This window comes from Bufo bufo, chromosome 1 (assembly GCF_905171765.1).
Source record: "Bufo bufo chromosome 1, aBufBuf1.1, whole genome shotgun sequence".
NCBI classification, from domain to species: domain Eukaryota; kingdom Metazoa; phylum Chordata; class Amphibia; order Anura; family Bufonidae; genus Bufo; species Bufo bufo.
In genome coordinates, this window is record NC_053389.1 from 786,189,531 (window position 1) to 786,259,539 (window position 70,009).

The 70,009-nt window shown below is 45.4% G+C and overlaps 1 protein-coding gene and 1 long non-coding RNA gene across 2 annotated transcripts; both read left to right on the plus strand.

Annotated features, from left to right (window-relative positions):
* Positions 1-5,774: 5,774 nt before the first annotated feature.
* Positions 5,775-43,665, plus strand: ICAM3 (intercellular adhesion molecule 3). The gene is made up of 8 exons (XM_040414925.1): positions 5,775-6,146; positions 18,528-18,791; positions 20,282-20,593; positions 22,476-22,763; positions 24,838-25,107; positions 27,092-27,325; positions 28,560-28,826; positions 43,056-43,665. Exons 1-8 carry the CDS (start codon positions 6,092-6,094, stop codon positions 43,259-43,261), a joined length of 1,896 nt encoding a protein of 631 aa, XP_040270859.1. The 5' UTR covers positions 5,775-6,091; the 3' UTR covers positions 43,262-43,665.
* Positions 43,666-44,387: 722 nt separating this feature from the next.
* LOC120986387 lies at positions 44,388-46,259 on the plus strand. The gene is made up of 2 exons (XR_005775678.1): positions 44,388-44,502; positions 44,537-46,259. It is a non-coding gene; the product is annotated as an uncharacterized LOC120986387 (long non-coding RNA).
* The last annotated feature ends 23,750 nt before the right edge of the window (positions 46,260-70,009 follow it).

Here is a 70,009-nt window from a genome sequence, read left to right on the forward strand (position 1 = left end):
CTGTGCACAGTATGCCAAAAGAGGGTACCACAGATGGCATCATCCAATCTCAGTCAGTTCTAATCATGCTGCCCTTCTCTGGCTCTTCTTGGATAGGAGGCAGTGGGGCCAGACAAGCAATGGACCAACCTGTTCTGGTTGGTGAGATGTAATGCCAGGAACCAAAAGCAACAGGGAACATGATTTTTGCTTTGCGTCCCATCTGCCAACTTTCCTACAATGTCCGTAAGAGCACCAGAAAAAAAATAGACTTCCCAGACTTCTGGAAAAGCAGGCACATCTCCCAGGTGCACCACGACCTGACTTTATACTCATCATCCTTTTTTTCAGTGCTGACATCAGGACATTGTCTGCATTGATGCTCAGGAATGAAGAGGATCACAAGCTACAGGAACAAGGAGAGCTGAATATCTGCAGAACCTGGGGTGTGCATTATATCTGGTCTGAAGTCTTTATTGCTTTAGAGATCTGTATTTATTTATTTAGGTGGTCTAGTCTGGGGTCTTATTTGTTTATGGGACCTGGTTTCATTTCTATATTTATTTAGCAGGTCTGGTCTGGCGTCTGTATTTTCATAGGCGGGGTCTAGTCTGGGGTCTGTACTTTTTTAGAGGGTCTGATTATGAGTCAATCTCTATTAACGGGGTTGTGCCATGAAAAATATTCTATATTTTCCAACCAGCACTTGGATCTGTATACTTTCGTAATTAAAAAAATAAGGGTTAGTCGGCACATCCCAGTGCGCAGGTGCACGTTGCCATTGCTGGAAGCAGAAAAGCAAAAACAAACACAATGCAACAGTACTCTGCAAACACAAATGATAAGGTAAATTCAATAGTGCCATACTCACTTTAGAAAATGTACTAGTGCTAATGCTACATTATAAATGTGAGATTCTTTGCATGTGCCTGTCCACCAACGCCAAGGTTATCCCTTTAGGACAGGAACCTACACTAAATACTACCTCCTCTGGTGCCATATTGGCCTCCATTAAATTCAGGTAATGCAGGGTCCACATGCATGCTGAGCCTACACTGTATTATAAAGCTGTAGCCTGCTCTCTCTGCATTTTTTGGAGGCCATTTGGCACCAGGAGAGGTAAAATACAGAGTGGGATCAGCCTGAATGTGGAGGCTGCATTCCCTGAATTTAATGGAGGCCAGTATGGCACCAGCGGAGAAAGCATTTAGTGTAGGTTCCTATCCTAAAGACGTAAAAAACAATCAGACTGGCTCACAGTATTTTTGCATTTATTAAAATGACTTTATTGACCCAATACAATGTTACACATATCCTAGTTAATTGTCAACATAACAGCATATATAAATAGGTACTTTAAATGCGGAGCTCTCGCATATACCTAAATGACAGGAGTACTCCAAATATGACCTCTGGTTTTGCTATGTGGTGTCCGTCTGCTACGTATTGAGATAGAATATCTCTAATGTTCAGATAGTTTATCTGTTGATTTGCCTTGATCTAAACATAGATTGTTCAGCCACTATTCCGTTAGCGGTCGCTGATAGATAGTCTCAGCAACTATGTTGCTTAATATTGCGGTTAGTTTCCTACCTCCTGCCACGAGGTAGTCACTCTGCTCGTTCTTCGCGGCGTCTCACGTCATCCGACCAGAGAGTGGTTTGCTGGTCGGTGATGGTATCCACCTGCGCCGATCGAAGTAGCGGAAGTTGATGTAGCAGAGCCGCGCCGGTGTATTCGGCAAAGACGTCAATATTAGCGCACCAATAAGTCAGTCCACTATAATAGTGTTATACCGCTTGCACCGCTTGAGGTTATGGCTGATATCGTGCTCACCCTTTTCAAACTGCATCCAGATGAGATGGTCAAGGCAAAAATCTTTTTGAAAAAAGATGAAAGCAGAAGCAAAAATAACGCACCACTAGCTGGGTCAGGTTCACACTAGTTCGCACTAGACGCGTTTCGGAACCGTAGTTCCTTCCTCAGTAGGCAAATGTGTAATGCTGGATATGGACAAACTAGACACGTCTTTATATCCCCTATTGGGTCAATTAGAAAATATGGTCTGGATTCCTGGTTTTGCAGCTGCCGGTCATTTGCAGACTGCACTCTCCTGAATCCCTCTTTAGACCAAAGATGCTTATATAAATATATAATAGTTTAATAAATCATGAATATAAACAATATATAATACGAAGATATATATAAAAATACATATAAAATACAAAATCTATAAAAATGACAAAATCTATAAAAATGATGTTATACATATTATAAATGGATCTCAGGTTCATGGATCTGTATGTACTGATGGCGTGGCTCTGTGAACATCAGCGGAATGGGGAGAGGGGGGGGAGGGCCGCAGGGAAAGCCAGCGTGTCGCTGAATAGCCCAACACTGGCTATCCATGTGGACCTGCCCACCTCTCCTATAAGAAGCCGAAGATTTCAATCTCCGAGTTCAATCCTAGGGGCATTAGAGATCCAAATTCAAAAATCTTCTTGGATTCTTGTCTGGACATTTTTGCTAAAAAATCACCCCCTCTCCAGTCTTGTTTGACTGATTGGATGGCACAAAAACTCATCTTGCTGGGATCTCCTGTGTGGTGTAATTTAAAATGTTTTGACAGGGGATGTGTTTCTGTTTTTAATATTGTTGATATGTTCTGCGATCCTAGTTTTAAATACTCTTTTTGTAAGCCCTATATATTGTTTTGGGCATGGGCATTGGATGACATAGATGACTGCTTTACTATTACATGACAGAATTTCTTTAATTTCCCACTTGAAATTATTGGACGTTGATGTTATAATTTTTGTATTTCTATCAAAATGTGTCTGTCTGCAATTTTGACAGCAGCCACATCTGAAAAAAACTTTCAGGTTGGACCATGGAGTTATCATTGGTTCCATGATCTTCTTTCGTATTGTCGGAGCTACCTGGAGTCCTAAATTAGGAGCGCGGGTATAGACTATTGGGGGATTCTGCTACATCAACTTCCGCTACTTCGATCGGCGCAGGTAGATACCATCACCGACCAGCAAACCACTCTCTGGTCGGATCACGTGAGATCAATTAACTAGGATATGTGTAACATTGTATTGGGTCAATAAAGTAATTTTAATAAATGCAAAAATACTGTGAGCCAGTCTGATTGTTTTTTACGGATTTACTTGGTTTTCAGTTGGTAACTGAAAGACTGGGCTCCAGTAGGTTGCTGGTGCAGCTTCTCTATATTGTTATATCCTATCCTAAAGAGTTCGCCTTGCTGTTGGTGGACAGGCACAAATAATTTTGTACAAAATGTATTTGCCAAGAATCTCACATTTATAACGTAGCATTAATAAATTTTCTATAGTGAGTATGGCACGATTGTATTTACTTCATTATTTGTGTTTGCAGAGTGCTGTGGCATTATTTCTGTAACGGTCACGTACACACACACACAGGGGGGAGGGAAGTGACCACTGCGCTCCACCCTCACCCCTGGCCCTGCCTACTTGCCTCGCGAGTCCTAATGACAGGGGACAACTGGACGGCAATCCCTAACTTGGAATAAGTGCAGGGATGACAGACAGACAAACAACAGAACTTGAACGGACCGAGTCAATACCAGGAAATCTACAAAGTACAAATGGAGCAAGCAGAGAATAGTCAGGAGAAGCCGGGGTCATAAATACCAGGAGAGACGTGAAGTACCAAAGGAGTCAGCAGAGGATCGTCAGGAGTTCAGCAGGGGGTCAGTACGCCAGGAAAAACAAAATCGCAGGTGGAACCTAAATAACAGGCAACCTGTGGCCAGCAGGCTGCCTGTATTTATAGTGGGGAGTGAGGGTCATGTGACGTGGCCAGCATCACATGACCGACAGACCAACCAGTCGAGCACCGAGTGATCAGCTCGGCGCTCAAGGCAGACTTAGGAGCAGGGAGCCACCCAGCTAGTAAAGCCGCCCTGGGAACGAGGTCAAACACAGATCCTCACTCCTGAAGCTAAGCAGCAGGTCTGCGGCTAATGGGGGACCGAGTGCACCTTCGGAACCCTGTTACAATTTCTTTTTGCTTTTATACTTTTGTAATTGCATGTTATTAAAGGGATTCTGTCACCTCCCCTAACGCAAAATCGGATTTTAAAGCAGTCATGCAGCACAGCTTACCTTGAATCGGCTGTGCTCTTCTATCTTGTAATCCGTCCAGTAGTTTATGAGAAAAACGACTTTTATGATTATGTAAATTAGCCCTGAAGGTGCCCAGAGGGGCGTTTTATTCCCCTTAGTGTGCCCAGTAACGCCCCTCTTATAGTGATGCCCAGTGATGAGGATGAAGCTCCTGCCCTCAGTCTCCTGCAGATCGCACTGGCGCAGCCCTCAGTGGGTACTGCGTCTGCGCAAGAGTTCGTTCGGCCGTGAGGGAGGGGGAGGAGAGGGATGAGACGCTGTGGGCGGTTAGGCAGTCGGAAGGAAGGCGTTCTGGGCACTGTAAGAGGGGCGTTACTGGGCACACTAAGGGGAATAAAACGCCCCTCTGGGCACCTTCAGGGCTAATTTACATAATCATAAAAGTCGTTTTTCTCATAAACTACTGGACGTATTACAAGATAGAAGAGCACAGCCGATTCAAGGTAAGCTGTGCTGCATGACTGCTTTAAAATCCGATTTTGGGTTAGGGGAGGTGACAGAATCCCTTTAAAATGTAGTATAGCCCCTGACTGAGCTATTCAATAAAATGTATCTGTATGGCGCCACCTGCTGTTTGTTGTTCCTTGTCCACTTCACTGAGATGTTTGCAGAGCAATTTTGAGCAATGAATGGGGAGATCTCTGGATCCATGTGAGGTACGGGGCTGGTTCTGGCTTTGTCATGTACTATATGTCCGATTTTCATTATATACATCAATCATGGGATAACTCCTTTAATTTAGGTGGTGTAGGATGGATTTATTTGGGGGGGGGGGGGGGGGGTTCTGGGATCTGTATAAGTTTAGGGGGTTTGGTGTGGAGTATATTTATTTGGGAGGTCTGGTCCAGTTCTACATTAGTAGGGGCTCTGGATTGTGGTTTAGGGTCTGGCCGGGGTCTGTATTACTTTCTGGTGTATTTACTGGCTTAGATCTTGGGTATATATTAGTTTAGGGGTCTTGTTTGCTTTTTGTTGCTTTGGAGGGGTCTATATTTTTTAGAGGTCATTATTAGTTTTGAAGCTCTGGTCTGGGGTCTAGTCTCGAGTCTGTATTTGGTTAGGAGGACTGGTCTGTATTTATTTGGGTGGTCTGGGTCTCTGCATTCCTTTTCTAGAGTCTGAGGTCTGTATTTATCGAGGTGGTCTGGGGTGTGTATTACTTTTGGAGGTCTAAAATCTGAATGTATTTAGAGAGTCCGGTCTAGAATCCTCTTAGTTTAGGTGATCTGGTAGGGAGTCTGTATTCTACTTGGCTGTGATGAAAATGGTATGTGCTGTAGGTTAGGCAGGGCATGAGCTAAAATGTAAAAGAATGAGTCTCGTCACACCAGGCAGTAGAAACCACTGACCTAAAGTATTTACGGACTCTCTTACGTCATAATGAATAGTGTAGAATATATGAATAATCTGTGCTTTACTTGTTTTATTTTGGAAATTCCAACTTCTGACCTGGAAATTCCCCCAACCCCCATCACTTCCACCTCTCCCCACCTACAAGAAAGTGGTGAAACTGAATGTAATCAAGACTTTCAAAGGAGAGGAAGGGTCTGTGAGGGAACAGACATCAGGATTTAGGAAGAGACAGGTTTCAGGATACAGGGAGAGAGACTGCAGCAGGATTTAGAGAGTGCAGGAAGTCAGTTCATGTAACGAGGTACCACTGTGACTTCCTTTATTCATATATCCTCCCCCAAACCGCCCCCTGTTCCTGAGCACACTACTGGGGGCTGGCACTGAGATTAGGCAGCAGAGTTAGACACTAAGTGAAAGAAAGAACTGGCTTTAGTCTGGAGTAGATAAGGAGGACAGAAGACCACAAGAAGGACATTTCAGGCACATAACATTCTCCTCTCTTTTGGGCACCCTACACTGATCTCCTCATCATCTCCGCACCCGCCATTTGGACTTAACCCTTTGCTGCTACATCACATCCGACCATGAAGACTTGCCAGATTCTGCTTGCACTGTGTACCGTTATGCTGGTTACCCAAGGTAGGAAGAACCGTATTGACATGCCGTATTATAATCCGGTAGAGATGTTGCAGTGCTGGGTTTATCATTGTAGATGTAGCAGGCTATTGTCTTGCTATCTTAGGAAGGAGCAGTTTTTTTGTCGAAAGCTTCCCACCAATTTTTTTTATATCTATTGACCACTAAGACGGTTGTACCCATAATGAATACCAAGATCCCGATGACATATGTCCTACTTTTTATTGCCAGTTGAGGGATACTGATCCAGCATGAAAGAGGTTAAGCATGGCTGCAGGCGCGTACATTAATGTTTTACTAATTTCAGCTATTCTGGTTGAAGAACCAAATCATTCTAGGGATTGAATAACTAGTCCTGAGACCTGAAATCTGGAGGACCATTCAGATCAATGGATACCGAGGCATTGGAGGCGTGCCATGCCAGTTAAGAAGTCCATAACTGGGAAAACCCCACCATCAGCTTCTCTCCAGGGGACCTGCAATATAACAAAATGTCTTCAATATCTGATTGGTGGGGGTCTTACTAACCGCACCCCAATCAGCTGTTTGATGCGGATGCAGCACTCTTCTTCAGACTCTGACACTATGCCCATCAGTCACATGCCATTTCTGCAGTTCAGTCCCCCCTTTTTAAGGCTAGTTTCACACTAGCAGCAAGGGACTCCGGCAGGCTGTTCCGGCCGGTGAACAGCCTGTCGGATCCGTGCTGCCGCTAGTGCACAGATCCGTACTTTTGTCGTACTTTTATTCCGGCCGCCTCTCGGCATGCACTGGCGTGCTGCCGCCGGTACTCCGCCCCGCCCCTATTATAGTCAATGGGGCCGGAGCAGTAGTCCAGGGGCACGCGTGCACTAGCGGCAGCACGGATCCGACAGGCTGTTCACCTGCCGGAACAGCCTGTCGGAGTCCCTTGCCGCTAGTGTGAAACTGGCCTAAGTGAATGAGATTGAGCTGTAATACCAAACACAGCCACTAAACAGTGTATGCGCTGTCACAGTGTTTAAAACAGCCAATCAGTATAGGTGCCCAGAGCTGGACCTCCACGATCAGATAGTGATCAGTGGGGTCATCAGTTTTTAAACCCCAGAAAACCCTTTTGATAAATACCCAATACCCAAGGTATCCTATCATTTTAATAAACTCTATCTATCTATCTATCTATCTATCTATCTATCTATCTATCTATCTATCTATCTATATTTATTAAGATAGACTGGGGTCATTATTAGTTTTAGAGGCTTAGAGTTCTGTTTTTTTACTTAGGGCATCTGGTCTGGAGTCTGTATTATTTTTTATAGGGTCTGGTCTTGAGTCTGTATTGTTTATATAGGGCATCTGGTCTGCAGCCTGTATTATTTACTTACAGGGTCTGTGCAGCGGCCCACTGCCCGCGTCTGGATTATCCCTTGCCCCCGTAGGAGATTTCTACGAAATATGTACCTCTTATATAGCAAGTAAACGTGATGCCAGTTGCAGTTAAGCAACGGGAACATGGAGTCCCCTTTGTAGATGGTATTGGTGGAACCCAGAGTAGGATTGCCATAGTGGTGTAGAGTGGCCTACAATCTCTGTAGATGTTGTATACACGTGTCACGGTGCTCCTACTTGGATATCCTTGGATCCCAGACGTGGTGTAGTCCAAAGCAAGTGCAAAAGGAATGAATAACTTGGATGATGAAGGAATAATTGAGTCCAGACTTGTTTTAACGTTGAACACAACTTTAACATAAACTGTAATCCAAACAGTTTCCAAACTTTATCTTGGTCATCAGCAGGTATTGGCTTAACTTTGGCAGGCAGTTCTGCAATAATCTCTGCTATATCTGAACTCTCTCAGCTCTGCTATGCTAGCTGGGTTAAACAGGAACTTTCCCTCTTCTGCTGGAACTTTAGCTTAGCTTTTAGTCTATCTCTTACTTTATCTTTAGTTCTAGGAACTTTTTGTCCTGTCTTTGAGTACCTCAAGCTCTAGCTTCAGCTTGGATGAAGGCAATGCAAACCCAGGAGGGGACAAGCAACCATCTAGGCTTCAGAGCAGGGCCTCTGGGCACAGCAGAGCAGGCAGAGCTCAGGTGGCCAACACACAACCTCTCCCTGAGGAGGGTAGACTAACTAAACTCCTCCCTCTCTAAATAGGGCTGGAATGGAATTAGAAGTTCCTCTCTAGAGAAACTAACTCTCTGCCAATGCTGCTGCCACCTGCTGGTGAACCAGACATATTACATGTTAACATTGGTTTATAAGGAAATTCATATAAACATTGCAGGAAAGGACAGTAAATATATATGAGATGACACTTGATGCACCAACAAAGATAGTGGGGGTATTGAAGCTCATCAAGAGAATGCCAAGAGTGTGCAAAGCAGTAATCAAAGCAAAAGGTGGCTACTTTGAAGAACCTAGAATATGACATATTTTCAGTTGTTTCACACTTGTTTGTTATGTATATAATTCCACATGTGTTAATTCATAGTTTTGATGCCTTCATAGTCATGAAAATAAAGAAAACTCTTTGAATGAGAAGGTGTGTCCAAACTTTTGGTCTGTACTGTATATATATATATACGTATATATATATGTATGTTCCGCAATCACTCAAAAACGCAACCATCATTTTCAACTAAACTTGGTATACACATCCCTTGCTACCTGGAAAGAAATCTTGTGGGGGTCTCAGCTCTCTAGGACGTACCGTTCCTGAGATATTCCCCAAAAATGACCTGCATTAGCCAATACAAGCCTGCAAGTCTTTCTCTTCATATCCCAACTGCCATACACACGGTCACATGTCCCTTATCAGCCAATAGAAGCTCGCAGGTCCTTAGTCTTCACATACACACAGTTTTACTCCAGGTTTCCATAACAACTCAGTAATTTTTCTTCACTGCTGTAGGTCAGCTTTAGGCTAGGGCTGCATGACACATACGGACAACTACACTGCTACATGCATCCATCTTGGATGGATTTTTTGCGACTGTCATGTCGCAGTCGCAGCATGTTGCAGTGCGACACCATAGCCTATCATTATAAAAATTGTTGCGCGACACATGTCGTCATGTAGCCCAAGCCTTAAAGGGGCAGGGCGCTGTGAAAGTCACTGTTAAGGGGGCAGGGCACTGTGGAGGACACTGTTAAGTTGCCAGGGGCCACAATTAAAGGGGCAGCTGCTGTGGAGGTCACTGCTAATGGGGCAGGAGCCACTATTAAAGGGGTAGGCCGCTGTGGAGGTCACTGTTAAAGGGGCGGGCTCTGTGGAGTTTACTGTTAAGGGGGCAGGGGCCACTATTGAAGGGGCAGCTGCTGTGGAGGTCACTGTTAAAGGGGCGGGCACTATGGAGATCACCATTAAAGGGGCGGGCACTGTACAGGTCACTGTTAAAGGGCATTCACTGTGGAGGTCACTGTTAAGGGGGCAGGCTGCTGTGGAGGTCACTGTTAACGGGACAGGCACTGTGGAGGTCACTGTTAAGGGAACAGGCTGCTGTGGAGGTCACTGTTAACGGGGCAGGCACTGTGGAGGTCACTGTTAAAAGGGCAGGCACTGTGGAGGTCACTGTTAAAGGGACGGGCACTGTGGAGGTCACTGTTAAAGGGGCGTTCACGGTGGAGGTCTTTGTTAAGGGGGCGGGCACTGTGGAGGTCTTTGTTAAAGGGGTGTTCACTGTGGAAGTCCTTGGTAAAGGGGCAGGCACTGTGGAGGTCACTGTTAAAGGGGCAGGCACTGTGGAGGTCACTTTTAATAAAGGGGCATTCACTGTGGAGGACACTATAAAGTTGGCAGGGGCCACTATTAAAGGGGCAGCTGCTGTGGAGGTCACTGTTAATGGGGCAGGGGCCACTATTAAATGGGCAGGCCGCTGTGGAGGTCACTGTTAAAGGGGCGTGCACTGTGGAGTTCACTGTTATGGGGACAGGGGCCACTATTGAAGGGGCAGCTGCTGTGGAGGTAACTGTTAAAGGGGCGGGCACCTGAGGAGGTCACTGTAAAGGGAGCGGGGTGCTGTGAAACTCATTGTGGTCCTGCTGTGAAGGTCAAAGTTAAGGGGATGGGCGGCTGTGGAGGTCCCATTTTAAGAAGGCTTGGCACTGTGGAGGGGGTCAGTGGAGTTCGCTGTTATGGGGGATACTGTCAATATCTTTTAACGACACACACAAACATTATATGAAATAGATGAAATATACCCGTGCGAAGCCGGGTCTTTCTGCTAGTATATATATATAAACATTTAGAACGTAAGCACTGTAATTGAACTATGCCTGAGGAACAACAGGGGGACAAACAATTTGGTAGCCATTACAACCACCGCGTGGTTTTCTATAGCTTTGATATGAAATGTGCCTAGTTCTGGGATGTGGAGAATAGGGGGATGAATCACATATTTCCTCACATGAATGGTCTTGTGTTGACTAAAAGCAGAACAGTGTCCTCTGACTGAAGTTCCTGGTAGTCCCCGTGTTTCACATCAGTGGCTTAATACGCATAGATCTCCAAATCATGTTAGAACAAGAGGGTTCACATAAAGTATGACCAGTCCACTATTTCTCTAGGGACAATTATATATGGCAGCAATTATTGCAAAATACATCTTCTACACGGGGAAAGATTATCTTTTTTTTTGCTATATATTTGTTGTTTGTCTGGACGTAGGCTGGTCATACGCATTCTACCTGTGTCGGCCAAATCTTCTCATTTTTCCAGAACCGACCAACCATCTAATGTGTATCGGGGCCTCCTAACTCTCCCTCGATAGGGAGATAAAGATTGCACAGTTGGATCTCAAGATATCTGATCTTCTTGCTCTCACTGTCAGAGATACGTGGCTTTCTGGCCTCTCCCAGTTCAAGACTCATGGATGCTAAGCCGAGCATGCATGTTTATGGGGGTTTGGGAGAGATAGCTGTTGAACAAACAAGTTGACTGCTTGTATGATGTGTATGGCCAGCGTTGGTGATAGTCAGACACCCTGGAGAGAAGGCACACCATACAGATGGCAGCACTTAATTAGTCCTCCCATAGATATTTGTGGTGCTCTGATTTAAATTCTATGGGAGTCATCTGCTTGGATGTCTCTATAGAGACTCATATAGACTCTGGTGGAGAGGGAAATGCACATGCACATGTATGGCCCTTCTCCTAAATATAGCTGAGATAGGGCTCAGATAGGGTTTGGGTACCAAAAGTGGGATCAAGGCCTCCACCGACCATAATCAAGCCCTGGCTAGATGGATGTTAGTAAAATGATAGATACCTCTGCGCAGCTGTATAGTATTGTGCCCAATAGGTAATATGAACCCATGGCTTTGCACCCTGTAGCCATACTGCTACTTGGGCTATATCCATACGGCCCAGTTAGGTTTAGCATTAGGTCCCGAGCTACTTGAGAAACCTTGGTGCAGTGCTCGTGCTCAGACATGTCCTCCACCGTAGGATATGTTGGCTAATCCTCAATTTTACACCAGTACGAGGGTTAGTAAGACCGCAGAGTGCACCCCTCTGTTTTTGCTATATCCAGCAACGCAGCCATACCAGTGTTTGTCACCTTGATATAGGGGCTCATATACGAGAGGAGACTTGCAGATATGTGTCATAAAGAGTACACCTTTTGATAGCAATCACCTCATATAGACCATCTCAGGCGTTAGTGAGGAGATACTGCTCTCTGCCAGCACCGCGTTTCTGCGCAGTCAGGTCACAGGAAACCTCACACAATACCGTGAACGTCACATATATTAACCCCCTGAGGACCACATGAACTATGTAGCTTCAGACAGTTTCTGCCTTCACCATCTGTCTATACTCAGTGCGACCTATATACGTCCTGGTCATCACTGGGACTGCAAACGTGCCAGGGACTGGATTTACCTATAGGCACAATAGGCCTCTGCCTGTACGAGATTCTCGGAGAAGAGCAAACATTTTAAATCTATACACGAGTTAAGTCAAGGGTGAGGCTAGAAGGGGCAGAAGTAGCAGCCCTTCCGCTACATAAGAAGACAATGGTAGTTATAGCTAAAGTCTAAAAGACATTCTGCATCTACATACTGCTGGTATGATATGTATCAGGCCCGTCGCTAACAGACAGGCAAAACAAGCAATTGTTTGGGGCCCCGAGCTGGTTGGGGCCCCGAGCTGGCCAGGGGCCAAGCAGAGCCGGTGCTTGTTTTGCTTCCTTTAAGGCTGAGTAACTCAGAAGATCCGATGGTATATTCTAACCCCCAGGCGTTCCCATGGTGATGGGGACGCTTGCCTGGGGGTTAGAATATACAGGGCCACGCCGCTCACAGCAGTATATTTATAAACTAATCAGTAACTACTTTAACTTTAATCATTGCTCATTGCTGAGCTCTTTACTTGGATTATAATTTATTTGGATATGGGATATCTTACTTTGTCTTAGCTCCGGTAATAGCAGGCAGTGCGGGGGGCGGCGCTCACTCACTGACGTCACGCGCCTGCTCCTCCCACTAGGCGGCGCAGGCGCGTGACGTCAGTGAGTGAGCGCCGCCCCCCGCACTGCCTGCTATTACCGGAGCTAAGACAAAGTAAGATATCCCATATCCAAATAAATTATAATCCAAGTAAAGAGCTCAGCAATGAGCAATGATTAAAGTTAAAGTAGTTACTGATTAGTTTATAAATATACTGCTGTGAGCATCGGGGAGGGGGATCTGTGGATGGCACTGTTTAGGGGGGATCTGTGGATGGCACTGTTTAGAGGGGATCTGTGGATGGCACTGTTTAGGGGGGATCTGTGGATGGCACTGTTTAGGGGGGATCTGTGGATGGTACTGTTTAGGGGGGATCTGTGGATGGCACTGTTTAGGGGGGGATCTGTGGATGGCACTGTTTAGGGGGGAGATCTGTGGATGGCACTGTTTATGGGGGGAGATCTGTGGATGGCACTGTTCAAATTTCATGCACATTAAATGCAACAGCAGTATTTGCACTGTAAACCTCCTTTTTTATTTATATAAAGTGTGGGTGAACTATGGCTATACTGTGGTTCCTGTAGGCTTTGCGTGCGTAAGGTGGGGAGGGCGTGGAGGGGGGGGGCCTCCATGTCTATTTTGCTTGGGGCCCCCAAATTCCTTCAAACGGCCCTGATATGTATGCTTATAATAATGACTCCCAAAGGTCTGTATTTTATATGGACAAGTAGTAATAAAAAAGTGAATATACAGCTAATAATATAAGAGTCAAATAACGAACTTTACCGCCTTCAAGACGTTTTTGCATTTTCATTTTTACTATTCCGTTCACATAGCCATACGAGGCTAGGTTGTATTGCTTTAATGGCTTCATTTGATTTACCATGACTTGTTTTCTTCGCTTCACCTCCCTAAAAAATTTAATAAAAAATTATCACAAAGTCATATGCACTCCGAAACGACAAATTGCCCTGCAAAAAAATAAATAAAAAATTGCTGTCACATGGCTCCGTGGACAATGCAAAAAAAGTAAATAATTTTCTCCAAAGTTTTTATATATTTTTTCAAATGGAGAGCTAAACCAGCTGCATAAGTGTTCATACGAAATTATTTGGTACAAAGAACATCTATTAAAAATGAAATAGTGGGACAACTTCTTGAGCATCATGAAGTCTTAGGTGTAAAAGTGACGTAGAGGAAGCTCTTTAATTCTGCAGTTTTAGCGCAGTTCTTATTTTGGATACCTTATGCTTCGTCCTATTATTGGACGTGAGATTTGGGATGTTCCATGTCAGAGGGCATCTGGAGTATGTTCGGTATGAGAGGCATCTCAAGGGGGTTTCCATCAAGACTAAATACTGTGACAGTAAGTGAAGCCAGCTGCCTATCTCACTATCTATGTTGCATGAATTCTTGACTTTAGTTTTCGCTCTCCTGTTCACTAAGGCTACTTTGGCACTAGCGTTTTTTGCGGTTCCGTCATGGATCTGCAAAAACGCTTCCGTTACAATAATACAACCGCACGCGTCCGTCATGAACGGATCCGGTTGTATTATGTCTTCTATAGCCATGACGGATCCGCCTTGAACACCATTGAAAGTCAATGGGGGACGGATCCGTTTTCTATTGTGCCAGATTGTGTCAGAGAAAACGGATCCGTCCCCATTGATTTACATTGTCCGCCAGGACGGATCCGTTTGGCTCCGCTTCGTCAGGCGGACAGAAAAATACTGCAGGCAGCGTTTTGGTGTCCGCCTCCAGAGCGGAATGGTGACTGATCGGAGGCAAACTGATGCATTCTGAGCGGATCCTTATCCATTCAGAATGCATTAGGGCAAAACTGATCCGTTTTGAACCGCTTGGCTCTCACAAACAGAAAGTCTAAATGCTAGTGTGAAAGTAGCCGTCCACACACATGTAATTATCATACTATACTATTAACCACGTAATGGTATATCACAGCAGTCAATTAGCATCTCCTAGGCCAAGTGCATTAGGTACACCTCCCTTTTAAGACTAGGTTTGCCTCTATCCAATACTCAACCGCTATGTGTCATTTACCAGGTGATGCCAGTACTGCACTCTGTAAGGCACAATTCAATTGGCATACACTAACTCAGGCTGAGAATCTAAGGGATTCACTGGTTTTACCCCTTTACTACTCTATGCAGGGCTCTGAACTTTGCTGCAGGTTGAGGTTCCTGGTATAGTTTCATATTGGCAGCAGGGAAAGGCATAGCCAGATTAGAAAGAACCAGACTCACTGTGAAAGTCAAGCCAAGGTCAGAATCCAGGACAAGGACTTAGAGACAAATCAGGGATGAGGTCAGAGATAAGCTGGGGTCAAGATCCGAGTCAAAGCACAAAATAGAAGTAATGAAGAAGTCAGATTTTCTGAGTGGTCATTTCCCATGTCTCGGGAGGAACAGGAAGCAAAAACTATTAGGGGAAACGGCAAGTATCAGAGCAGATGTGGCAGGGGATTGGTAAGGTAAGGATGACTTATTTTTTTGTTTTAACACAGGGGCACATGTAGCTCAGTCACAGGTGAATTTTTATTTTATTTTATCAAGCAGCAGCTTAAAGAGAGGTGGCTCCTTGTTTTACTATAAACCACATTCTCCTTTCCTGAAACCTCATCAGAGGTCCTTCCAAGAAGATCTGGATGTTATAGCTGGCATCAGGGAAACCTACATTCTTATGCGACACATGCCACAAGCACCCTCCAGCCTCTCCACCCTGAAACTCGAGCCCATACGAAAAAAAGAGTGCCCATAATGCTCCTTTTCACTTCGGGAAGGGATGGTCCCTGACCCCTTCTGCTTCTTTGTTGTGAAAACAAGGCAGCTCAGGAGCTTCAGAGTTCTAGCCTGTGCCTAACACTATGACTCTTCTCCACCATGCCACACGAAGCATGGGGTGCAGATGTAGAGAGGCTATCCCCTCTTGCAGGAACATTCATATTGTTAGTAGTTGACTTCCAGATCAGTTGTATCCACTGCTGCAACTTACCGTAACTTGTGAGCTACCAACAGACCATGACTTTATACAACATCTGTTAGTTCTTGATATGATCCCTCAGTAACATAGATTTAATCTTTTTCTGATATTACTCGGGATTCAGTTGGTTTTTGAAACTTGCAAGTTTATCAGGAAATTATGACAAAACATTTGCTAGCTGACAAGCATTTCCTGTGATGATGCTTTCAGTGAGACACGTGGTTTCTTAGCAATTGAGAGTCATCTTGGTGATTTAGGAATGGTCCACCACAAATGTGTGTATGATGACGCTGTCCTCCGGTTGTTGGCTGAGTAAGACCTTTGGTGTGGATATTTAGAGAATCACTTGAAAACCAGTGGTGGTCAACTGGTTGTTTCTACCCTACTCTATGACTCCTCTCCTTGACTACGTCTCATCTGTAGCCTATGCTCCCATAGTGAAAGAGCAGTGATGTCCTCTGTCACCTCAGTGTTGGTATAAGAAATATATGCATACAGCATCACATAATGTTAGTGATGATGACCCCCCCCTCCTGCAGGATGCTAACCGGACACCAGTGTCCATGAGGTTTGGATGAAGATGTCTCTCAAGATCCATGTTACATCATTCCTAACTGCCAGATTGACATTTCCCCCTCATTGGGAGGGACTTAATTGTGTGCAGCACTCATTGACATCTACTGTAGGTGCTGAGAAGTAATTGTCAAGCAATTTCAGACAGCACTCCAATTTTTGTAATGCTTAATTGTTTTTTATTGGCCGGACATGGTGGTACACAAAGCAACGTTTCAGGCACATAGGATGCCCTTCGTCAGGCAGAAACGTGTCCACTGGACCGAGGGAAGAGCCAGCTCTTCCTGGACACGTTTCTACCTGACGAAGGGCATCCTATGTGCCTGAAACGTTGCTTTGTGTACCACTATGTCCGGCCAATAAAAAACAATTAAGCATTACAAAAATTGGAGTGCTTTATGAAATTGCTTGACACGAATTGAGTTCCAGGAGGTGGAGCCATGAACAAACCCCTGACGAGCACCCACACCAGCCAGATTTGACAGAGTGCTGTGATCAACTAGGATTTTCGTGCTGAGAAGTAATTGTCATACAGCTGACTCACTTACTGGCCTTGAAGTCATGGAGATAGCAGCCCCTTGATGCTGCAATGTTGAAAATAAGAAGCAACCGGAAATAAAAGAGAGCCTAAAGTCTGAACACTGAAATTAAGGAACATATACGGTAAAAATACCAAGAGATGGCTGATTTCTTATTTTTGGTTGGAGTAGTCCCCTAAGAACTAAACATGACTTTACAGACTCCTGGCTCTGAGATATGAACAGACGTCCTCGAAGTTTAATGCTGCCACCTGCTGGCCAAGTTAGTTATGTCTATCTATATTACTTGTCTGTCTGATCCCTGCCCTTCCATGTGCTACAATGGCTCTCAGTATTTGTAATGGTTTACTACATCAGCTCAGGTACTCATTGGTGATCTCCGGGGTCATGTTATTCAATGTATTAACATATGCGGAAATTCATATTCCTGCCTCTAATATTGTCCACAAGGGCCCAGAACAAGGCCTGGATAACAGGGACTGCATACCTTAGATAGCTGGTTCGTCAGACAGCCATTCTTCCTTATCCCCCCCCCTTCCCTATACAAATACTCCCTAGGCTTGCATGTGTACTAAGCCGCAGCCAGAACCCTCGCCCGCGTAAAAGTCCAACATACCCAACTGTTCATTCCAATGACATATGCCATTGGGGGAGAGTCGGGACACCCCTTATATATTAAAATGGTCAGCTGGTCCTGCAGAAATTGGATTCAACTGACATTAATTTAATGTGAATAGCCAGCTTAAAGGGGTTTTCCAGTTTACATCCTGTAAAACAATCATTTATGAAGGTAGCTGTTTTGTAATGTATTTACTTGCTCCTATCTTCCCTTCTTGGCTGTGGTCGGTGCTTTTTTATTTCCTGTGATGGTATTGGAGTGCCCTGGAGAAAGGGTACTAGTTTGGACTATGCAAGGCCATCAACTCCCTACTTTATTGAAATCTAAAGGGCAAACTCACACTGTGATTGATGCTGTTGTGTGCATTTTTATAGGAGCTAAAGTTCTCTGCCTGGCTGAGAGACGAGCGCTGTGATTGGCTGCGCTCTCAGCCAAGGCCCATAGCAAAGAAACTAGTTTAGCAACGCCCCATACAAAAAAGCGCTTGAGTGACAGGCGCTGCAGCAGAACAAACGGGGCTATTATTTCTACATTCGGTGGTCGATTTGAAAAAAAAAAAAAAAGGGGGAACATCAGTGGATGCCGGACTATTAGGTAGGGGTGTTAGTTTATTAAAATTATATTGATGAAAGGTCCTAGGGGTTTATAGCATTTATTATGTAGAGAAAGTTAATACAAGGTTCTTACTAATGTATTGTGATTGTCCATATTGCATATTCTTCCATCACATTATACACTGCTCGTTTTTATGGTTATGACCACCCTGCAATCCAGCTGGGGTGGTCGCGCTTGCACGCTATGGAAAAAAGCAGCAGCCTACAGTATATGCTCTCCCATGGTCCCGGCCACCAGAGAGGCCGGTGCTTTTTCCTATAGTGTACGAGCACGACCATGATTAACCTAAACAAATATATAAATGGGCCATGCAAAAATATGCTGAAAAGCTGTTCCATGTGAAGTCCCCTTAAAAGATAATGAGGCACTGCCTCCGGACGGAGAAGAAAAAGTTCAATCTCCAGAGGAGTCAAGTTTGTTTCACTGGGAGAACTGGGACTTTGTGGAACAGTCACCTTCCAGACAGGAACAGTGGACGTTTTACAAAGAGCTTATGAAAATGTGTAGAAGTCTGAGTCTCAATCCCCTTTTCTAAAATTTGCGTTCTCACCCATCCCTTGGTTGAACTTGATGTAACCATATATCGTTGCCTTGTGATTTCTTTTGCAGTGAGGTCCCAGGACACGTTGGGGTTCGGAGCCACAAGTTCTGAGCTGTTCGTCCCATTAGGAGAGGCCGTATGGTTAAACTGCTCTACTCACAAACCTGACAGAACATTCTATGATACCAGATTATACAAGAATCAGACCAAGAGGGGGCCCAACTGGTTGGCAGTGGAAGTGATTGTCCGTGACTGGGAGAACTCAACGTGTGTCTGCATGCTTGACACCGGAGACCAACAATTAATAAGTCACACCCAAGTCATGGCATATGGTAAGTAGTATATTATATATCAAAGGCTACAAAGGGTGCTTTTGTTTAAAGGGTATGTCCACTTCATTTTTTATTAGAAAGGCTCCATAATCACTAGCAGACTGTAGAATCTCTAGTGATCAGCTTTATTTTGCAAGTGTTCAGTTTCACTGCAGCACTACCGCAGGTGAAATGAGGCATTACACATGTTGGGTCCTCCAGAGTGAAAGACGCTTTTTGTAGCTGATCTTCGCTCTGGCTAATCGAGTTAGGAGCTTCCCTCTAGTAACATAGATTCGACCTCAAGCTCCAAGCTGCAAGAACTCTGATAAGTGTTACACTTGTTACCATCATCTGAACAGGGGCATACAGGTATTTTACAAGATAAACAGTAAAACCAAAGTTGGCATATAAGTAAATCAGGTGCTTAGAAAGGTTTTCGACCAGGCTTTAGCTTGCTAGAACATACAGTTCTTGAGATATTCCTAAAAATATGCAAATATGGTACCATCACATGACCCGTATTAGCCAATAGAAGCTCACAGGTCTTTCACTCATATCCTAAATGACATACACATGGTCACATGACCCTTATTGGCCAATAGAAGCTTGCAGGTCCTTCAGTCTTAGCCTCACTGACATAGACCCAGTTTTACACCAGGTTTCCGTAACAATTCTACCATTTTTCTTCATTGTTGTAGGTCACTGTTAAGATGGTGGGACTCTGTGGAGATCATTGTTAAGGGGGTGGGGCACTGTGGAGGTCATTATTAAAGGGCAGGGTGCTGGGGAGGTCACTGTTAAAGGGGATGGGGCACTGTGGATTTCACTATTAAGGGGGCAGGATGCTGTCGAGGACATTGTTAAGGGGCAGGGCACTGTAGAAGTCACTGTTAAGGGGATGGGGTGCTGTGGAGGTCACTGTTAAGGGGGTGAGGCGATGTGGAGGTCACTATTAAAGGGGTGTGGTGCTGTTAAGGTCACTGTTAAGGGGGCAGGGCCCTGTGGAGGTCACTATTAAGGGGGCAGGGCACTGTAAAAGTCACTGTTAAGGGAGCGGGGCGCTGTGGAGGTCACTATTATGGTGGACACTGTGGATATCTTTCAAGCACACATACATTAAAGGAAGTAGGTGAAACATACCCGTGATAAGCCGGGTCATCCTGCTAGTTACAAAATAAATATAAAAACAATACTTTCAGAGAGCTATGAGAGGGCAGGGCTGCCAGTGGTGCTGGTCCCGATGGGTCAATTACCTTACAGATTGTTGTCTAGACTAGATAAAATTGTAACAAACTTTCATCTGTGAGAAGTATATTAGATCACTACGCATTTTTAGCCACTGGAGGATGGAAGGTAACAGTACTCCATTCACTGGCAGCAAACAGGGAACTTGAAAATGGAAATGGAGCACAGTGTTTGTCAGACGTTTGGACCAGTTCAATGTGAGTAATGCAAACCAAACAGCGTCTCCCAATAGTAACATGAATATACCTGTGATGTCGTTGCAGCTCTACTTTCCGACGTCACTATAGACCTGCAGACGGAGCTACAGGAAGGAAAAGAATATACCATCAACTGTACGGTTCATGAAGTTGCTCCTCTGGAGTATCTTACCATAAACATCCACAGAGGAGGGGATGTCATTGACACTAAATCATATGAAGGACCACACGTGGTGAACAGAAGGACTGTGAGTCACTTACATACATTTACAGCTCGTCGCAGTGACAACCTTAAGGACTTCTCCTGTCAGGCCATTCAAAGACTGGGGTCAGAGGTCCACACATTCAATTCCACGGAGATAACCGTACAGACCTACAGTAAGTTGGATCACAAGTCTGGAACTTATGTCTTCTCCTAGAGAATGCTAATTATTGTTAATGGTCAAAATGTTTAATAAAATAAAATAAAATAAAAATGGTAACCACTAGGGGGAGCTCCCAGTTTGTGAATGTGCTATTTAGCTTAACGGGAGCTGTACGGAAGGTCATGGCCACATATGGTGTAAACTTTGCAGAATTTTTGCACAGCGAAATTGCGTGAGTGTGAAATCTGTGGCTCTTACATTTGCAGCAAAGTGGGTTGGAGTTTAACAGATCTTATCCACACACTACAGAAATTTTAAATGAGCAACATGTCAATTTATACTGTGGATCTCCTTCATGGATTTCAGCACAATCACTGCATGTAACCGCACCCTAAAAATCCCTATGCAGTGAGCCCCCCCCCACCCAGTGCTTTTTCATCCTCGCCTTCTGAGAGTCCTACCACTTTTATTTTTCAATGACATTGCTGTATGAGGGCTAGTTTTTTGCAGGACGAGTTATTAATGGCACATATAATGCTTTGCAAAATGAGGTTGGGAATTCTGAAATTTTTTACCGTTTTTTACTGAGTTTTACATGTTAACTTTATTTTGCAGGTCAGTACGACTAGGGCAATACCAAATTTATATAGTTTTTTTATAGTGCTTATATTTCATTCTTCTCCAGTTTTTTTTTTGCGATTAATACAGATTAATACACCCCGAACCGCTTAACATGCAGACTCTGAGTTTCGAGGCTCTGGGCGTTGAGAGTAGTGCTACGTATTTTTGTAGTCCATCGGATTATTTTTTTTTAAAAATTAATTTATGTTTAAAAATTAAAAAAAATACCCCAATAAAAAATGAATGGCAGGATGTTCGGAGATTCAAATGTCTAGCCACGACCCAGTCTCACAAACACAGTACACACGCAGGGCCCCTTTTCTCACCCGCACACTGTCAGCTCTTTTCAAGAACTATGGGGGTCATTTATCAAACTGGTGTAAAGAAGAACTGGCTTCGTTGCCCACAGCAACCAATCAGATTCCACCTTTCATTTTTAACAGCTCCTTTGGAAAATTTGGAAAAATTTTCCCCTATTTCCCCTATTTCCTTCAGGAAATGTCAATCTAGTTATGTTTTACTACCTTTGCACAACTCCTGCTTTTATCTCGCCATATTTTGAGAGCCATAACTTTTTTATTTTTCCAGTGATGTGTGGGTGAAGGTTTGCTTTTTGTGGCAAGCTGTATTCTTATTGGTACCAGTTTGGGGTAAATGCAACTGTTTGATCACTTTTTATTCCTTTTTCCCGAGCAAACAACCCGATTTTTTTTTTTTTTGTTAGAGTGGTTTAGATAATATGATAATTTTATAGTTACAGACTCTGATATACCAATTTTATGGAGGTTTTTTTTTAATTGGTTTAATTTTTGACATAAAGCAATGTGTAAGGAGAAAATTTGATTTTAAATTTTTTTACATAGTTCAAATTTTTTATTTTAAAGGATAGTTTGTTATACCTCTCTCATTCACACTGACACGCAGCCTACTAGATCTGCCTTCTGTAGACGGCCATTGACATTGTGACTGATGTGGCAAGCACTCAGCACCAGGGTTCTGGGGCTTCCCTTTGTCTAACCGCTTAGATGCCGTGGTCGCTATTGACGGTGGCATCTAAGAAGTTAAACTGCTGGAATTAAAGTAATCTCTAGTCCTGGTTGCGACATGAGCCCGGCTATGTGTATCAGCTCCTGTGATATTCCGAGTACTGTGACAGCAACCACGAGATCACTATGACTAAATATCTGGAGTGGGGCGTTCAGGGGTTAATGCACAATAATGTGGCCTTTCATACAGATTTTGATCAGTCTCATGTCTTTTTCTTATAATATCAGCACTGCCAGAAGATCCTGTAATAAACATCAAGAAATGGATAGAAAATGGGACCTCATTTACAGCCGAGTGTCTCATCGCCAATGGATTTCCTCCACAAAACATCAGCCTGAGGATGGTCTTTGAAGACACCTTACTCAATGTCATTCCTGTCATGACAAATGAAGGAACCATAAAGAGCACGACCCAGCTGTCTGCGAATTTTTCAGATCTAGGACATAAAACCATCAGATGCGAAGCTCACTTATTTATTTTGTCCATGGAGAGTAGGGTGGATGTGAATATTTATGGTAAGTTGTTGGGATCATGTCATATGGAGATCTTAAGGTTCTTCCTTTCTGACTCTACCAGATCACAGTGCCCCCTCACAGCAGTGGCGCACATAGAGAAGTAAGAGCCCCAAAGCAAGGATTAAACCAGGACCACCACACAGGACAGAAGGGTTTCTGCCTAAACTCTTTTCAATGACCCTTGGGCCATTTTTCCACTGCTTCATTTGCTAAACGTTGTTCCTTTTAGAGGTAGAGTCCTGGCCAAGTTTTCACCTCCAGTATAAGAGGAGATAATCCCAACTAAGACTGGGCCCCCTCTTGTCCTGGGCCCCATAGCAGTCGCATGGTCTGCCGCTATGGTAGTTACGCCCCTACCTCCATGCCTGCACCCAGTGGTGTTCTCATGAACCACCTTCCCATGCAACAATCATGGCTGTGAGGTGGGGTAAACCTCTCAGGTAGCCTGAGATTGTGTAGATGTCTCAGTGAAACAGACCACTGACTTTCTATGGACATCCTAAAAATGGACATCCATTTTGTTGTCTGCTGTCTCTGCTAAGGAAAAACTTTAAGGCAACGATTGCAGGATCGGTTGTGAGATGAACGGCCATTTGCCAAATCATTGTCGTGTGGAAGCATGACCCAATGTCCTTTCTTGGCATGATCTTGGCTTTAAACCACTGGGGTGAACAACACGCAGCCACCACTGGGATGTTGGTGTGGGATCCACAACAAAGTACTGGCAGCAAAATCCACAGTGTGAACATAGCCTAATGATAAGGTGGTTGACATGCTGTATCGTAGATCTATATCAATTGTTCACTTAAGGGGGTTATCCCATGATTAATGTAAGAAAGGAAAATCATACATTATCTAGTACATGACAACCTCATCTTTAAAAAAAAGCTAGAACCAGCCCTGCGCCTCACATGGGTCCAGAGATCTCCCCATTCATTGCTCCAAATGCTCTGCTAGATTTATTTCAAGGTGGTGGCTTAAAAGACATGTCCTTTCTCAGAGTGCGCATCCTTTCTGCTGAAGCTGGTGGCAGTTGAAAGACAGAACTGAGCATGTGCGTCCACCTCAGTGATCCGGACAGAGAAATTTGAAAAAGAGCAAACAGCAGGTGGCGCTATACAGATAGATTTCAGGGAATAGCTCAGAGGCTATGCTAAATTCTTAATTAAATTTGATTACAGAAGTGTTCAGATCCAGGGCCTGGTTTCAAAACTGTAGAATATTATTTGTGGGACAACCCCTTTAAACAGGCAAAAATCTGCCAGTATAAAAGGTCCCAGCTGTGTGTGGGCCCTTCATCAATAGAATCACAGTAGGCCTTCTAGACAGACAGATAGATGATGGATGGATATTAGATAGATAGATAGATAGATAGATAGATAGATAGACTTTCAAGCGGGCACTGATTGTCGTTTTCCAGACCACTCTAGAATAGACATGTCCATTTTTGGTGTGGATTCCCTGAGGACACCATGGGGGTCTGTACAAGGTTTAGCGCCATTGAATGGCGCTAAACAGCGAGCGGCAAAGAAATAATTTAAAAAAAAGGCAGAAACTATGGTGGTTACTGCTGTGAAATATGTGGTGGATTTTGACAGTGTCGGCACTTGCCATGTGAACATAGCCTAAGATAGGAATTACTCACGATTGTTACCTTTCCTGTCTGGTGGGATGAATGTCTTTGGAACTCCAAGAAGTAGATGTCTGATTGACATAGACCGCTGCCTGTCAATAGACGTCCTAAGAATTACTGACTTCACGTTTCATCTCAGCATTGTGTAAATAGCAGTGGTCGGGGATCTGACATAGTGTCCTACATCTGAATGGGATGTGGGCCCTTGATCAATGCAGTCACGTTGGGCGCCACCTTGGCTTGTGAAACATAGAGCAGATTTATTCAAATCACCAAGCTTTGGTAAATCTTTCAAGGTTTCCCATGTGGGGGTCTCAGGTGGATTTTCTCGTAGCAGTACTTGTAGAAGTCATCTCTGGATACAACCTAGCCAGAATATGCTATGCCATTAGGTGATGGTGGCCTGTGTATTCTCATTGTAACATCAATCCTCTTTTCCAGAACTTCCTACTGTGGATCTGAGCCTTTCAAAAAACACTGTATACCATGAGGAGAACGTGACCGCTACCTGTCAATCAACCAACAAAGTTCCAGGGGCTTATAGTCTCACCATTAGTGTGGATGGTAAAGAAGAGAAGACGGGGCAGACCTCTGTGACCCACACATTCACTGCAAGCCAAAGGACTCCGAGCCTTCCCATCACCTGCACGGCTTATATTACTAAAAATGCAAACATATCCCAGTCTTCAATACAGGCCCTAGAAGTACATTGTAAGTGACTTGTAGAAATCTCTGAGATACACAACTAACACCTGGGGAGATAGATAGATAGATATAGGCATGGGATTTAGCCGGTTCCCTCCAGTTCTCCAGATCCGGTTGTTAAAATTACAGCCGGATCAGAGAACTGTGTTACCGGCTGAGTCCCGATCTGGTGCTCTGGCGGCGGCAGCTGGAGATGTTTACTCCCATTGCTTCGCACGCCGCTGATAGCTCTTTAGTTGGGTGGTATATGTGTGTAGTGTATATAGGGTGTATTTATGTGTATGTGTGTAGTGTATATAGGGTGTATTTATGTGTATGTGTGTAATGTATATAGGGTGTATTTATGTGTATGTGTGTAGTGTATATATGGTGTATTTATGTGTATGTGTGTAATGTATATAGGGTGTCTTTATGTGTATGTGTGTAGTGTATATAGGGTGTATTTATGTGTATGTGTGTAGTGTATATAGGGTGTATTTATGTGTATGTGTGTAGTGTATATAGGGTGTATTTATGTGTATGTGTGTAGTGTATATATGGTGTATTTATGTGTATGTGTGTAATGTATATAGGGTGTATTTATGTGTATGTGTGTAGTGTATGTAGGGTGTATTTATGTGTATGTGTGTAGTGTATATAGGGTGTATTTATGTGTATGTGTGTAGTGTATATAGGGTGTATTTATGTGTATGTGTGTAGTGTATATAGGGTGTATTTATTTATATATATGAGATAGATATTAGATAGATAGATATAATATATAGATAGATATAATAGATAGATAGATATAATAGATAGATAGATAGATATAATAGATAGATATAATAGATAGATATAATAGATAGATAGATATATAAGATAGATATAATAGATATAATAGATAGATATAATAGATAGATATAATAGACAGATGTAATAGATAGATATTAAATAGATAGATAGATAGATATGAGATAGATAGATATTGGATAGATAGATAGGAGATAGATAGAGTTCAGAAGAAAGCAGCACAGCTCCCAGTTGGTGGGTGCTATTACTCCAAGACCCAAGGACAATGTCTTGCTAGCAATACTTGTGGCAACACTCCAAAGTCCACGGTGAAAAAATAAGTTTCTTTATTCACCCATTCTGCGTTTTAGCCCCATTGAGCAGAGCTAAAAAGTAGCATGAGTGAATGAAGAGAAAATAATTTTTTCCCCACAGACTTTGAGAGTGCTGCCTTACTTTTTTGGAGGATAAATAGATAGATAATGGGATAGGAAGATATGACAAACATTAGATGGGCAAGATGGATAGGCAGAGTTGCAGGGAGGAGGGGGTTAACACTTCTAGTAGTTGGAAGGGGCTCTGAGGGGGAACACAAGAAGGGGCGGGCAGGAGTTCTGTTCAGTGTAACAGCAAGTGGCAGGGGTGCAGCCGGAGGAGACAAAAGTACATTGGATAAATGAAGGAGGAAAGAAGATGGCAGGGGCTCTGTGAGGCTGTGAGAGAAGGATGGGGGCAGGGGGCACAGTAGGTGGCAGGGGGGGGTGTATGGAGGAAAACAAACTGCTTAATGAGGCAGTAAAAACTATTAAACAAGTATTGAAGCTGCTGCCTGTCCAGAACACAGACCGGCAGCAGCTTGTAGAAGAGACAGGGCAGACTCACTTACTGGCCATCTCCATCTCTTCTGGCAGCAGCGGTCTCCAGTACCTCTTTACCTCTTCACAGGCAGTACATCACCTTGGTCAAAGAAGGAACGGAGAAGAGGGGGACATGCCCACAATAAGGGGCCTGGTTAACTTCTAAATCTTTATCATCAGCGGCCAGCAGCAGCAGGTTTTTGATGATGATCAGCTGCATGAGGTTGAAATAGGTGTGAACGAGTGGGGTATTAACATATGGGCACTTTGGGCAGCTATGGGGCCCCCAGGAGCTTCGGGCCCGAACCGTCCATAATGTCATCCATCATTACTATGTGATCTTTATTGTTTCTCTTTCCATTCAGACCCTCCAGAGTTCTCTGAAACTTTGTGCCCCTCATCTTTACTTCTGGTAGAAGGAAAGACCCCATTTTCGTGTGAGGCTGATGGAAACCCAAGGCCGAGAGTAAACTGTGAAGCCGATGGACGTTCTATCACTGACGCAGTTACAGTAACAAGAGACATGTCTGGGTATTATAGGTGTACTGCAATGAACCTGGGAGGAGGCACATTGAAGCCGGTCAGCGTCACCGTGCAATGTACGTCCGCCGCTCTCTATGACCCAGACCTCCTTCTCATTACAATGCTCTGTACAATGTTGTGAAACTATGGGGGAGACTTATCAGGACCAGTGCTTTCAGTGCGCGCCTCATCATAAATTAAGCGCGTCCTCCGGCAGTCCGTGCTCCGAAACAGAAATCTAGGATAGCTCAGAGCCGCTGTAGAGTTCTAGCTTAATTTTCGCCATAAATAATAAACTTGTGGCAGCTGCTGGCCACGAACCCTTCCCGCCCTTGCTATGTCCCCTTTAGGAAAAGTAGGGGGGGGTGGGCAAGGTGGAAGAACCGGAAGATGCGTCTATTTGTTATAAAAAGTTAACAACGCTTTTCATGCGCAAGGGGCGATGATAAATCTCTCCCTATATCTCCGATCTCCTTGCTTACTTCTCCCTGCAGCGCCACCACAGGGGAAATTAAGCATTACATCATAAGTATTGAAATCAATTTAAAAGGGTCTTCCCGCCTTACACCCATTTTTATTTTGTTCTTCCTAATGTTAAAAACCACACTCTCCTGCTCCCTGACACTGAATTCCCGCGCCAAGGCTCTGTTCAGCGGTCCTTCCAGTCTCAGCCGTAATATTCCGGACAGGGTCAGGTGCACCGCTGCAGCCATTCACTGGGAGAAACTAAAAATGGGTGGAACCCAATTTATTATCTAATAGGGTATTTGAAATTACTTTAAATAGTCTATTTAGCCATTTCTTCCTAATATCTGTATCTGGGAAAGCTGGGTGAGAACAAATTTGTTGTTATATCTTCATATCTTCCGCTTCTATATCTCTTTTGTACAAGGGAGATCAGGATAAAAAGCTGGGTGACCTCTGTGGGACCACGATCATCACCTAGATGTTCCTGAAACAGATATAATGAAGAAGTAGGTGGACAGAATTAGAAAGTCACCGAAAAACAGTTCTCCCTCTCTCCTATAGGTGGCAGTGGAGAGTAGAAAAGTGCTAATTTACATATTTTTCCCAGCAAGCATTGCATTAAAGTCTCCTCAATTTATACAGGATCTCCAGAAAAAATATCCTACTGAAGCCATTTAGGGAGAAATTCTCTGTAATGGCCAATGAGATAATATAGATTATCATATGTTATAGATTATCTGAATCTACCTAGCAAGTGACCGCCTCCCAATTTCTTTGCCCCTCCCCCTTGGCAATCATATTGTGCACTGCTCATAGAAATGACCTTTTTTCTCTTTTCCTCAGATCCACCAACAAACCCAAATGTGACTGTTTCGACAAATGAAACGATCGGATTAGGAAATCCACTAAACATGACATGCAGTTCGGAAGGGTTGCCGGCACCTACTTACACCTGGCTGGTCCCCGAGAATGCCGATGTGACATACTCCCTGGATAAAAGCTCGGTCATTATTCACAGAGCAGCAGAGACCCATGCTGGAACATACACGTGTGTGGTCAGGAACGCACATGGAGAAGTGGAAGCAAAGCAGGAGGTGAAAATTGCTCCGGGTGAGTAGTAATGTCAAAGGAAAAGAAGAGCGCCACTCTTATACAAATGCCATGTCGGATACTGCAGCTCAGCCCCATTAATGTCACTACAGGTCATGTTTTAGAAAACAAAACATAAAATTTCAAATTGAACCCGCATTGGCTTGAGGTGATAGGGGAGCAATCCCGATTAGATCAGGATATTCAGGAATTTTGGGGGTTTAATGTAGGTTCGACACACATCCATTATGTGTGGGACGCGTTGAAGGCCCATATTAGGGGCTTGTACTTCTATAAAATTAATAGGTTTAGAACGGAATTACGGCGGAGGGAACAAGAACTGACAGAGTTAATAAGGAGTTTACGTGCCAAACTGATTGACCACCACACGGAGCAAAATATTAATCAGTTAAAGGAGGCTAATACACAGCTTAAGACACTCTTATATAAAAAAGCACAACACAAGCTCCTATTTCAGGGCCAGAGTCGTTTCTGCGAATCTGGTAAAACTGGTAGGTTTTTGGCACGTTTGGTGGCCAATCAGAGAGAGGCTACCAGTATAAGAGAAATTAGGAATCCACAGGGAATTGGGGTGAGATCCGCAGAGGAGATTAGAGAGGAATTTGCGAAATATTACTCTACCCTATACAAATCTGAGTCTATGTTTAGCCGTACTGACATGGAGCAATATCTTCAACAATTGGAGCTCCCTCAGCTATCTATTCAAGATAGAGAGATGTTGGACTCCTCCATCCTTTTGGAGGAACTCCAGGCGACTCTTCCCTTTCTAAAATATAATTCATCTCCTGGTCCAGATGGATTGCCATTTGGAATATATAGGTACCATGCCAAATCTCTCTTGCCTATCTTACTTCAAGTCTTTAATGAATCGTGCGCTTTTGGTTCTTTACCTCCATCATTTAGAGAGGCGGTGATTATCTTGGTCTTGAAAAAGGAGAAGGATCCATGCGATATGGGGTCATATAGACCTATATCGCTCCTAAATACGGACTATAAGATCTTTGCAAAAATCCTCGCCAGTCGTCTGAAGAGGGTTATAGCTTGTCTGGTACATTCTGACCAGACGGGCTTTATCCCGGGCCGCCAAATACAGATGAGCATATATAGGGTATATCTGAATCTATCTGTTGGGGGCGGTATAGACCACTCCATCCTGTCCTTAGACACCGCGAAGGCGTTTGACAGGATGGAGTGGCCTTTTTTGTGGGCTACGTTGTCTGGCTTTGGCCTTGGGAAGCTATTTGTGAAAATGACCCAAATGCTATATGAACAGCCGATTGCATATATTAATATTAATGGCACTGGCTCTTCTCCTGTCATGATGCGGAGGGGGGTGAGACAGGGTTGTCCCCTGTCCCCTCTTCTCTTCGCACTTTTTATTGAACTGCTGGCTTGCCGGATCCGTTTAGATAACTGTATAGATGGCTTCGGAGTGGCCGGAGTGAGCGACAAAATAAGCTTATACACAGATGATGTAATTTTGTTCCTGGATCAGGGTTGGAAAATCCTACAGTATGTGATAGAGGTAATAGAAGACTTCGGTAAATTATCAGGTTATATGATCAATTGGTCAAAGTCATCGCTCCTCCCGCTGAACCGGAAAGCTGTAGATGGAGGGCAGCGAGTCCGTGTCTTGGCTCCTAATGATACCTTGGACTATCTGGGGGTTAAGATTGGTGTTCCTTTGAGTAGGTTTTATGAGCTAAATTTGGCCCCGGTTTTGAATAAAGTTGGGGCCAAAGTTGCCGCTTGGCGGAAACTGATACTGGCAGAGACAGATCGAATTGCATTGATCAAGATGATTATTCTGCCTATAGTTTTGTTCCCGATGTGTGCTTCCCCCATTTGGATTGATGATATTTTTTTCCATAGATTGGAGACTTTGATTAACGATTTAATTTGGGGAAGGAAGAGGGTGCGTATAAAGCAGAGATATCTTTGGTTGTCGGAGGCAGATGGTGGGCTGTCACTTCCTTTTTTTCAAGGTTATTATTTGTGTGCACAGATACAGCGTTGTTGTTATTGGAAGGAGAGTTTACTTTCACAGTATTTAACTAAGGTTATTGATAGGCCAATAGAGAATATATTTGCATGTTTGGAGACTGGGTCTATGGGAATCGAGAGGTCCTTGCTGATCCCTTGCTCACTACAGAGGGTGTGGAATAGGCTGAAGGAGATCCTTAAAGTCTCCGATCCGTTCGCTTTTACCCCTCTGTGGGGGAACAGGGGGCTGGAGGAATTCTTCAAAATTACAGAGTTTGGTTATTGGACACGAAATGGCATCAATAGGGTGTCTCACCTTTTCCATGTAGGCCATTTTAAGTCATTTTTGGAATTTGATTTTTTGGATAGCTCACCATTAGATTTATTTAACTATGCACGATTGAAACACATATTTGAAGCTTCTAGGGATAGGGGTCGTATTTTTCCACGAGAAAATATATTTTTTGATTATTGTGATGCTCAGAAGGACGTGAAGGTGAAATTATCTAGTTTATACGCTAAACTCCGAACGGCACTGGCAACTGTAACGCCCTTTAAAAGCCCTACCAAGTGGGAGCAAGAGTTGAATTGCCCCCCACTACAGTGGCCTACTATCTATAGGAACGTGAAAAAGGCGACAGTTTCCAGTGCCCATAGGCTAATCCAATTTAAGATTCTCCATAGATTGTATTATACGCCCAAAACCCAAGGGAAATTTCCCCAAAATAAGGACCGGGATTGTTCCTGTCCTAAGTGTGGATATGTAAATGCGAACTATGTCCATTTGCTTTGGAGCTGCAATAAAATAAGAAAATATTGGGATGAGGTTTTTTCTGCCCTACAAAAGGAATCTTCAATGAACTATAACCCGGGGATCTTGATAGTGATCTTTGGAGATTATGGCTCAGAGACGGAAGTTCCGCCCCAGGTTAGACGGATTTGGATGAGAGGATTGATGGTAGCGAAAGCTATATTGGTTAAGTATTGGGGTTCTGTCTCCCTGCCCTCGTCAAGGGAGTGGGGTCTATACTTACAACAAATCAAAATATATGAGGATATTGAAAGAAAACGGAGAGTCGCACGCAGAGCTCTGTAGCTATACATTACTTAATTTTGTTATTATGACACATTTAATTGATCGGAGGGGACGACAGCCAATGGGTGGGGGGGGGGATATAATGATGTTATATGATTGATATATTATATATACCATTGTGACAGATATTGGTTTATGTATTAATTGTATGGTTTCTAAAAGCAAAATAAAGATAATTTTAAATAAAAAAAAAAAAGAAAACAAAACATAAGAATAAAACATAAAAACAATCTACAAATACAAATCTCTAATTCAAAAATGTTCATATTGTCCTCAGTAATTCCTAAAAACCAGCAATAGCCGTTATTACAATGTTCATAGGGGTTGTCATCGACCCTGACTACAGTAGAAGCCCCCTTAACACAAAATGATGTTACATACAGTCAGGTCCATAAATATTGGGACATCAACACAATTCTAACATTTTTACACCACCACCACAATGGATTTGAAATGAAACGAACAAGATGTGCTTTAACTGCAGACCGTCAGCTTTAATTTGAGGGTATTTACATCCAAATCAGGTGAACGGTGCAGGAATTACAACAGTTTGCATATGTGCCTCCCACTTGTTAAGGGACCAAAAGTAATGGGACAGAATAATAATCAGAAATCAAACTTTCACTTTTTAATACTTGGTTGAAAATCCTTTGCAGTCAATTACAGCCTGAAGTCTGGAACACATAGACATCACCAGATGCTGGGTTTCATCCCTGGTGATGCTCTGCCAGGCCTCTACTGCAACTGTCTTCAGTTCCTGCTTGTTCTTGGGGCATTTTCCCTTCAGTTTTGTCTTCAGCAAGTGAAATGCATGCTCAATCGGATTCAGGTCAGGTGATTGACTTGGCCATTGCATAACATTCCACTTCTTTCCCTTAAAAAACTCTTTGGTTGCTTTTGCAGTATGCTTTGGGTCATTGTCCATCTGCACTGTGAAGCGCCATCCAATGAGTTCTGAAGCATTTGGCTGAATAGGAGCAGATAATATTGCCCGAAACACTTCAGAATTCATCCTGCTGCTTTTGTCAGCAGTCACATCATCAACAAATACAAGAGAACCAGTTCCATTGGCAGCCATACATGCCCACGCCATGACACCACCACCACCATGCTTCACTGATGAGGTGGTATGCTTAGGATCATGAGCAGATCCTTTACTTCTCCATACTCTTCTCTTCCCATCACTCTGGTACAAGTTGATCTTGGTCTCATCTGTCCATAGGATGTTGTTCCAGAACTGTGAAGGCTTTTTTAGATGTCGTTTGGCAAACTCTAATCTGGCCTTCCTGTTTTTGAGGCTCACCAATGGTTTACATCTTGTGGTAAACCCTGTGTATTCACTGTGGTGAAGTCTTCTCTTGATTGTTGACTTTGACACACATACACCTACCTCCTGAAGATTGTTCTTGATCTGGCCAACTGTTGTGAAGGGTGTTTTCTTCACCAGGGAAAGAATTCTTCGGTCATCCACCACAGTTGTTTTCCGTGGTCTTCCGGGTCTTTTGGTGTTGCTGAGCTCACCGGTGTGTTCCTTCTTTTTAAGAATGTTCCAAACAGTTGTTTTGGCCACGCCTAATGTTTCTATCTCTCTGATGGGTTTATTTTGTTTTTCAAATAGCACACTTGAAATGAACTCTGGACCTTTTATCTGCTCATTGTAATTGGGATAATGAGGGAATAACACACCTGACCATGGAACAGCGGAGAAGCCAATTGTCCCATTACTTTTGGTCCCTTAACAAGTGGGAGGCACATATGCAAACTGTTGTAATTCCTACACTGTTCACCTTGGATGTAAATACCCTCAAATTAAAGCTGACAGTCTGCAGTTAAAGCACATCTTGTTAGTTTCATTTCAAATCCATTGTGGTGGTGTATAGAGCCAAAAATGTTAGAATTGTGTCGATGTCCCAATATTTATGGACCTGACTGTATATGGAGGGCTGGCCTTTGGTTACATGGCACCCTATGCGAGAAGTCCCCCCCCCCTCCCCCAACACAAATACCTCCGCAACCATGCGCGACCACCACATTTCCCTCTATGGGACTTTCGAAAATAACTGAGCACTGGCTATTTTCAGAAGTTCTGTACAGTGAATGGAGAAGATGCCATGCAGCCACAGTAGTAGTGGTGCCATATCAAGCCCTGTACTTCAAATACAGCACCAGAACCAAACCCAGTACATAAATACAGCACCAGAACCAAACCCAGTACATAAATACAGCTCCTGAACCAAGCCCATTATATAAATACAGCACTAGAACCAAACCCAGTACATAAATACAGCTCCTGAACCAAGCCCATTATATAAATACAGCACCAGAACCAAGCATGCAATGTAAATAGAGCTCCAAAACCGAGCCCAGTACATAAACAGAGCTCAAGAAGCAAGCCCAGTGCATAAATACAGCACCAGAACCAGACTCATTACATAAATACAGCACCAGAACCAAACTCATTACATTAATACAGCACCAGAACCAAGATCAGTACATAAATACAGCACCAGAACCAGACTCATTACATAAATACAGCACCAGAACCAAACAGGTCCGCACAGATATTATTCCCTAGTCAGGTTAGCCCTGGACAGTATGTAAAGTGTGACTCTGCAGGTGCCAGCTCGGCCTGGACAGGTGTGCAGTCTGCTGGGAGTGGTAGTTTCACAGAAGAGAATGCGACCAACACTGTGGACCATATGAGTGACTACAGCACTGATCAGACAACGTTTACATGTAGTCACTTACAGGTGGCACCTCAGGTGGCATCTCCTTTCTGTGATGATCTCTCCCGGCTCGTCTCTGCCGCCCAGATGTCTTCAGCTTCTCACCCTACATACTAACACATACTGTGCCACGGAATACGATCATATCACACACTATGCCCACTGAAAATAATGCACCACACACAGTGGTCTTGCCTCCTTGTGTGTGTGGTAATGCACCACACACACTGGTAGTGCCTCCTTATATAGTGCCACATACTCTGTGCCCCCTGTATATAGTGCCACACGTGTTGCGTCCCCGGTATATAGTGCCAGGTTTTGTGCCCTCTTATATAGTGCCAGGATCTGAGATCCCTTCATATAGCGCCTCTTGTTCTGTATCTCCTTAATATGGTGCCAAGTTCTGTGCCCCTTTATATAGTCCCAGGATCTGTGCCCCTTTATATAGTGCCTCTTCTTCTGTGCCCCCCTTTAGTGTCCTAAGCTCTGTGTCCCCTTGTCATGCCTCATTTTCTGTGCCTCCTACAGTGTCTCATGGTCTGGGCCTCCCTAAAGTGTGCCCAAAATGTTGCAACTGTGGCATGTGCCTGCTCTTTCACAGTAGTGCACCCTCGCAGTAAGACTAACTTGTTAGGCCCCTTACACAGTAGAATGCCCCTTTACTGACCCCACACAGTAAAAAGCCCCTTTAATGCCCCATCAGAGTAGAATTACCTTGTTGTGTCCCCGAACAGTAGTTATGCCCCCATAGTGCCGCCACACACTGGTTCTGCCCACATAGAGCCCCCACACATTAGCTATGCCCCCTTAGTGCCCCTACACAATAGGCATGCCCCCTTAATTACCACACACAGTAGTTATACTGCTCAAGTGTCCCCATAGAGTAAAATGCCTCCTTAACATCCCTACACAGTAAAATGCCCATTTACTGCATAAATCGAGTAGTGCTGCCCTCTTAGTGCCCCTATCCAGTAGTGCTGCCCTCTTAGTGCCCCCATCCAGTAGTGCTGCTCTCTTAGTGCCCACCATCCAGTAGTGCTGCCCCTTTTGGTGCCCCCATCCAGTAGTGCTGCCCTCTTAGTGCCCCCATCCAGTAGTGCTGCCCCTTAGTGCCCCCATCCAGTAGTGCTGCCCTCTTAGTGCCCACCATCCAGTAGTGCTGCCCTCTTGGTGCCCCCATCCAGTAGTGCTGCCCTCTTAGTGCCCCCATCCAGTAGTGCTGCTCTTTTAGTGCCCACCATCCAGTAGTGCTGCCCTCTTAGGGCCCCCATCCAGTAGTGCTGCCCTCTTAGGGCCCCCATCCAGTAGTGCTGCCCTCTTAGGGCCCCCATCCAGTAGTGCTGTCCTCTTAGTGCCCACCATCCAGTAATGCTGCTCTCTTAGTGCCCCCATCCAGTAGTGCTGCCCTCTTAGGGCCCCCATCCAGTAGTGCTGCCCTCTTGGTGCCCCCATCCAGTAGTGCTGCCCTCTTGGTGCCCCCATCCAGTAGTGCTTCCCTCTTAGGGCCCCCATCCAGTAGTCCTGCCCTCTTGGTGCCCCCATCCAGTAGTGCTGCCCTCTTGGTGCCCCCATCCAGTAGTGCTGCCCTCTTAGTGCCCCCATCCAGTAGTGCTGCTCTTTTAGTGCCCACCATCCAGTAGTGCTGCCCTCTTAGGGCCCCCATCCAGTAGTGCTGCCCTCTTAGGGCCCCCATCCAGTAGTGCTGCCCTCTTAGTGCCCCCATCCAGTAGTGCTGCCCTCTTAGGGCCCCCATCCAGTAGTGCTGCCCTCTTGGTGCCCCCATCCAGTAGTGCTGCCCTCTTAGTGCCCCCATCCAGTAGTGCTGCCCTCTTAGGGCCCCCTTCCAGTAGTGCTGCCCTCTTAGGGCCCCCATCCAGTAGTGCTGCCCTCTTAGTGCCCACATCCAGTAGTGCTGCCCTCTTAGGGCTCACATCCAGTAGTGCTGCCCTCTTGGTGCCCCCATCCAGTAGTGCTGCCCTCTTAGTGCCCCCATCCAGTAGTGCTGCTCTTTTAGTGCCCACCATCCAGTAGTGCTGCCCTCTTAGTGCCCCCATCCAGTAGTGCTGCCCTCTTAGTTCCCCTATCCAGTAGTGCTGCCCTCTTAGTGCCCCCATCCAGTAGTGCTGCTCTCTTAGTGCCCCCATCCAGTAGTGCTGCCCCTTTTGGTGCCCCCATCTAGTAGTGCTGCCCCTTTTGGTGCCCCCATCCAGTAGTGCTGCCCCTTTTGGTGCCCCCATCCAGTAGTGCTGCCCTTTTGGTGCCCCCATCCAGTAGTGCTGCCCTTTTGGTGCCCCAAACATAACATAATAAAAAACATAATAAAAACTATATACCGTAGATTTAGTATCACAATAATTGCAGGATTTTACTAAAGTATGACGTAAAGTCATGATTTTATTAAAGACACGGAGGCGAGTATTGCTATAACCTTTCTTTACTTCTACCATAGCAGCAAAGAGAAAAGGTATACAAAATGGAAACCATAGTAACAGACTCCTCCCCTTATCCCAGTATATCCATCCTTGTCTGCCTGGGCTCTTCCTCTTTCTTTGCGCCTCAACTAGCGCTGTTCAAAACCGGAACGACTGACGCTGAAAACAACCGGATAACGAAAACCTCTTGAAACCTGTCGGCTTGGACCGCAACAACCGGACATCCGACCGGACCGGAACTGTGTAACTCAAATGCGTGAAGCCGTTAGTCTCTCAACCTAGGAAAAAAGGATATAAAGAAAACATTCTATGACCATAATCCAGTGCATCAGAAAAAAATAGAATCCACATGTAGTAAAATACTAAAAGAATTTCAATATCCCGACCATAGGGTAAACAGACATTACATACTCACTCAAGCCCAAAAGGGTGGGTCCAGGGAGGGCAATACTCGCCTCCGTGTCTTTAATAAAATCATGACTTTACGTCATACTTTAGTAAAATCCTGCAATTTTATAACAAGACACGGAGGCTCATATTGCTCGTTTAAAGCTGAGCCACTAAAGAATCAAAAGCGTGTGATGCCGGTCTAAAATAAAACTCGCGGAAAGTGGAAGTCCTGGACCAATCCGCCAGTCTCATAACATCTTCTAAGCGAGCTCCAGATGTTGTCATGGAAGTAACCGCTGCACTGCGAACCGAGTGTGCCGTGAAAACAGTCGTATCAATCCCAGAAAGGGAGAGAATCCACTTAACCCAGCGAGATAAGGTAACGCTGGTGACCGGAGCAAATGGGCTGCGAAAAGAAATGAATAATTGGGGAAGAGAAGGCGACCGCAATGGACGGGTTCTATCTTCATATTCGCGCAAACAAGCCACAGGACATAGTTGTGGTGAAGCCGGAAAACGGGGGTAAGAGACCGAATGGATATTGGTTTTAGTGCGTCGGGAAATGTTAAAGTGGACCCCCTCCGGGGTGAAGGATCTAGCGTCCCAATCCAAAGCACGCACATCCGAAACTCTCTTACAAGAGATTAAACAGAATAAAGTGACCAATTTGGCCGATAACTGACGTAAAGACAATTGAGCATTAGAGGGCCAGTTGATTAAAAAGGTTAAGACACCAGAAACATCCCAGGTTGACGAAAACCGTGGCCGAGGAGGTCGGGCCAAGCGTGAACCTTTGAGTAAACGACAGACCAGGGGATGTTGACCCGCCGGACGTCCCTCGAAACCGTTATGCCTGGAGGAAATTGCTGACCTAAAGACATTGATGGTACGGTAAGCCTTTCCTGCCTCAAAAAGTGAGGATAAAAAGGCTAAAATTGAATTTACAGGAGCCTCAACGGGATCCAAAGTCCGCTCGACGCACCAGCGAGACCAAGAACCCCAGGCGGCTCGATAAGCTCGCCTCGTTCCGGGTGCCCAAGCGCAGTCCAATAAGAACCTAGTCGTTCCTGAAAGTCCAGTGCCTCCTCCTGGACTCCCGAGATCTTGCAGGCTAGGAGACGTAACGATCCGTTCTGAAGGAGTGGATGAAATTCTCCTGCAGGCCCTAGAAGCAGTGACAACTGATCGGGAAGAAGAAGCGGAAAATCCACCAGAAGTTTCAGGATTTGAGGGAACCAGGACTGCGTTCTCCAAAATGGCACAATCAGAACCAGGTTCGCCAACTGTTGACGAACTTGAAGGAGTACCCTCGGGATGAGCGTGAAAGGAGGGAACGCATACATCAGCGCGTCTCCCCAGTGTTGAAGTACAGCGTCTACCGCTTCCGCCAAGGGATCCGGCCTCCAGCTGAAAAACCTGGGCAGTTGGGTATTCAATCGGGAAGCGAACAGGTCGACTGAAAAGGGACCCCAAAGAGAAGAAATAGCAGAGAAAACCGTCTCGTCTAATCTCCAGTCGCTGGAGTCCGGGATGTAGCGTGAATTCCAGTCCGCTAGGGTATTGTTAAGGTCCGGAAGGTATTCTGCCACCACAGAAATGTTCCTGTCGAGACAAAATTCCCAAAAGTCCTTCGCCAAATGGGTCAGAACAACCGACCGTGTTCCACCCATGCAATTGACATACCTGACCGCTGATATGTTGTCCATGCGGAGTCTGATGGCTGAACTGACCACCCCATTGGCAAAACTGCAAATGACAAACGACCCTGCGAGAAGATCCAGGGCGTTGATGGGAAGACGGGATTCTTCCTGAGACCATGGACCGCCCGTGGAAACTCCACTGCAATGTGCTCCCCACCCGTGCAGGCTCGCATCGTATTCTATGATCAGATCCGGTTGCGGACCCACAATAGCCCTGCCATTCCAGACCGATAGGTTGTGGATCCACCACCTCATTTCGTCTTTTGTTTCTGCATCCAATGTGACAAAATCTGCGTAAGAGGCCCCCGTCCGAAGATGAGCGATTTTGAGGCGCTGCAACGCCCGATAATAGAGGAGGGCTGGAAAGATGGCTTGAATCGATGAGGCCAGAAGTCCGATTATCCTCGCTAAATGTCTCAATGACATCTGAGGCAGTCGAAGGACATGCCGCAGCTCCTTGCGGATGGCCTTGATTTTTGAGAGGGGAAGACTGAGGGATAACTCTACTGAGTTCACCTGGAACCCCAGGAACTCCATCGACCTGGCAGGGGTCAGACAAGATTTCTCCTGGTTGACGATGAACCCCAAATTGGAAACGAGCGACACCGTCAAGTGGAGGTGTTTCAGAAGGAGAGTGTGTGATTGGGCCATGATCAAGATATCGTCCAGGTAGACGATTAGGCGGACACCTCTGCTGCGGAGCCAAGCCACCACTGGGCGCATGATCTTGGTAAAGCACCAGGGGGCGGAGGAGAGGCCAAACGGAAGGCAGGTGAAGCGCCAAGTCTGACCGTTCCATAGGAACCGAAGCAGGTCTCTTGAAGAGGGAGACACTGGAACCGTGAGGTAAGCGTCTTTGAGATCTATCTTGGCCATCCAATCGCCTGGAAGAAGCAGATCTCTCAAAAGATGGATGCCCTCCATCTTGAAATGTCAATATTGTACAAAAGCGTTTAAGGCTTTCAGATTGATCACAGGGCGCATCTGGCCCCCTTTCTTTTGCACCAGAAAAATACTGCTGATCACTCCCCTTCGATTCTCTGGTGCGCGTTCGATCGCGCCTTTTTGCAGTAGATCCGACAGTTCCCTCTGAAAGAGGGACCGTGCTGAATTGGACAGTGGAATTGAAGGGGGGGCCGGGATGGAACTTGGATCGGCAATCAGGTCTATCGTGAACCCCTGCACAGTAGAAAGGACCCATTGGTCTGAGGTTATGCCTGGCCACACATGAGAAAAGAAACGGAGTCTGCCTCCGACATAATGGTCTAAAAAAAGGTAGAGGACGAAGAACAGAACTTACCAAATGGTCGTCGGGAGCTTGGATTTCCTCTGAAACCTCGTGACCGGAAAGGGGTGCCTCGTGATGGAAAAAAGGCCGGCTGGTGTCTCTGATCCTGGAGGGATGCTCTATACGTAAAGGAGCCTCTGACAGAACCCTGGGCATGAAAATTGGAACGGCCGGACAGTCGGCCCCTAGAACTGCCGGCCCTGTTGGAAAAACGCCCCTGAAAGACTCGACGCATCGATGTCTGGGCCTTATCAAGAGCCGTAAAGGCTCCTACATACTTCTTTAATAAAAGAGTCGCCAAAGAGCAACCCTTGGGCATCTTTGCCCGCTTCAGTCAAAGCCAAATTAGACAATTTTGGCTCGATCTTGATCAGTATCGCTTTACGCTTTTCAATGGCGAGCGAGGCATTAACATTACCAGCCACGCATATGGCCCTCTGGAACCAACCTCTCAGTTCTTCTGGGTCCACCTGGCTACCTGCCGCTTTAGCGGACTCAGCCAGATCGAATATTTTAGCTAAAGGACCTGTAATGTCCAGTAGTTTATCTTGGACTGCCTTCAAAGCAGCGTCCAGCCCTTTACGGGGGTTAAAACCCGTCTTCGCCAAAAACCGGACCATCTTAGGATCCACTGAGGGCGTTTCACACACTTTGTGTGGTATCAAAGGACGAGGGCACTCTGCCCGCAACTTATTACGCGATTCCTTACTAAGCGGATTGCGTATGCGAGCTTCCATATATTGCGCCACATGCGTGGCGGGCATCCATTCCGCAGAGCGGGGATGGTGCAGCTCATCAGGGTTAAACAATGGTTCCCCAGACGGATCCATTAAGAGATCCTCTGCTAACCCCTGGTGTAGTACAGGGGGCTCCGGGCATACATTAAGTGCCGGGTCCACAGCGATATCCGCCAAATCGTCCTCCACCTCATAAGTCAAATCATCGACATTCTCATGAGCCTCCTCCTCCGACTCCCTATCAGAGTCTGACACTGGCTCAGGTAGAGACCTGGCAGTCTTCCATGCCCGCGAATTTTCTGCCTGGCGGGTGCAAGCTCGTTTACGCGAACAATGCGCGTTATCTTGGGATGGGGATGGCCCATCAATCTGAGGTGTTCTGGAGGCAATAGGTACTGGCCCTGGAGGCTGGACCGAGCCTTGGGCAGCGGTGCTAGGACGAGCCATAAGGGCCTGAGAGATAGACTGGGTCAATGCAGAGGACATTGAACCCATGGCGGTTATGATGGCATTAGAAATAGATCTTTGTAGTGCCAAATCATGATCGTCCGGGTGAGACACCTCGGACCTCCTATCCTGAGTAGGGGACACCTGTTCTACAGGGGGGGGGGGGGGGGGGGGGGGGGTCACTAGGGGCCACAGAAGCAACGGAATTCTTTCTGAGAGACATAGTACTAGAAGGAACGGCAGGAGTTAGTCACCCCAGCCAGGAAGCAGCAGATATTGCACTAGAAGAAAAAGAGAGAGCGATGTAGCACCAGAACAAGCACAAGAATATATCAGAGGAAGAAAACGGATATGTAAGGAATTGAACTCACAAGGCACAGAGGAGCACAAAGAAAACCGCAAGGATGGTAAGATAAGCAGAGCGGTACTGTCCGGTGCGTTCAGAGCGGGGAAACTCACAGGGACACTGAAATCTTGCGAGATCTCGCCGTCAGCAAACAGCCGAACAAGGAAAAAGGCGCCCGAAATCTCGAATCGCGAGACTTCGGGCGGGGAAGGTGAAGAAGAAGACAGGAAGCGCGCGAAATGGCGGACGCAACCTGAGGTAACCAGGGGGGAACAAAAATAACTGGAGAGAAAGCGGTTCACGCCAGAAGGGCGGAGGAGCCGCAAGGTCCGTTAAAGGGGGCAAATAAATCCTATGAGCAAATAGGGAGCAAATGAAGGAATAAAACCTGTAGGGAAAAATTATACATAAGAAAACTATATATATATAACAACAATCATGATGTTAATGAAATGCCCCCTAAAACCCAAAAAAGGGGTGAACCCAATCTGACTAAAAACAAATGTACCAGACCCTGAGCAGCGCTACAGAGCTGGAGAGTACTTATCTGCCTGGTAGCAGCAAAGAAAGAGGAAGAGCCCAGGCAGACAAGGATGGATATACTGGGATAAGGGGAGGAGTCTGTTACTATGGTTTCCATTTTGTATACCTTTTCTCTTTGCTGCTATGGTAGAAGTAAAGAAAGGTTATAGCAATATGAGCCTCCGTGTCTTGTTATAAAATTGTTGGTTATCATAGTGAAAATGGCAGAATTGCACTTTTTTTTTTTTTTTTTTAGAGTTTCACCACATAAAGATTTTTTATTGCATATTTAATACAAGATTTGGTAGTTAAAATTGTTCCATTGGAAAATACAAGTTGTCCCACAAAAAATAAGCCCCCATAAGACTGTCTGAACTGAAAACAATTATGGCTTTTGTAGGGTGGGGAGGAAAAAGCGAAAATGGGCTCAGGCCTTAAAAGGTTAATCGCAGTTTCACCCCCCCCCCCCCCTCCCATTTTCTATTCTACTATGCTGCTTGGCTGTACCAGTCTTCACTGTAGTTCTGGCATTCTATTCATATATTTCCGCTTTCCTTTACAGATGATTTTACTACAAGACTGATCATCGGTATTCTGTGCGGTGTAGCTGCCTTACTCCTCCTTGCTGGCATTGTTATGCTAGGACGGTACATTGGCTGGAAGAATGGCCGAAAGGGATTCTATGCACTGTGGAGGAAGAACCCCGACCCACGCCAGCAGAATGGAAACATCCCAGAGCCCCCCGCCAACAGCACGTCTTGCGTCTAATATTAAGACTATTGCAACCTGATAACTCAGACGCTGAGATGGAGCAATGTGAAGGCGGACTGCTGACTAAGCCGCCAGGCTGGGAGCAGCCAATCAGAGCCATGCCTGACAGTCTCCTTGGAAACCAAATTGTGGTGAACAGGAAAAGAGAGCCAATCAGATTCCAGCAGTGAAAGCAGTGACCTGATTGGTTGCTGTGAATCAGGAGAAAGGTGTTACCCATAGCAACCAATCAGATTCCAGCTGACAGTTTAAAACAGAAGTCACAAGAAGACATCTTCTCCTTCTCCGCACATGTCTGGACACAAGGCTCCCCTCCCCCAGCCTTCCCTGAGAGAGATTGTCATATGTTCTCTATGTTTTCTATCAGTTACTTCTGTGGTAATGTTGATGATGTGGATCCTGAACACAAGGGCTAGTTTTCTATCTGTCTGTCTATCAGGAGTGGCCACAGACCCTACAGGGAAACCTCCTGGTGGTCCAATGCCCAGGGGGCGCCTGTGCCCTCCGGTCACATAATGATCTGATGTCTCAGCCGAGTACAACAGGTGCTGTCCTTAGTCTATCTATCTATCTATCTATCTATCTATCTATCTATTATCTATCTATCTATCTATCTATTATCTATCTATCTATCTATCTATCTATCTATCTATCTATTATCTATTTATTATATCTATCTATCTATCTATCTATCTATCTATCTATTATCTATTTATTATATCTATCTATCTATCTATCTCATATCTATCTATCTACCTAATCACAGAACAGACTCAGAGAATGCTATGACATATGCAGGTCCTCCACAATCATTAGTTTTCTTGTGAATGTGTTACTATATCGCACTGTACTATACCATACTGCAGAGTAATGCGTCGTCAGTGTATTCTGTCCATCTCAGGTGTAATGTCACATTAGGTGATTATAGTTTTATTGTCAGTGTTGTTTTATTGCTCACTTCTGAAATAAGCTAGATAATGTATTTAGAACTACTCATATTTAAAGGACAACTCCACCTTTCAATATGCACACATAGACCCCTATCCTTTATTCGTGGATGGATATGTACTATTGTGTGTTTCACAAGAGATGATTGTGTTATAGTGTGTCACACAGTGTCTATCCTATATCCTATATTTGCAGCCACCCAGTGGTTGTGATTTACGGCTAGCATGTGGTGATATTGTTTAATGAAAAATTGGAGAAAATTAGAGCTAAGGTAAGGGTTGACACATTGTGTAGATAGATAAATGTGAGATTAGATAGATAGAGATAGATAGATAGATAGATAGATAGATATGAGATCAGATAGATATAGATAGCTTTACAAGATAAATAATAGGGTGACGTCTAACTGTCTTTTTAGTGTGTAGGGGCAGGGATATAAATGTTATTACAAAGAGTATGCTAAACTATTCACCTGGGCTGTAGCAGTCAGCGCTGACACACAGGAACATAGTATACTTAATGTCAGTGCTGCACACTGCAGCCCTGCTCCTCTCCCTACCTTCCCAGCACTAACCAGAGACATACTGGGAAGAAAAAGGGGAGCCCTGTGGCCAGTGACCAGCTCTGACGGCAGATCCAATGCATTATGGAGCATATAACTTTTGATTTTCAGTTAAATAAATTACACATGTAGAAAGGCAAGGCAGGGGAAGGAGGCAGCACCTGGGGCAAGGAGACCAGAGGCAGGCTGAGAATCCTGCACTTGCATCTGGGTGGGGAACACTTTAGAGGCCACTTTATTAGAAAACAGCTTCTAAAGGTTTCCTCGCCAACATCTAGGCTGCAGAGATCTGCGCTGACACACAGGAACGTAGTACACGTACTGTCAGTGCTGCACACTGCAGCTCTGCTCCTCTCCCTATCTTCTCAGCACTAACCAGAGACATAATTGGAAGATCAGGGAAACACTTCAGCATATGAAATGCAGTATAGAACAACATATAACATTTGTTTTTAGCAAAATAATGTAGACATTTAGGGAGACAAGGCATGGGAAGGAACCAGCAACTGGAACTGGGAGAGCAGAGGCAGGCTGAGAATCCTGTGCCTGCATCTTACAGTAAAGGGCACATATTAGAAGAACACTTTATAGCACTGCCCCTGCACATTAATACAAACAAATAAATGAAACAACCATTTTTTACATGATCCCAATTTGCCTGCAAAGATATAAATGGTAGAGGTGTAAGGGTATGATCATACATGTGTCATGGCTTCTGCTCCAAGCATAAGCTATAGCGCTGTAGTGGATCCTTTGCACATATCCCAATGGCATCCAGCTGATTTCTGATGGTTTATGTCTGGGCTACGTCATGGACTCTTGATGACAGACAATAATGCTGCCTGCAATGCACCCAACACATATGTGAATATGTAATAATAATATCATGTAAGGTTGTCTGCCTAAAAGATCCACTAGAGGGAGCACCACATATTGTTTTATTACTGCTAAGTGCTATGTATAAACAGTATGCTGTGAGCTCCCTCTAGTGGTGGCTGAAGGTAAACAGAATCTTACCTTTTAATTCTATGTCTGTGCAGGAGATTTGGAGCAGTGTATCAGAAACATTGTACTCCCTTCCCTATAAAGATAGATTAAGACAGTGTTGTAAGGTGGAACTGTGCTTTAAGTGTTTGCTGTCTTATTTTTTATGTGAGAGTTACGAGACACTCTCTCTGTTACTGTATATACAACCAGGAAGATGTCTCTTCAAGTCCTCAGTCTGTAATGTCCGATGCAATCAGTTTCTACTGGTCAGAACTGACGTGTAACAGTAATGGTTAGTGACAATGGCAGAATGTATGGACTCCTTGGCTTTCTATTGGATGGACCTGTCATCTTTACAAGAAGTCATGCTGTATGAAACTGAAGAGAAGACCTAGAAGGCTTCCAGTGACCGAATGACTACAGGACCACAGGGCGTATACATGTATATACTGTTTATATGTTCTATTTAAACTTTATACAGTAAACTGATTTCTCTAACATGTTGTGTTGGAAATTATTATGCAAATATATGAATGGTGACTAGATTTGAGACACCCCTCTAGTTGGAGCTCCTTTGTCCTTCAGAATATCGGATCATGTGGACAGGAGGGGTTCTCGGAATTGCCACAAATTAAATGGAGTTACCAAAGATACTAATCCACCACTATACGACGACCCATGTGGCATGGTGCATTGTCCTACTGCCATAGGCCAAACAGATGTCATGAAAGGGTGGACTTGGTCATACACCATGCTTAGGTAAGCCATACTGTCCAAACGTCCATCTATCCCCGGGTATCATAGGACCCATTGTGTTCCCAAAAAATTCATTACTCCACCTGCCTGATAAGAAAGGTTCATCGATGATTCATGCTGCTTTTGGCAGATTCTGACATCTGACCACTTTTGTAGATGACTTGTTTGCGTCCATAGGATCCCCTTTCAGTGCATATTTCTCCTCAATCACACCGTTCTCCGTATACTCTCCACACATGGCTGCAGTTTTTTTGATACTGGTCCTGGCTAGTCTAGAACCGGATCCACTAAGATTACTTGATTCTCCTTTTCTAATCTGGATCCACACGGAAAATGATCCACTGAAACTTGCTCACTTGATTTTTTGTCTTACTCCGGGGTTAAAGGGGTTTCCCCATCACATACAATGGGGGCATATCGCTAGGATATGTCCCCATTGTCTGATAGGTGCGGAGCGGGGAGAGCTGTGGCTGGAAGACCTCCGTCCACCACCAAGCGCTGCTCCCATAGAAGTGAATGGTAGCGCACCGCGCACACGCAGCCCCTGCTCCCATTCAGACAGCGCTCGGCTATTTTCGGCGGCCCCATAGAAAAGAATGGAGGGCGGTTGGGCTGCACATGCGCAGTGTGCCCTCCGTTCATTTCCACGCTCCGTTCTCATTGTAGGTGCGGGTCCCACCTATCAGACAATCCTAGCGATATGCCCCCATTGTCTGAGATGGCAAAACCCCTTTAAGTGTCTAATTTCCCTACAGGGAAGAGCTGGCCAATGTAAGAGCAGGGCAGGGAGATCAAGAAGTGTCTTGAGCTACCAAATTCTCAGTGTGCATCATGTGATCAGGAAGCGCCCTCAGATGCCACAGCTGACCGTGGCATCTGACCGGTTAAATGACCAGGATCAGAGTAATCTCTGATCACAGTCATTGCTGCTGGGTCTCAACTGTATTGCACATCCAGCACACACCATGTAGGGAGCGGACTCAGTTTGTGAGCCCATTTCATGTATCTATTACACACAAATGACATACAGAGGTTAAAGAATTGCAATAGCGAAGGCAAACTTACACAAAGGGTCATTTATAGACACATAGGACTGCTCTGCTGGCCAATTCCAGGACCTCCCCGTTCCGGGAAAAACCAATAGACAGAAGTGCCGGATGTGGTTTAACACCGGATCCATGGCCGATGCCAAAATCGACAAATAGGACAGTTATTGTGGGTGCTCATTTATTTCATATGGCTATGTTTTTACCATTTTGTATATGTCGTATTCTCTTATAATAACTTTTTGTTCTTTTGTGTTACATTGAAAAGGTTCTAGCTTTTAAGTCACAGCTGGAGTCGTTTTCAAAGAAATGGTGTGTGGCGGTCTTACTTCAGGAGTCCAGCATTTGGAGTACCGCCTCGTCCTTTGTTATGTTATTAAATTGAAACATGAAACATCTTCACACGATTTTACAAATAGGCTGGGACCACCCCCTCTTGCAGATGGTTTTGGAGCGACGAGCCCCTGAGGAGCTAGTGTAGAGAATGGGAGTGGTAGCAGCCCCTGATGAAGTATTGTGTCATGGTGTGCTCCCTCAGGCTGTTGCTCCATGGTGAAGGGTGAAGTGGAAATGTAGTTTTGAAGAACAAGGCCAGAAGTATACTTATAACGGTGTCTTTTTACTATGTGCAAAGCATAACTTCAGGTGCATTCAATAGCAGTGGATTTCAAGTGCAATTTCTGGCACCAGTAAGGAATATGGAGGCAGGTTGGATGGCTGCAGTGTAGCACTTGTGAGTGTAGATATCCACTATCAGATCCAGACATTAGTTTTAACTGGCATAGTGGTAGTTTGCGTGATGGGTGTCTTAACCGTAGTCCCTCACCTTACACCAGTGTCTTCAATACAGGTGTTCAGCTGTTAATTCTGCTGTCTCACTTCTCAAGGATTTACTTGAGGACATATTCTGTTGTTCTCTATGGGGACTCTCCAACCGACGCAAGAGCTCTGTAGTGTGCTTCTTGTGCTCTACGTCTCTCATCTAGGCTGAAAGCAGGACCAGCACACTCCTACCAAGAGGGGAGGAACTGAGGAGCCAGTGCAGAGAATGGGAGTGATAGTGGCTCTGATGAAGTGTTGTGTCACGGTGTTCTCCCTCAGGCCGTTGCTCCCTGGGGATCAGTGCAGTGGAAAAGTAGCATTGAAGAATGAGGCCAGAATTAGATATATGCAAGTCTCTTCTAGTAAGAGCAACGTAGAACTTCAAATACATTCAGTAGCAGCTGATTTTAAGTGCAAATTTTTATGGCAACGGTAAAGATATGGAAGCAGGTTGGATGGTGACAATTTTAGCACTGGCTTAACAGTACTCCGGTGATGGGTGTCTTGGCTGTAATCCCTCACCAGAAGTAGTGTGTTAGCAGTTCACTCTGCTGTTGAACGTCTCAAAACTTTACTTGAGGAAAACTGGAGTAGTTCTCTCTGGAGAATATGTAACAGGAGCAGGAGCTCTGCAAGGTGCTTCCTCTCTCTTCTGTCTTTGTACAGGAACTCCCCCTCTTGGCAGGCATTCATCCCACTTTTACCAAGAGGGGAGGAACAGGGTGGTTATCCATCTTTCTGCCAACCTTTGCCATCCATTCTTTGCTGGTAACTACCGCCAGAAGCAAACAATAAAATACACAACAATGAAAACTATATACAAATAGTAGTGCCCTAGGTCTAGGGTATTACACATGTAATGGGAAAATCCATGCAGAACTGAGGACATGCTTTGGATTTTCTAATCCCCATCATGCCAAATCTGTTGTGGATTTTCACAGAGGATTTCACCAATGAAAATAAATCCAGGCCTCTCTTGAACTCTTAGTTCACCATCACCACCTCCTCAGGCAGAGAGTTCCATAGTCTCACTGCTCTTACCGTAAAGAATCCTCTTCTATGTTTGTGTACAAACCTTCTTTCCTCCAGACGCAGAGGATGTCACCTGGGCATAAATAGATGACAGGAGAGATCTCTGTTTTATACTTATACATAGTTATTAGATCGCCTTCTGACTGTAGTCCACCCATTCCGTTAATACTTTAGTTGCCCTCCTCTGGACCCTCTCCAGCTCTGCTATGTCTGCCTTGTTCACAGGAGCCCAGAACTGTACACAGTACTCCATGTGTGGTCTGACTAGTGATTTGTAAAGTGCTAGGACTATGTTCTCATCACCGGCATCTATGCCCCTTCTGATGCAACCCATTATCTTATTGGCCTTGCAGCAGCTGCCTGACACTGGTTTCTACAGTTAAGTTTACTGTCAACAAAAATTCCTAAATCCATGCTTTTTCCTGTTATTTTTAATCCACAGTCCATACCATTAGGAACAAAGGCTGTGGCTCCCCTCACCTTTAGAGGGATAGGCTGCCGACAGGCCGCACTGCCACCTCGCACTTGCCACTATCTTTACAGCAGTGGGGCGCGGCTACCCAGTCCTGACCCCTCGACTAGATCCATGCCGCAGATTGCCCTAGGGATTGAGACATCTACTCCCGAATGCAACGGAGTAGAGATAAGCAAACATTTTCTATAGTCGCTAACAATTTGATAATTTTTTTCTGACCCAAATCGATTCGGCCCAATTGGCTCCAATTGAACTTGGAAATTCGTATATAACACCCTCTAGTCTCCTAGGACTCAGAATTTTTAGGAAAACTTTTCATTCATTTTAGATTTTTCTCTCCCCCTTTCCTCCTCCCTAAGCTCTTGAACGCAATGACAGCAATAGTAAATGATGTCTGATTGACTCTAACATACATAGCTATGGGTAAACGCAGGGGTGACGGTGTTATCATACAGCGTGTTGAATATCACGCACCGGCACGTGTCTCATGCTTTTTCCTTATCCAAAGCTTCCAAAAATTGTCCCTTATTGGGGGCAGATGGTGTTTAAACACATACGGTGTTATGGGATAAAAAAAATAATTAAAAAGTGGCTTGGGGGACCAAGCGTCCAAAAATTATGCCTTGACAAAGTGAGAATGCCTGCCCGTACGACACACATAAGTGTTAACTGTCAGAAGAAAAAGTGGCTCGTTGGGTAGGGTAATAACAGGCATGTGGCTTCAGTAGTAGCAGCAGCAGCGTAGCATGGAACATACAAGGCAGCAGGTCGGCAGTAGGTAGTAATAGTAGTAGTAGGGGTAGTAGTAGTAGTAGTAGTAGCGGATGCATAGCATTAATAGTGGTGGCAGTAGGGGATTGGCAGTGAGGAGTAGCAGCTGCGGAGGTGGTGGCAGCTGCTGTACGGAACATGATGGTAGGCAGGACAGCAGGCAGCCAGACAGCAACAGTAGCAAGATGGGGCACCATCAGCTAGGCCAGATCTATGCATCAGCCACAGCTAGAGGAGTATGAAAATCCTCCCGAATCCAGGCTTGGTTCATTTGGACAACTTGGTCCGTCTGGGTGTCACCATGCCCCCTGCAGCGCTGAAAACCAGAAACAGAGAGCATATTGAGCTAGTTTCGGCCACTGTTCCAGTCTGCTTGCCAAGAAGTCCATGGGGTCAGGGAACATGGTATGTGCCAGAAACAGGCCAAAGTGTGGGCAGGAACACCAAACCTACTTCCCCTTCTAGAGTAACATTAACCCATATACATAATAGACTGCAGAAACCAAAAGGAGTATATGTAGTTAAATACTAAATCACTGAGTAGTCACACCATTAAATTTTATTAAACATATACTAACAACATGATTGCCATACACAAACTGGCTAAAAAGAGCTGCATTTATATTTATATAAGGAGATATATAACGCGAGTTTGACCGCGACGCGTGGTTGATTAAGTGTGGTTGCGTAAGTGTGTGACTTAAGATTAAGTGACTTTAGATTCAGGGACTTCTGTGGGGGACTGCAATTAGCCAGTTTCTTAGTACTACATTATATTGTATTTTTTGCTTTTGTGGTGTAATCCCCATTTAGTATGTGTTGCACAGTTGACAACGCAGTCCAGTGCACATCTTGCATGATGTATGCAGTCCTGGAACAGCCGTTCCAGGGTGTATTTCTTTGTTCAAGATGTGAGCAAATTACCCGTTTGGAATCGCTAATCGAGTCTCTAAATGGGCAAGTTGCAACACTGAGAGGCATTGACAATTTGCAAAAGAGTTTGCTTCTCACCGAGCAAGCACTCTTTGGGGTAGATGAGGGGGAGGGTGGTAGCGAGGAGGCTGAGAAAAGTGAGGTAGCTAGCTGGGTAACAGTTAGAAAGCGGGGTAGAGGGAAGAGTGCCAGGGAGGCTAGCCCTGATCTGACACACCCCAACAAGTTCGCACGTTTGGCAGATGAGGGGGATATCAGTCCGGGGACGGCACTGCCGCAGCCGGACACTTCCTCTGCCAGTCAGGGGAATGTCAGCTCCGGTAAGCAGGGAACCAGGAGAGCAGGGCAGGCCAGACAGGTGCTGGTAGTGGGAGACTCAATTATTAGGGGAACAGATAGGGAAATCTGTCACAAAGACCGTGATCGCCGAACAGTGTGCTGTCTTCCTGGCGCTAGAGTTCGACATATCGCGGATCGGGTTGACAGATTACTGGGAGGGGCTGGAGAAGATCCAGCGGTCATGGTCCATATTGGAACCAATGACAAAGTTAGAGGTAGGTGGAGAGTCCTTAAAAATGATTTCAGGGATTTAGGTCAAAAGCTTAGGGCAAGGACCTCAAAGGTAGTATTTTCTGAAATACTACCTGTACCATGGGCCACACAAGAAAGGCAGCGGGAGATTAACAAGTGGCTCAAGAACTGGTGTAGGAAGGAGGGGTTTGGGTTCCTGGAGAACTGGGCCGACTTCTCTATCGGCTACAGGCTCTATCGTAGGGATGGGCTGCACCTCAATGGGGAAGGGTCAGCTGTGCTGGGGAAGAAGATGGCTAGAGGGTTGGAGGAGTGTTTAAACTAGGGACTGGGGGGGAGGGTAATTACACTATAGGAGGGGAACATAGTGCAGATAGAGACCGGGGGCAAGGTAGTGGGACTGGGGGAGGAATGGAAGGAGGGACTAGAACAGTTCAGAAGGAAAGGTGTAAGATAATAAATATACATAAACCTCTCAAATGTATGTATACTAATGCCAGAAGCCTGACAAATAAAACTGGGGAACTGGAATTAGTGATGTGTGAGGAGGACTATGACATAGTGGGAATAACTGAGACATGGCTGGATGATCGCTATGACTGGGCGGTTAATGTACAGGGTTACAGTCTGTTTAGAAAGGATCGTCAAAACCGGAGAGGGGGAGGGGTCTGCCTTTATGTAAAGTCTTGTCTAAAGCCCACACTCCGTGAAGATATAAGTGAGGGACATGAACATGTGGAGTCACTGTGGGTAGAGATACATGGAGCTAAAAACAACAATAAATTACTAATAGGAGTTTACTATAAACCACCTAATATACCAGAGTCCACAGAAAATCTACTACTAAACGAGATACACAAGGCGGCAAATCATAATGAGGTGGTTATTATGGGGGACTTCAACTACCCAGATATAGACTGGGAAACTGAAACTTGTATATCTCATAAAGGAAACAGATTCTTGGCAATAACCAAAAACAATTACCTCTCCCAACTGGTTCAGGACCCGACTAGAGGGACGGCTATACTGGACTTAGTATTAACCAATAGGCCTGACAGAACAACAGATGTGCAGGTCGGGGGACACCTGGGAAATAGTGACCATAAAGTAATAACCTTCCAATTATCATTCAAAAGAGCGTTTCTACAGGGAGGAACAAAAATACCAAACTTCAAAAAAGCTAAATTTAGCCAACTAAGAGAGGCCATAGGCCTAACTAACTGGGACAAAGTCCTCAAAAATAAAAATACAGCCACAAAATGGGATATCTTTAAAAACATCCTAAAAGCTCATTGTGAGAGGTACATACCGTATGGGAATAAAAGGTTAAGGAACAAAAAGAAACCAATGTGGATAAATAGAACTGTAAAGAAAGCAATAAATGACAAAAATAAAGCATATAAATCACTAAAACAGGAGGGTAGCACGGAAGCACTGAAAAACTATAAGGAAAAAAACAGAACATGTAAAAAACAAATAAAAGCGGCCAAACTAGAGACCGAGAGATTAATTGCCAAAGAGAGTAAAACTAACCCTAAAATGTTCTTCAATTATATAAATGTTAAAAAGTATAAATCTGAAGGTGTCGGCCCTTTAAAGAGTAATGAGGGGGGAGTCGCAGAGAGCGACGAGGAGAAAGCAAAGCTGTTAAATATTTTTTTCTCCAATGTATTCACTGAGGAAAATAAACTGTCAGATGAAATGCTGAATGTTTAAATAAATTCCCCATTAAAAGTGTCCTGTCTGACCCAGGAAGAAGTACAACAGCGACTTAAAAAGATCAAAATAGACAAATCGTCAGGACCGGATGGCATACACCCCCGTATCCTAAGGGAATTAAGTAATGTCATAGCCAGACCCTTATTTCTGATATTTGCGGACTCTATACTGACAGGGAATGTCCCACAGGATTGGCGCATAGCAAATGTGGTGCCAATATTCAAAAAGGGTCCAAAAACAGAGCCTGGAAACTATAGGCCGGTAAGTTTAACATCTGTTGTGGGTAAACTGTTTGAAGGTTTTCTGAGAGATGCTATCTTAGAGCATCTTAACGGAAATAAGCAAATAACGCCATATCAGCATGGCTTCATGAGGGATCGGTCATGTCAAACTAATTTAATCAGTTTCTATGAGGAGGTAAGTTCTAGACTTGACAGCGGCGAATCAATGGATGTCGTATATCTGGACTTCTCCAAAGCATTTGACACTGTACCGCATAAAAGGTTAGTATATAAAATGAGAATGCTCGGACTGGGAGAAAACGTCTGTATGTGGGTAAGTAACTGGCTCAATGATAGAAAACAGAGGGTGGTTATTAACGGTACACACTCAGATTGGGTCACTGTCACTAGTGGAGTACCTCAGGGGTCAGTATTGGGCCCTATTCTCTTCAATATATTTATTAATGATCTTGTAGAAGGCTTGCATAGTAAAATATCAATTTTCGCAGATGACACTAAACTGTGTAAATAATTAACACTGAAGAGGACAGTATACTACTACAGAGGGATCTGGATAGATTGGAGGCTTGGGCAGATAAGTGGCAGATGAGGTTTAACACTGACAAATGTAAAGTTATGTACATGGGAAGGAATAATGCAAGTCACCCGTACCCGTACATACTAAATGGTAAAACACTGGGTAACACTGGCATGGAAAAGGATCTAGAAATTTTAATAAACAGCAAACTAAGCTGCAAAAACCAGTGTCAGGCAGCTGCTGCCAAGGCCAATAAGATAATGGGTTGCATCAGAAGGGGCATAGATGCCCGTGATGAGAACATAGTCCTACCACTTTACAAATCACTAGTCAGACCACACATGGAGTATTGTGTACAGTTCTGGGCTCCAGTGAACAAGGCAGACATAGCAGAGCTGGAGAGGGTCCAGAGGAGGGCAACTAAAGTAATAACTGGAATGGGGCAACTACAGTACCCTGAAAGATTATCAAAATTAGGGTTATTCACGTTAGAAAAAAGACGACTGAGGGGAGATCTAATTACTATGTATAAATATATCAGGGGTCAGTACAGAGATCTATCCCAGCATCTATTTATCCCCAGGACTGTGACTGTGACGAGGGGACATCCTCTGCGTTTGGAGGAAAGAAGGTTTGTACACAAACATAGAAAAGGGTTCTTTACGGTAAGAGCAGTGAGACTATGGAGCTCTCTGCCTGAGGAGGTGGTGATGGTGAGTTCACTAAAGGAATTCAAGAGGGGCCTGGATGTGTTTCTGGAGCGTAATAATATTACAGGCTATAGCTACTAGAGAAGGGTCGTTGATCCAGGGAGTTATACTGATTGGCTGATTGGAGTCGGGAAGGAATTTTTTATTCCCCTAAAGTGAGGAAAATTGGCTTCTACCTCACAGGTTTTTTTTTGCCTTCCTCTTGATCAACTTGCAGGATAACAGGCCGAACTGGATGGACAAATGTCTTTTTTCGGCCTTATGTACTATGTTACTATGTTGTGGTGGCCGGGCAACGGGATAGACATAAAGTGCAAAATAATAGGATGGTATTCGAAACACTCCATGATAGTGTAGCTGTGGAAGTATATAACATGTGCCAAATATACTGGAGAGAATATAGTATAATAAAGATGTATATAGAGAAAAGAGTAATAAGTGTAAAAGTGTAATAACAGCACTATAACTATCTGCTCTGCTCCCACCAGCCACTACCCCTTGAGAAAGCTGATGGCGAAACGCGCGTCAGGGCGCCGTGGTGGTTTGACCTTGTACAGAATTGTACATTTTGGTTGGTATTATCAATTGCTCTTTTCTCTACAGCACATCTCCAATCCTGTTCCATTAGCTGCAGCTGCTGATCCTGCAGTTCCAGATTACGCCACAGAAGGCCACCAGAGGACCATCCATGGAGTTTCTGCCAGAGGTATAGCCTCACCTGTGCTTCTGGGACTCTTGGTTGAGAGCCGCAAGTAAGGGATCCACAGATTTTTTTGCTGCGTTTCTAAGGATGCACCCGTCTTGAGGACTTTCCCATACCTGAGCCAAGACGAGCCTGGGTTTGTGCTACAGGGACTCTTGTCAAGAGCCACAACCCCAGAAAAATCCTCCCAACTGTGGATACCAGGACTCTGAAGTACTAGAGCCCAACAGTTTGGGATTTTATTCCATGCTTAGCCTAGGGTTAGCTAGCACCCCTCTTTGGCACCATCATAGACTGGGCCTCCACGTGCACTAGTTATATGTCACCCTAGCTAGATGTTATCCTAGGCAATGTATGTTCATGTATGAACTTATGCCCTTAACCTGGTCTTTTCACAGCAATGAGATTGAAGGGTTAGCATCAAAAGCTGCTTTAGGTATCTGATGCCAGGTTACCAGGAGGGACCACAAGCTCGGCCCGAGGACGGCCTGGCTTTCACCAAGGGGAGAGTGTAGTACTCCAGACCAACAAAACTTCATCATGGCCATTACCACTCCCATCCTCTGCACCTGTTCATCTGGGACTTGCTGCACATGCCCTATACAAAGCCTTTGGGAAAACCCTACTGAAATACTTGAGAACTGTACCTACTGCTTGTTTTTGCAATGTGACTCCCATCATGTATTCAGTAAAAGAGGGACTATATTTTACTATAACTGAGCTAGTTTAGTCACTGGTCTACATATCTGACCTGGGCTCCTGTTCTCCTGCTACGCACCCCACTTCTCAACTAACGTCATGGGCATCTCAGCCACTACCAGGCAGGAAACCCTAAAGGGCTTGTGCATGACCTGCTTCTCGGAACTGGCTCCCCTTATGTCTTGACAAATGGTCACATGATGCAAGAGGATATGGTCACCGCCATGGCCAGTGATTTGTTGCAGTCAAACCGGATGTTTGTTTTTTTACAAGGGAGCCTAGCAGTGTATCACATGCCTAGAGGAGAAGTAGTGGGGATAAAGAGATGGCAAACAGGTAAGTAAGCTTCCATTTACAGGTCCTGGCCAAGTAGGGGGATTTGCCACCCTCCGCTCCCCAATCATGCACAACTCCAGGGAGTGCTCCTAAGGGAAGAAGGTTTGCACCCCTCCAATCACTTCATGCATGGCCTAGGAGAGTGCTGGAGTAGGGTAGGGATTACCCACTGTGAGGACTACGACCACCTTCATTGCCGCTGTCACTCCTCCTATCTTCCTCTCCATCTCACTTTTCCCCTGCAGGCTGGAGCTCCGCCTTAGAACATATAACTAATCAGTGTCAAACTAAAGTTCTTTGGGCCCACCAGAGAAAATGATCTTGAGGGCCCCCACTCCTATAGAGCAGGGCCCCTCACAGGTGTTATGGTTTTTAACATTCCAAAGATTTCTAAAATTGTCCTTTATCAGGGGAAGATAGTCTTTAAACACATATGGTGTTATGGGAAAAAAACTGTGGCTTGTTGGGGAATCAAGCGTCCAAAAATGATGCCTTAACGGAAACCGAAGATCTGCCACGCACAAGTGATAATTGTCAGAAGAAAGAGTGCTGGTTCTGAACAAGCCTAGAAAAATCCTCCCTTTTAATTAGGAGTAGAGTTGAGCGAACACCTGGATGTTCGGGTTCGAGAAGTTCGGCCGAACTTCCCGTAAATGTTCGGGTTCGGGATCCGAACCCGAACCGAACTTCGTCCCGAACCCGAACCCCATTGAAGTCAATGGGGACCCGAACTTTTGGGCACTAAAAAGGCTGTAAAACAGCCCAGGAAAGAGCTAGAGGGCTGCAAAAGGCAGCAACATGTAGGTAAATCCCCTGCAAACAAATGTGGATAGGGAAATGAATTAAAATTAAAATAAAAAAAATAAAAATGAACCAATATCAATTGGACAGAGGTCCCATAGCAGAGAATCTGGCTTCACGTCAGCAGAGAATCAGTCTCTTCATGCCATAGCAAAGAATCTGGCTTCATGTCAGCAGAGAATCAGTCTCTTCATGCCATAGCAGAGAATCTGGCTTCATGTCAGCGCAGAATCAGTCTTCATGTCATAGCAGAGAATCAGGCTTCACGTCAGCCACCACTGGAACAGGCCACTGTCACACATTTAGGCCCCGGCACCCAGACAGAGGAGAGCGGTCCCGTAACAGAGAATCTGGCCTTATGTCAGCGCAGAATCAGTCTTCATGTCATAGCAGAGAATCAGACTTCACGTCACCCACCACTGGAACAGGCCACTGTCACACATTTAGGCCCAGGCACCCAGGCAGAGGAGAGCGGTCCCGTAACAGAGAATCTGGCCTTATGTCAGCGCAGAATCTGTCTTCATGTCATAGCAGAGAATCAGGCTTCACGTCACCCACCACTGGAACAGGCCACTGTCACACATTTAGGCCCAGGCACCCAGGCAGAGGAGAGAGGTCCCGTAACAGAGAATCTGGCCTTATGTCAGCGCAGAATCTGTCTTCATGTCATAGCAGAGAATCAGGATTCACGTCACCCACCACTGGAACAGGCCACTGTCACACATTTAGGCCCCGGCACCCAGACAGAGGAGAGCGGTCCCGTAACAGAGAATCTGGCCTTATGTCAGCGCAGAATCTGTATTCATGTCATAGCAGAGAATCAGGCTTCACGTCACCCACCACTGGAACAGGGCACTGTCACACATTTAGGCCCCGGCACCCAGACAGAGGAGAGCGGTCCCGTAACAGAGAATCTGGCCTTATGTCAGCGCAGAATCTGTCTTCATGTCATAGCAGAGAATCAGGCTTCACGTCACCCACCACTGGAACAGGCCACTGTCACACATTTAGGCCCCGGCACCCAGACAGAGGAGAGCGGTCCCGTAACAGAGAATCTGGCCTTATGTCAGCGCAGAATCTGTCTTCATGTCATAGCAGAGAATCAGGCTTCACGTCACCCACCACTGGAACAGGCCACTGTCACACATTTAGGCCCCGGCACCCAGACAGAGGAGAGCGGTCCCGTAACAGAGAATCTGGCCTTATGTCAGCGCAGAATCTGTATTCATGTCATAGCAGTGAATCAGGCTTCACGTCACCCACCACTGGAACAGGCCACTGTCACACATTTAGGCCCCGGCACCCAGACAGAGGAGAGGTTCATTCAACTTTGGGTTGCCCCGCAATATATTGGTAAAATGAAAATAAAAATAGGATTGAATGAGGAAGTGCCCTGGAGTACAATAATATATTGTTAAGGGGAGGTAGTTAATGTCTAATCTGCACAAGGGATGGACAGGTCCTGTGGGATCCATGCCTGGTTCATTTTTATGAACGTCAGCTTGTCCACATTGGCTGTAGACAGGCGGCTGCGTTTGTCTGTAATGACGCCCCCTGCCGTGCTGAATACACGTTCAGACAAAACGCTGGCCGCCGGGCAGGCCAGCACCTCCAAGGCATAAAAGGCTAGCTCTGGCCACGTGGACAATTTGGAGACCCAGAAGTTGAATGGGGCCGAACCATCAGTCAGTACGTGGAGGGGTGTGCACAGGTACTGTTCCACCATGTTAGTGAAATGTTGCCTCCTGCTAACACGTTCCGTATCAGGTGGTGGTGCAGTTAGCTGTGGCGTGGTGACAAAACTTTTCCACATCTCTGCCATGCTAACCCTGCCCTCAGAGGAGCTGGCCCTGACACAGCTGCGTTGGCGACCTCTTGCTCCTCCTCTGCCTTCGCCTTGTGCTTCCACTGGTTCCCCTGTGACATTTGGGAATGCTCTCAGTAGCGCGTCTACCAACGTGCGCTTGTACTCGCGCATCTTCCTATCACGCTCCAGTGTAGGAAGTAAGGTGGGCACATTGTCTTTGTACCGGGGATCCAGCAGGGTGGCAACCCAGTAGTCCGCACACGTTAAAATGTGGGCAACTCTGCTGTCGTTGCGCAGGCACTGCAGCATGTAGTCGCTCATGTGTGCCAGGCTGCCCAGAGGTAAGGACAAGCTGTCCTCTGTGGGAGGCGTATCGTCATCGTCCTGTGTTTCCCCCCAGCCACGCACCAGTGATGGGCCCGAGCTGCTTTGGGTGCCACCCCGCTGTGAACATGCTTCATCCTCATCCTCCTCCACCTCCTCCTCATCCTCGTCCTCCTCGTCCTCCAGTAGTGGGCCCTGTCTGGCCACATTTGTACCTGGCCTCTGGTGTTGCAAAAAACCTCCCTCTGAGTCACTTTGAAGAGACTGGCCTGAAAGTGCTAAAAATGACCCCTCTTCCTCCTCTTCCTCCTGGGCCACCTCCTCTTCCATCATCGCCCTAAGTGTTTTCTCAAGGAGACATAGAAGTGGTATTGTAACGCTGATAACGGCGTCATCGCCACTGGCCATGTTGGTGGAGTACTCGAAACAGCGCAACAGGGCACACAGGTCTCGCATGGAGGCCCAGTCATTGGTGGTGAAGTGGGTCTGATCCGCAGTGCGACTGACCCGTGCGTGCTGCAGCTGAAACTCCACTATGGCCTGCTGCTGCTCGCACAGTCTGTCCAGCATATGCAAGGTGCAGTTCCACCTGGTGGGCACGTCGCATATGAGGCGGTGAGCGGGAAGGCCGAAGTTACGCTGTAGCGCAGACAGGCGAGCAGCGGCAGGGTGTGAACGCTGGAAGCGCGAACAGACGGCCCGCACTTTATGCAGCAGCTCTGACATGTCGGGGTAGTTGCGAATGAACTTCTGCACCACCAAATTCAGCACATGCGCCAGGCAAGGGATGTGCGTCAAACCGGCTAGTCCCAGAGCTGCAACGAGATTTCGCCCATTATCGCACACCACCAGGCCGGTCTTGAGGCTCACCGGCAGCAACCACTCGTCGGTCTGTTGTTCTATACCCCGCCACAACTCCTGTGCGGTGTGGGGCCTGTCCCCCAAACATATGAGTTTCAGAATGGCCTGCTGACGTTTACCCCGTGCTGTGCTGAAGTTGGTGGTGAAGGTGTGTGGCTGACTAGATGAGCAGGTGGAAGAAGAGGAGGAGGAAGCTGAGTAGGAGGAGGAGGAGACAGGAGGCAAAGAATGTTGCCCTGCGATCCTTGGCGGCGGAAGGACGGGAGCCAAATAGCTCTCCGCCTGGGGCCCAGCCGCCACTACATTTACCCAGTGTGCAGTTAGGGAGATATAGCGTCCCTGGCCGTGCTTACTGGTCCACGTATCTGTGGTTAGGTGGACCTTGCCACAGATGGCGTTGCGCAGTGCACACTTGATTTTATCGGACACTTGTTTGTGCAGGGAAGGCACGGCTCTCTTGGAGAAGTAGTGGTGGCTGGGAACAACATACTGTGGGACAGCAAGTGACATGAGCTGTTTGAAGCTGTGTGTGTCCACCAGCCTAAATGACAGCATTTCATAGGCCAGTAGTTTAGAAATGCTGGCATTCAGGGCCAGGGATCGAGGGTGGCTAGGTGAGAATTTACGCTTTCTCTCAAATGTTTGTGAGATGGAGAGCTGAACGCTGCCGTGTGACATGGTTGAGATGCTTGGTGACGCAGGTGGTGGTGTTGGTGGTACATCCCATGTTTGCTGGGCGGCAGGTGCCAACGTTCCTCCAGAGGCGGAGGAAGAGGCCGAGGCGGCGGCAGCAGCAGCAGAAGAGGCCGAGGCGGCAGCAGCAGAAGAGGTAGCAGGGGGAGCCTGAGTGACTTCCTTGTTTTTAAGGTGTTTACTCCACTGCAGTTCATGCTCTGCATGCAGGTGCCTGGTCATGCAGGTTGTGCTAAGGTTCAGAACGTTAATGCCTCGCTTCAGGCCCTGATGGCACAGCGTGCAAACCACTCGGGTCTTGTCGTCAGCTCATTGTTTGAAGAAGTGCCATGCCAGGGAACTCCTTGAAGCTGCCTTTGGGGTGCTCGGTCCCAGATGGCGGCGGTCAGTAGCAGGCGGAGTCTCTTGGCGGCGGGTGTTCTGATTTTGCCCACTGCTCCCTCTTTTGCTACGCTGTTGGCTCGGTCTCACCACTGCCTCTTCCTCCGAACTGTGAAAGTCAGTGGCACGACCTTCATTCCATGTGGGGTCTAGGACCTCATCGTCCCCTGCATCGTCTTCCACCCAGTCTTGATCCCTGAACTCCTGTTCAGTCTGCACACTGCAGAAAGATGCAGCAGTTGGCACCTGTGTTTCGTCATCATCAGAGACGTGCTGAGGTGGTATTCCCATGTCCTCATCATCAGGAAAAATAAGTGGTTGTGCGTTAGTGCATTCTATCTCTTCCACCCCTGGGGAAGGGCTAGGTGGATGCCCTTGGGAAACCCTGGCAGCAGAGTCTTCAAACAGCATAAGAGACTGCTGCATAACTTGAGGCTCAGACAGTTTCCCTGATATGCATGGGGGTGATGTGACAGACCGATGGGCTTGGCTTTCATGCGCCATCTGTGCGCTTTCTGCAGAAGACTGGGTGGGAGATAATGTGAACGTGCTGGATCCACTGTCTGCCACCCAATTGACTAATGCCTGTACCTGCTCAGGCCTTACCATCCTTAGAACGGCATTGGGCCCCACCAAATATCGCTGTAAATTCTGCTGGCTACTGGGACCTGAGGTAGTTGGTTCACTAGGACGTGTGGCTGTGGCAGAACGGCCACGTCCTCTCCCAGCACGAGAGGGTCCACTAACACCACCACGACCATGTCCACGTCCGCGTCCCTTATTAGATGTTTTCCTCATTGTTCCCGTTCACCACAATTTTGAGAATGGCAAATTTGGGAATGCTTTTTCAACCCAGAACAAAAAGTCTGCTTTTACGGTCACTACAAATAACTTGACCAGCTAAAACTGTGCAGATTTGGTTGAATAGAGATGTGAGACCTGTTTTTTTTTTGCGCTGTGTGACAGTTATAGGTTTAATCACAGAATGACACTTCTATCAGCACGCTAGCGTGTGTCTTAGGTTTTTCTGAATGACACTATCAATACCTTCAATGTAAGATTTTCTTTTTGGGATAGATTTCAAGTAGGCCTCAAATACCACAAACTAGTTATTTTGAGAATGGCAAATTTGGGAATGCTTTTTCAACCCAGAACAAAAAGTCTGCTTTTACGGTCACTACAAATAACTTGACCAGCTAAAACTGTGCAGATTTGGTTGAATAGAGATGTGAGACCTGTTTTTTTTTGCGCTGTGTGACAGTTATAGGTTTAATCACAGAATGACACTTCTATCAGCACGCTAGCGTGTGTCTTAGGTTTTTCTGAATGACACTATCAATACCTTCAGTGTAAGATTTTCTTTTTGGGATAGATTTCAAGTAGGCCTCAAATACCACAAACTAGTTATTTTCAGAATGGCAAATTTGGGAATGCTTTTTCAACCCAGAACAAAAAGTCTGCTTTTACGGTCACTACAAATAACTTGACCAGCTAAAACTGTGCAGATTTGGTTGAATAGAGATGTGAGACCTGTTTTTTTTGCGCTGTGTGACAGTTATAGGTTTAATCACAGAATGACACTTCTATCAGCACGCTAGCGTGTGTCTTAGGTTTTTCTGAATGACACTATCAATACCTTCAATGTAAGATTTTCTTTTTGGGATAGATTTCAAGTAGGCCTCAAATACCACAAACTAGTTATTTTCAGAATGGCAAATTTGGGAATGCTTTTTCAACCCAGAACAAAAAGTCTGCTTTTACGGTCACTACAAATAACTTGACCAGCTAAAACTGTGCAGATTTGGTTGAATAGAGATGTGAGACCTGTTTTTTTTTTGCGCTGTGTGACAGTTATAGGTTTAATCACAGAATGACACTTCTATCAGCACGCTAGCGTGTGTCTTAGGTTTTTCTGAATGACACTATCAATACCTTCAATGTAAGATTTTCTTTTTGGGATAGATTTCAAGTAGGCCTCAAATACCACAAACTAGTTATTTTCAGAATGGCAAATTTGGGAATGCTTTTTCAACCCAGAACAAAAAGTCTGCTTTTACGGTCACTACAAATAACTTGACCAGCTAAAACTGTGCAGATTTGGTTGAATAGAGATGTGAGACCTGTTTTTTTTTGCGCTGTGTGACAGTTATAGGTTTAATCACAGAATGACACTTCTATCAGCACGCTAGCGTGTGTCTTAGGTTTTTCTGAATGACACTATCAATACCTTCAATGTAAGATTTTCTTTTTGGGATAGATTTCAAGTAGGCCTCAAATACCACAAACTAGTTATTTTCAGAATGGCAAATTTGGGAATGCTTTTTCAACCCAGAACAAAAAGTCTGCTTTTACGGTCACTACAAATAACTTGACCAGCTAAAACTGTGCAGATTTGGTTGAATAGAGATGTGAGACCTGTTTTTTTTGCGCTGTGTGACAGTTATAGGTTTAATCACAGAATGACACTTCTATCAGCACGCTAGCGTGTGTCTTAGGTTTTTCTGAATGACACTATCAATACCTTCAATGTAAGATTTTCTTTTTGGGATAGATTTCAAGTAGGCCTCAAATACCACAAACTAGTTATTTTCAGAATGGCAAATTTGGGAATGCTTTTTCAACCCAGAACAAAAAGTCTGCTTTTACGGTCACTACAAATAACTTGACCAGCTAAAACTGTGCAGATTTGGTTGAATAGAAATGTCAGGTCTATTTTTTAGGCGCTGGGTGACAGGCTCAACTTGCCCCTGATGTAATATATGGCCAAAAAATAACCACACTGTTGATGGTTAAATGCACTTGGGTGACACAGGCTCAGCCTGCACCAGATGTAGTATATGGCCAAAAAATAATCAGACTGTTGATGGTTAGATGCACTTGGGTGACACAGGCTCAGCCTGCACCAGATGTAGTATATGGCCAAAAAATAATCAGACTGTTGATGGTTAAATGCACTTGGGTGACACAGGCTCAGCCTGCAGCTGATGTAGGATATAGCACAAAATAACCACACTATCGATGGTTAAATACACTTGGGTGACACAGGCTCAGCCTGCAGCTGATGTAGTATATGGCCAAAAAATAATCAGACTGTTGATGGTTAAATGCACTTGGGTGACACAGGCTCAGCCTGCAGCTGATGTAGTATATGGCCAAAAAATAACCAGACTGTTGATGGTTAAATGCACTTCGGTGACACAGGCTCAGCCTGCAGCTGATGTAGGATATAGCACAAAATAACCACACTATCGATGGTTAAATACACTTGGTGATAGCTCGTGCTGGCGCACCACAAGTCACAAAATGGCCGCTGATCACCCCAGAAAAAAAGTGATCTAAAAACGCTCTGGGCAGCCTCAAAAAAGTAAGCAAGTCAATAATAGCACTTCAATGATCCACAGCTGCAGATCGATCACAGAATGAAGTCTTTTGGAGGAGTTAATCTGCCTAATCTCGCCCTAACGTCGCAGCTGCAACCTCTCCCTATACTGATCATAGCAGAGTGACGTGCGGCGCTACGTGACTCCAGCTTAAATAGAGGCTGGGTCACATGGTGCACTGGCCAATCACAGCCATGCCAATAGTAGGCATGGCTGTGATGGCCTCTTGGGCCAAGTAGTATGACGCTTGTTGATTGGCTGCTTTGCAGCCTTTCAAAAAGCGCCAAGAAAGCGCCGAACACCGAACCCGGACTTTTACGAAAATGTTCGGGTTCGGGTTCGGGTCCGTGTCACGGACACCCCAAAATTCGGTACGAACCCGAACTATACAGTTCGGGTTCGCTCATCCCTAATTAGGAGCAGCAGAGTACAGCGTGGATGCAGAAAAATGAGAGTAATCATGGCATGTGGCCACAACAGTAGGGGCAGCAGCAGCATAGTATGAAACAGACAGGGCAGTAGATTGGCTGTTTAGGGGTAGTAGTAGTTCTAGTAGTAGCTGTAGTGGTAGTAGTAGTGGTGGCTGTGTAGCTTTAATAGTGGTGGCAGTAGGGGATTATCAGCGAGGAGACGCAGCTGCAGTGGTGCTGAAACATGGTACAGAACATGTTGTCAGGCAGGTAGACAGCGGCAGTTGCATGATGGGGACAGTAGTAGCCATATGGTATGGAATATGGTGTTAAGAAGGCAGACAGCAGAAGTGGCAAGATGGCAGTATCAGCAGCAGCCCTTCTGTACAGCACATGATGGTAGACAGGCAACATGATGGTGACAGGCAGACAGCAGCAGTGCCAGATGGGGCACTGCCAGCAAGAACAGATCTATTCATCAGCCTCAGCCAGTGGAGTATGAAAATCCCCCTGGATCCATGCCTCATTCATTTTGACGAAAGTGATGTTTTAAACGCTGGTGGAGGACAACTTGGTCCGTTTGGGTATCACAACTGTGGTTCTAAAAACTCTCTTTGAGATGACACTGGAGGCTGGGTAAGAGAGAAAGAGCATATTGGGCCAGTTAGGACCAGTGTTAGTCTGCCTGCCCAGAAGTCCATGGGGTCAGGGAACATTGTTTGTGCCAGGGAAAGGCCACAATCATTTAAATTTGGACAAAGAAGCAGAAGTGTGCCACATTGTTCGACCATCGAGAGTCAATTTTTTGTAAAGTGCTGGTACTCTTGCTTTCCTGGTGAAAAGTCCCACCACGCTTCCTTGGCCAGAGCCCAGAAAAATTAAATTTGGGCAAAGGCATGGAAGTTCGACAAATTTACCACACACTTTTATGAGTTCTGCTTGCACATAAGCTGATCAAGAATAGTTTTCTAAGGGAAACACATTACGTTACAGATGTCCCACGATGGAGCGGAGGGCAACGAAGAGAAGGAGTTAGCAGCAGGGATAATGATGACAAGGACACTGTACTGCTTGGGGATGAGGCTGACTGCTACAAAGAAGACCAGGAGAAGGAGGACAGACTTGTTCTGATTGGGAATGCTGGCAAGTTGTATTTTCCTACAGGATCCGCTTTATGTGCTGCAACAGAGCCCTGGTAACTATGTTTAAATGCCCTAGATTATTTTAATCCTACACTTCTTGCACAGGGCTGTGCTTTTGTGTGTTGGGCTTGTGGAGAAAAACCGCCATATGGGAGCTGCTCCGACAGAGCTAGGCAGTTGAGCATGGTGTAGGTCTTGGACGTTTTGAGCTTGCGCCCACAGTATCAGTAGCATCACCAGTTCCGAAGCTGACAATAATAGAAGCAGATCTGGCCCTACCAGTTCTTTGAGAGGTTTTGGCCACAATAGCCACCAGCTTTCTCCTCGGATGTCTCCTCCTCCTCAGCACCCTGATCCGGCTCCCAGATTCTGTCTAACACACAATCATCATCATAGTCTTCACGCCTTCACTTTTCTCAGACTATGATATGTCATTGTGAACTCCTTGGCCCTCCTCCCAATTCCTTGCTCTGTATTTGCCCAGAGTGCCACTGTCATTATCACTGCCCCTACCACCACCACCGTAGCTACAAGTGCCATCACCATGGGGTCCCTCCCCTTCCACCAAACCTCCTCCTTATAGCAATCCAAATGCTGACTGCTCTCAGTAATAACAGCCCTCCATTATGTGCCAGTAATAACAGCCCCCCATTATGTGCCAGTAATAACAGCCCCCCCATTATGTGCCAGTAATAACAGCCCCCCCATTATGTGCCAGTAATAACAGCCCCCCCATTATGTGCCAGTAATAACAGCCCCCATTATGTGCCAGTAATAACAGCCCCCCCATTATGTGCCAGTAATAACAGCCCCCCATTATGTGCCAGTAATAACAGACCCCCCATTATGTGCCAGTAATAACAGCCCCCCATTATGTACCAGTAATAACAGCCCCCCATTATGTGCCAGTAATAACAGCCCCCCCATTATGTGCCAGTAATAACAGCCCCCCATTATGTGCCAGTAATAACAGCCCCCCCATTATGAGCCAGTAATAACAGCCCCCCATTATGTGCCAGTAATAACAGCCCCCCCCCCATTATGTGCCAGTAAAAACAGCCCCCACTTATGTTATGTGCCAGTAATAACAGCCCCCCATTATGTGCCAGTAATAACAGCCCCCCCATTATGTGCCAGTAATAACAGCCCCCCCATTATGTGCCAGTAATAACAGCCCCCCCCCATTATGTGCCAGTAATAACAGCCCCCAATGTGCCAGTAAAAGCATTGTGTATATATATTTTAAAAAAATAAACACTTATACTTACTTCCTTGGCAGTGATGCGATGCAGGCCTCTTCCAGCCTGTGTCCCGCGCTGTACGGCTCAGGCGGCGTGATGACGTTATCGCGCCGCCTGCGCTAGCCTCTGATAGGCTGCCGGCCTAGTGCCTACAGCCAATCAGAGGAAGGGGAAGGGACACACCTCTCCCTCCCCTGCTGCACAGCCTTCTGTATCGCTGTCCTGAGGACGGCGATACAGATGACTATGGAGATGAGCGCTTCCACAATGGAAGCGCTCATCTCCCTGTGCCCCGCCACCACCTCTGAGCAGCTTGGGGGGAGGGGGGCAATTGCCCCGTTGCCCCCCCATCCCCCGGATCCGCCACTGGCTTGAGGAAGCCTGTGAGCATTGCGGCCTCCTCGCAGCTCATCAAGCACAGTGCCATACATTATATACATTATATAATGCCATTATATACATTATAGTTGCTGTGCCTTGTGTCACAGCTCAGCCCAATTCACTTAAATGGGATGAGATGCACCTCGGCCACATGAAGGATTAACGTGACGTCAATAATCGGCGGGGTTTCGGGATGTTCGACCCCCCCCCCCCACCACCACCGATCAGCTACTGATGACCTATAAAGAGGAAAGGTCATCAGTATAAAAAAGTCAGAAAACCCCTTCAAGCACTTCCTTTTTTCATTTTCCCTTTTGTTGCTGACCTAAATGAAGTATTTTATCTATTGTCCATTTACAGTAAGTCCTGATGTAGATGTCATATCACAGGGCCTGCATATTGCGAATCTGACCTATAATACCTCTTATATATGGGTTAATCATCCTCTTTACATATCGCCACCACTAAAATAGTGTTGTCCTCGGCCCTCCACATTTTCACAATGTGGACACAATTGCGGATTATATTAGGCATTTCACAACAACCAGTTAACCACTTCCTTTTTTCATTTTTCTGTTTGTTGCTGACCTAAACTAAGTACGTATATTCACATATGGGAATAACCAAATATGTGGGTGTTACAGTCAGGTCCATAAATTTTGGGACATCGACACAATTCTAACATTTTTGGCTCTATACACCACCACAATAGATTTGAAATGAAACAAACAAGATTTGCTTTATCTGCAGACTGTCAGCTTTAATTTGAGGGTATTTACATCCAAATCAGGTGAACGGTGTAGGAATTACAACAGTTTGCATATGTGCCTCCCACTTGTTAAGGTACCATGGTACCATTTGTTAAGGTAGCTGTTCCATGGCCAGGTGTGTGGTGTTCCCTCATTATCCCAATTACAATGAGCAGATAAAAAGGTCCAGAGTTCATTTCCAGTCTGTTATTTGCATTTGGAATCTGTTGCTGTCAATTCTCAAGATGAGATCCAAAGAGCTGTCACTATCATTGAAGCAAGCCATCATTAGGCTGAAAAAACACAACAAACCCATCAGAGAGATAGCAAAAACATTAGGCGTGGCCAAAACAACAGTTTGGAACATTCTTAAAAAGAAGGAACGCACCGGTGAGCTCAGCAAAACCAAAAGACCCGGAAGACCATGGAAAACAACTGTGGTGGATGACAGAAGAATTCTTTCCCTGGTGAAGAAAAGACCCTTCACAACAGTTGGCCAGATCAAGAACACTCTCCAGGAGGTAGGTGTATGTGTGTCAAAGTCAACAATCAAGAGAAGACTTCACCAGAGTAAATACAGAGGGTTCACCACAAGATGTAAACCATTGGTGAGCCTCAAAAACAGGAAGGCCAGATTAGAGTTTGCCAAACAACATCTAAAAAAGCCTTCACAGTTCTGGAACAACATCCTATGGACAGATGAGACCAAGATCAACTTGTACCAGAGTGATGGGAAGAGAAGAGTATGGAGAAGGAAAGGAACTGCTCATGATCCTAAGCATACCA

Bases quoted from the DNA above. Each gene is read 5' to 3' on its own strand.
- ICAM3 (XM_040414925.1), top strand. From the start codon at position 6,092: ATGAAGACTTGCCAGATTCTGCTTGCACTGTGTACCGTTATGCTGGTT. The intron at 27,326-28,559 runs GTACGTCCGCCG...TCTTTTCCTCAG, and splicing joins GGTCAGCGTCACCGTGCAAT to ATCCACCAACAAACCCAAAT. The intron at 28,827-43,055 runs GTGAGTAGTAAT...TTTCCTTTACAG, and splicing joins GGAGGTGAAAATTGCTCCGG to ATGATTTTACTACAAGACTG.